Genomic DNA, 61,100 nt, shown 5'->3' on the forward strand with positions numbered 1-61,100 from the left:
AAGTACAGTGCCGCTATTTACCTTCCAATTGAGTAAACCTTGTCGTTATCTCCACTCATACCACATGTCTTGCCTAGTATACGCCAGTCAGACTTAGATGCCCCCCGGCCCCGGCCCCAATCTAGACGTTCCCTCATGCCTCATGATCTGTCGGTCAATCTACTCGTCTCAGTAGAGGCCCACTCCCTGTGGGCCGGTCCCCCTTGCTTTGACTAAACATTTATTTACAGTTGTCGAGCAACAACCTGTGTACGATTTAACCAGAAATTTTTTTTAAAGGAAATTGTCTAAAATTCAGCATGATGAGTTTTTGATCTTTCCCTTAGACTCCCTACAACTTTTTAAAATGTCTAAAACTCATCATCTAAGTTTTCATTTTTCAAAACCCACCTTCTGTTTGTGCACCATTAATGCTTCTTAGCATACGTGTATATGTCAACATAAATAACAATTTTCATAACCAAATTATTCTTAAATGGCGAGTTAGAGGAAAAATGGTCTTATTGGTTTTCAATTTTCTTGTTTTTTTGCATTTTTAGTATTTTTGTTATAATTTCCAATGTTTTTTTATACAGTTTCTATTTTGTACAATTTATAAGTTTTCCCGCATTTTTTGTTATTTATTTGTAATTTCTGTGCTTTTCTAATAATAATTGTTGTTTTTCTACAATTTTTATTTTTTGATTTTGTTATCCAATTTCTATAGTTTCTATAATTTGAAAATAATTTTTTATTTTGTTTGTAATTTCTATAATTTTTTATATTTTTGTAATTTCTATATTTTTATGTATTTTATATTTGAATTTTTTTTTGAACTTTTTCCTTTTTTCTTCATGTCTAAATATTAAAATGGTAATATATTAACACTCGTTAATTTATTTTGTCCATATTTTATATTTTTCTATAAAGGTTAAAATGGTAATATATTAATTAACACCGTTAGTCTGTTTAACATAAAACTAGTGGCATATGGTGAGTTTTAGACATTTTAAAAAGTTGCAGTGAATTTAAAAGAAATGCTGAAATAGACAAAAAAAAGAGGGGGGGGGGGATCGGGTTAAGCTTTTAATTCGTCCAACAACAAATTCAATAAACAGTTATTTGTGGTGGTACGGCCTGTTACAAGAAGGAAAGCGGTAAGACCTGTCTTAGTTTTATACAAATCAAATAAGATGAAGATATAGAGCGTTAGCAATAGCAGCAGCTGTGATGCATCTAAAGTAGCTATGAGAAATTATTTAAAAGGATGCGGAATGGCAACGGTGTCTTCTTGGATGATGCTTCATTAATGTCTCTCATCATCGATGCCTGTAGCGTACTCCTGCCCTCGACCTTTCCCTCCTGCCATCGAATACAAAACTACGTTTGTGAAGAAAATCAAAGGCGGTAGGCCTGCAGCCACTAATCAGGCATGCCAATTAACTAATATTATTGGCCGGGAGATCTCTCGGGGCATGCCAATAAAACATCTTCTCAGTTGGATGTGTCTCTGAAAATCCTTTTGTATGTCCCCCCCCCCCCCCTTCCCATGCATTCTTGTATCAAATTCATCATCTCCTTTTGGCAGTTCATGGTGCATGGGACATGGGTTGTATATTTATATGACCCACCATATATATGCTTCATGCATGGATGAAGAAGACATTCAATTACAAGGTGAGCACACAGAAGTAGAGCTGATGGTTAAGAATACTTACGCTCTGGGTGATCAGGGGAGAGATGACCGCAACACTGGTAACCTTGGGGGTATTCATGGATTTTACGACTTCGATCTGGCTGGAGAAGACAGCACAAACCGGCCTGTGATCCGAGAATCTACTCTCGCTTCGGTGATAACACAGTTGCTTTACGCCTTTACCATACCACAGGATCCTATCGCACCTGCACACATCAACCCTTCTTCATCTATTTGGCTAACCATTTAATTTGCTTCTTTGTTTTTTTTTTTTTTTTTTTAACCAGAAAACATAAGACATTGATTGAATGCCCAACCACAAGAATACCGTTACACTAAAGCCTCTTTCTCATTCATTCCTTTAGAACTTTGCAACTCACCCAGAGGTAATTAAGCGTTTGCTTGGAGCAATGCCAAACTGCAGCTGCAGTTTGTTGCTGGCAGTGACAGAGACATGACATGACACTGTATAATAGGTACTAGTGCGGAAAACGTTCTCTGAAGCTTTGGTATCAATCTGAAAGCATTACTGTTGCTCTTGGATATGTCTTATCTGGTAGTAGCGTTTCTAAACTAAAAAAAGACACCGTTTTCTTAGAAAGGGGTGCTTCCAACCCACACATCAGCAGCACCGTTTTCTGAATTTACCCAGGTGAAAAAACGATAGATGCCAAACATATATTAAATTTACCCAGTGATTCTACCCATAAAAAGTTAATATTATAACTGTCAAAATTATCCTATCATGTTTTGTAAAATCCGCCAGGGAAAGTTATTTATCCACCTGAAAATTGGATAAATTTTATACAGGGAAGTAAAGCCGATTTTAACCAGGGGCCCAATCATAATGCACAAAGAACATGGTAAACTTCAACCCCCCCTCCAGCCTTGTGGACAGCCCAGGCTGTCAAAACTAACAAAAAAAAAAAAAAACAGAAAATCGTTCTTTTGTTTTCAAAACTGAAACAATTAATGGTTTCTTAAATTTTTTGTAATGTTTTAGAAACCGTTTTTTTAATGGTTTCAGAAACGTGGATTAATTGTTTCTTAAAACAAAATCGGCTTGCTCTTTTTCTTCAAAACAAAACATAGTTCAATAACATGTTGTAAAAACACCACTTCAATCTCCACCGGCAAGTTTAGTGCTTCCTTGTATTTAGACCCAAACTAAGGTTTGTTTGGATAAATGTTTGCTTTTGATGAGTTTCAGGAAACAAAATGGAGCAAAGAGAGCATTTGGTAAGAGTTACTTTCGGAAACATTGTTGTAATCCAAAGCCAAGGAACTTTAAGCTCCGAAGCACAAAGCCCAACCTGAAAATGGGATTCATGCTTTTGGGGTTTAAAATGCAGAAATGCAGAAACTTATCCAAACGCAACCTAAATCAAGACATAGAGGGAACACAAACAAGTAAGTAACTACAATACCCCTACCATGCTGGAGTTCTTTGCTTCTCTCCGGCTCTGCTAGGGAGACCACCGGAGTAACGATTACAGTTGGAAGAAGAGTACTTGTAGGTAGGAGCGAACTCTATGCTCGCTTCCCTCCAGCCTTGGAAGACGCCACCATCCTCTTGTTCCTTCCGAAGCTGATCAAACTTTTGCAATGATCTCCAGTCTTGCTTCCTTATCAGTTGCCTTGCCAAACCGTCCTCCAAGCACAATCTGTAATTCAGATCCCCAAGCCAGAATATCCGGCTGTTTCACCACAAACCTTGTTAGAATTCATGCTCAACAGGTTCTGATAATTTAAACGCAATACTCTTATTTACATACAAGCACACACACACTCAACGGTGCGTGCAGAAACTAGAAGATGCACAGCACAATACAACACCACATCACATGCAATGCTGGACTCTACTACAGTATGGGCTTTTCGGTGGGCTCTGGAAGACTATGGGCCGGCCCCTTACATGAAATCAAAGCCGAAAACACAAGTGGGACGGACTGTTCATATCTTTAATTTGCTCAAATTCTAAGGGTTGGGACATACCTTGGTCCCTGCCAATTCCAGTCTTCTTGAAATCCCCAACATAAATATCACCTTGAGGCCTTCGGTAACTTTGGCATGTAGTGGGGTAAAACTCTGTAGGGGGTGTAGATGGGCCATCCCACAAGAAATTAGTTATAGATTCTTTGGGGGAGAAAAGTGGGCCAGATTTTGTATTTAACGTATTGAAAGCTACTGTGCCGGAGTGCAGGCCCTATTAATTGAGGTCCAGCAGTATTTCACCTATCCACACTCGTGCAGATGGGTAACTCCCACACCTCAGTGTGAAGTAATATGTCTAGGTTACTTGTGCAATTCTTATCCATATTAAGATGGGTCCTATGACTTGTAGTACACATTTTCATATACTTATTTTTTTTATGGTTTTCCACATAAACATTATAAATTGTGAGAGTCATTTTATTCCCTGCCTTATTTGCTTGGTTCTTCCCTCCACACACACACACAAAAAAAAAAAAAAAAATCAATGTCTCCTTGTTACAATTATAAAAACCCAAATTTACAACAATAGAGGTGAAGTAATAGCTTTATAAGAAATATAGAGTATCAGTTAATTGTGTTATTTTCAAAAAATTCTTATCCATGGACCCATTAAGGGTTCTTGCTAAAACTTATTATTGCCAAGTACATATAATAAGTGGAAGAGGAAATAGGCCAAAGATCATGAGTGCCTTATAAGTTTTACTTATAAGACTTCTTCTTCTCTGTGAATGCATGCCATATTAATTATTTGATGCACAATGTATTGATTTTGATTTTGAAAACTGATATAAATGGGGGTAATTGATCAGTGGTTCTCAGACCTTGTTCCAATGCCTCATGCTGGGGAGGTGGCCATTCACATTATTATTTAGGGCTACAAATGGAAGCTGTTCACATCTGCTCACCAATTTTTTTGATGACCACCTTATAAAATACCAACATGGTCCCTAGCTGTTTGCTTAAATGCAAAACACCAGGTGATACCCTCCTTGATTGGATTGCTAGTGTGTGTGTCTGTGTTTTATTGCGGACTCCAATTCCAACCCCTGAATCTTACAATGTATATGCATATATCTATATAAAACTAAACACAGTTTGGTATCAAATGTGTTTTGAATATTGTAAGCTCTCTCAAGTCTCAAACTTTAACTTTTAGCTTTATGATATATAATATATACTATCTGAGACAAATAATATATATGAATGGTCAAACTTGAACCCAGGTAAATCCAATTCGAAATTTCGAATCCATTCCGTTTGCAGCCATAAACATTATGAAGGTATTGGTTCAAATGTCTCTCCAAATGTGTCCGAAACCTCTTGGAGGTTTGTCCGGTTCTAAACATAATATAGCTTTGGTTCAGAAGAAAAGAAAATGACGAAAAGAATAGAAACTCAATAATGGATGTGTCGTAAACCTTGATTTGGTGTGTCACATGCACAAGTGAGATGGGAGTGGTCCAGTGTTACTTGAGAAGATTTAGCAAAGGTTTCTGAAATTAACAGAATCCTCAATGAATGAAGGTTCATGTACTTACCTCCTTTATTTCTCTGTTAGAGAGAGAAAGAGAGAGTGAGGGAGGGAGGATGATTACTTACTCATGTCCTAAGATGCTCAGAGGATGTGGGTTATCGTCATCCTGAGGGAGTCGAGGGAATGAAGTTCGTCTGAAGATCTCGGCGACTTGATAATTCCTCCTCATTTCATCGCCTTTCTTCTCACCGGAAGCTAGGTGCGCAGCAATGAAGCAAAAACTGGTTCCTTCGATCGACATGCTAACTGAAACCGATCCCTTGTTTCCCAAATAACCCATAATTCCACAAGCAACTGAGCAGACCTTCACGTTGGAGATGCAATAATTCTTAACCAAATCCCTCTTCATCCAAACGCTAATGAATACGCCGACCATCTTTTTGCTCGCCATCAGCTTGTACTTACTGGACGCACCATCTACTTCCTCCTCTTGCAGCGTCGTCCTCGGCCGGTCTCTCGCAGGGGTCGTGACGTGGCCTGGTGTTTGTCGATTATAGTAATTGTCGCCGGAGACCGGGTGCAACATGGGCGTCAACCAAGGGCACCCAAATTTGTTGTTGAGGGTCTTTCCGATGAGGGAGTTCCATTTTGTTGCCACCGTTGTATCTTCTGCTCCGATCACGTTACGAGCCTTCAAAGGAACAACCTCTTGAAAGCTGCAAGAACGTTAATTTAATCGTTGTCCTTAACCAGGCAGCACAGATACAGACGCCGTAGCTCTTAAATAAGCTTAATTAATTGACTGCATATATACCAGATCAATACATACCCAAGAACATAAATATCAGCTGGGTCCTTGAGGTTCAACCAGTCGTCCAAGTCTACAGCTAAGCTCCCTACAGGAGACCTTCCAGCAACATTCCATGTACCCACGAAGACTCTGCCATTGACAGATAGAAGTGATAACAAAGAAAAAGTGAAACTCAGAACTTATTCTTCCTTGATCTTTTTTAAATGGAAAACTTTGTTGAGATCTAATCAGACAAAAATAAATTTGACACCTGAGCTCATTTGTTAGAATGAAAGATCCCATGTCCAAGGACCTAGCACCTCCGTTCTCCGAGCAATCAATGTCTTCGTCTTCACCGGAATCTACACAAATGTTCCCAGAACACAAAATCAAGCATGGTGCAGATGTGTACAGTAATTGCGTTCGTAAAATAAATTGCACTTAAGAACTTGAAAAGTAAAGAGAAATTCATTTCATTTAACCTGAAACTTCATTGTAATGAAATTGGCGTTCCCCCTTGTTTTTCCACTTAAACCAATTGCGCAACCTTCGCGGCGGAGCATGGTGATCCCGAAAATCCATGAATCTCAGGAGCAGCCCAGTCCATGCCCCGACTACAAGATGAGGAAGGAGAGAGAAGACTCTCACCGCTTGGTCATCGGTACCTATTAGCTAGGATGAAGATTGAAAAAGCATTTTTATTACTCTGTATTTTCTTACTTCTTTTTACAATAACGTTACTGCAGTCATCTTGATTCTAACCTAACGTCCATTGGGTCAATCACCTGCCACAAGCCATGGACGATGTTGTTGAGACGACGGACAGACCGACCCAACCTTAAAATTTAAAACAAGTATAATCCAAGCAAGAATTTCCACAAGCCAATATATATGTATGTTGGGTAAGCAGGTCTGGGCCCCATAAGTTTCCAGGTGTCGAATGTGTCATGTATCGGGGCCCACACTGTATGAGTCCTTGTCACTTTGTGAGGAGATTAACACTGGCAGAGATCGGTTTGCAGAGAAGATGATAAGAGTCAAAGTAATTTCAATGCAATTATTTGGGCGGTGGAAATAAGTTGCTATATATAATATAATGTCCAATGAGATGGTAGTAAATCATTCGAGTCTGCATTGTGTACATATTGGTTGCCCTTAGCTAGTTGGGTCGTCCAGTGAGCTTTCTGCTTTCATCACCTGGTTCAAAAAATAAAGGGTAAATTATAGCTAAGTACACTGTAATTTAATGGTAGTAATACTTAGGTACTTCTAATTTTTGAATGCGAACACTTAGGTACTTCGAACTTTCAAAAATAGTCATTTAGGTCTACTGGTTAGTATTTCGTCAGTGAAATATTTTATAATACCAAAATTACTTTTTTGTGCATTTTTAGATTATTTTGCCCTTTTAACGTATAAACCCCAATTTATAAATAGGGGTGTAAATGAATCGAATTCGAATTGGATCAGTTAATATTCGAATTCAAATTCGATTAAAAAATCCAATATCCGAATTCGATTCGATATCTGACGGATATTGAAAATTAATATTTGACTTTGAATCTAATTAAATATTTGAATATTCGATTCGGTTCGAATTCGATTAATTAATTATTTTAGATAATTAATATATATATATATATATAATAAATATTTTATGATATAAAGTATATAAATTATTTATATAACTTAATTATTATATATAAATTATATAAAATATTTTATATATTATATATAAGAATTAAATAATCGATCGAATTTGGATATTTATTGAATCGAATCAGGTCATATCCGAATTCGAATCCGATTAACTATTCGGTAAGAATAGGATATCCAAATTCAACCAATTAGATATTCGAATTATTCGAATTTGATTCGATTATGCCAAATATTGAATTTGAAATCGGATTTTCGAATACCGTTGACACCCCTATTTATAAACCCTTTCTCTCTTCTAGTGTATTTGTTGGTTGCTCAAGCTACTCTAAAATTCCATTGATATATTCATTTTTTTGGTTCTTTATTCTAACAACTTTTGATTTTTCTTGTAATGGTAAACACAAACCAATGGAAGAACAAACCCAACTAACTTGCAAAGGAAATTAATTAGATTAATGTCTGAGCAAGAAGAGATAGGAAGGAAATTACCTTCTAGCAACACCCGCTTTGTTAAGAATCTTACGACTCCACTCAAATCCTATACTAAATTCAGCCAAATTATATGCCAAATCCAACTTCTCACATAACATTATAATTGTACGTTAGGAACATCTCCCTCCCGTGAATGAAAACATACAAACATGTGAGATGTTCTCAATATATAGCTATAATGAGACATGAGTAAATGTAGATAGAGTTCTTGTAGGTAAGAGATCCGAACTCGGATGTATCGCTGAAATTCAAGGCATTCAGGCAGGAAGAATGTAAATAGAGTGTGGGTAGAGAAAGTGGGCAGAAAATCCGGAGTGATTAACAAGAGGAAAAGAAATCGGACTGGGACTGGCGTTGGGTTGAGTTCTCCGCGTGTCGAGAAGCACAAAACCGGGGAAAAGGTTAAGATGGTTGAATTCAACATTATTCATTTTCCAAAACTAAAAGAACGCAATAGGTAATAGGTTGAAGTTGAACGGCCCGGATCCATACAGGGTGAGAGAGTACCTCCTACATGGAGAACCGACAATTTTATGAAGGACGTACCTAATGTGAGATCAAGTGGGCCAAAAAGAAAGAAACATGACTACAATATCCATAAATGCAAGAATATAACATATATCTTGGAAAACGAAATCTAACCAAAATGAATCGACAGCCTTATTTACTCCCCCAACTCTTTCTGCTCACCATCTTTCAGTGTGGGTACCTCTTAATTTGACTCACCCCATTACCCGATATTCATCAATAGTATCCGGGTTCAATATATTGAATTCAATCGACAAGTTGTTCTCATTCTTTCCCATATATTAATGCTTGTGAAATTCACAATGAAGTATAAGCAATTCTTATCTGTTTTCCTCTACATCTCTAAGTTATCCTTTGGATTTTCTTTTCAATGAAGATCTGGAACCCTTTACAGATAAACCTCTACAAACCTCAGAGAGAGAAGAATTTGGTATTTCTTTTATGAGATAGAGCATCAAGCTCAGGCTCATGCTGCACGTCTATACCTTGTATTGTGATATTGTCATGAATTAATCCCTACAACTTGTATTCTGTTACTAATTCAGTGGTTAACAAGTGACATCTGATGAGGGACCCTATTTACTAAAAACATAAATTTGTAGAGTGGATCATTGAATAGAAACCCTTTCTAGCCTCAACAAAATCATTAAATTCTAAATTCACTTTTGGTTTCAAAATTTGATCATGTCCATCACTTACCAACTATTCTTGATTCTTGTCGATGTTGATTAGGTTGAGAATTGCCTAACTTGTGTGAACCACCTCAGTTCACACGGTTTTTGGTCCACAAAAATAAGGAATTTGTCGGGATTGATCAAGGGCGATTTGGCCCGACCTAGTAACAGGGGGAAACGTGAACACGACCTAACTAGTAAGATGACAGTTCAGCCCAACATGCCAAGTCCTCAACAGATCAAGCTCGAATAATCAAACCACCTCGGGATGATTTTACCTCGGTGTAAGGTCGCATCAAGACCACCTCGGTCCCAAGGCACTTTGGCGTTCGCCCCAGGTCGGATCTAAAGAGCAGTAGCTCGGGTAATATTGACAGACCACTACATGGCAACCCCAAGATCTAGCCATCTGATTCCGAACCTCGTGGGATCACACTGCGTAACGGCTAGCCTTATCTCCCCCGACTGGTTTGGGCGGACTCAATAAACCCTATCAGTTGTCCCCCAATTATCGTGGAAACGAATCTCATCATGACGAGGATCCCGGAACCGCTCCGCGAAACTCGCAAGGACTCCACTATATAAATGCTCCACCCTCCATGGGTGCAAGGTATGCGTGATTTTCCTGCTCTCAAGCTCTCTACTTTCAAAGCAATTTCAGCTCGCTACTAGCCTACTGACTTAAAAATCGAAGCGACCTCGCCGGGTTAGCATCCCCGGGTTCTCTGATATCCTTGCAAGTTTAGTCCGCTGTCCATCTAGAAGACAGATCACCTCCAGTTAGGAGCAGTTAGATCGCACTACATCAATTGGCATCGTCTGTGGGAAACGCTACGAGAAGCTTCTTTCCACCACGAATCACAAACCCAGAATCCATGGCATCCTCCAGCAGCGCCAAACAAAATAACGAGATGAATGTCTCCGAGGGACAACCTCAGATCCCGACCGTATGCATCGGTCAGTTCACCATACCGCTCTCCGCGGGTGGGGTCCCAACACTGATTGTGCCTCAAGTAACTATGCCAGTGAACGCCCCACTTCCTCTTGTAGTGGGTGCAACTTTTGTTGAACCATCTGTGGTTCCCCCTGGAGTCGGACAGCATCAGTTCGACAACTTGGTACACTGCGTGCGGGCTGTTCAAGCCCAAATGCAACAGGTCCAACAATTTCAGTACTACCAGCAACAGGTTTTACACCACATTTACCAGCAGCAGTTCCCACTGCTGCAACAGAATCAACAGTCGGTTCCACCTCGACATCCGACAGCACAGCAGAATAAGTCCCGTCGTCAGAACACTCGCCCTCCTCGCCGGGGAGAGACTTCCCAGATTTAGCATCCCCTTGGGAGCCAGGTCTCGTCCCGCAGCAGGAGGGAAAGGCAAGTTACTCCTCCCGCTTCGCAGAACGTGAACATGTCGGGAGACACTCAGCCCGCCAGAGCTACTTCACCTTGGCCCTCGCAACATGAAGGTTTGCTTGCTGGGAACCGGTTCGAGGTTCTGGCCACGGACTCTAGGCGAGGCCCCTCCGTTCAGAGCAGATAGCGTCAGCAGTTCGAACCACTCCGTGCTAGGACATTACCCAACCACACTGAGGTCAGCAACACCAATGCGGAGCCAGCAAAGAAGCAGCAAAAGTGGCATCCTAAGGCACATCGAACTGTAGTTCCAAGCCAGCTCGCTGGACCTAGTCATCCTGAGTAAAGAGGAGGCGAGCTCAGAAGCCACGAAGACCGCTCCCCTCCTCTCGGGGTCATCTCCTTTGTCCTCCAAGCTCCTGGCGACCCCGATACTTCCAAGCCTACGCTGTCGTTGTCCTCACCAACAAGCCTCTAAGGCAAATCCTACTCAAGCCCGAGGTATCTGGCAAACTGACAAAGTGGGCCATCGAACTCACCAAGAGAAGGACGACCTTGGAATGCAAAGAAAGAGCGAGCTGAAAGACTCCGACGCAACCTCAAGAGAGGTCAATCACATAATTTTTGGCAAAGAAGAGGGGTCCCACGGCCCCCTATTTATATTTCACTGCGAGGCGATTAACGGCTGAGATCTGCTCGATCCAACGGCTCTCATGAAAACCGGTTGCACAACGCCCGAGGACAAAATCGGTTGAGCATGTTTTTGACATCCACGGAGTCCATAAAACAGTGTGACGTCCGCGCATACACCCAATGCGACCTAGGCTACGGCTAGTTAAACCGGAGGTTCGAACAGGTCCGATCGGGGAGTGGGGGGCAATTGATGAAGGGCAATTTGGCCCGACCTAGTAATAGGGGGACACGTGGACTCGACCTTACTAGTAAGATGACAGCTCAGCTCGACATGCCAAGTCCGCAACAAATCGAGCTCGGATAATCAAACCACCTCGGGACGAGTTCACCTCGGTGTAAGGTCGCATCAAGACCACCTCGGTCCCAAGGCACTTCGGCGTTCGCCCCAGGTCGGATCTAAAGAGCAGTAGTTCAGGTAATATTGACAGACCACTACATGGCAACCCTAAAGATCTAGCCATCAAATTCCGAACCTCGCGGGATCACACCGTGTAACGGCTAGCCTTATCTCCCCCGACTAATTCGAACGGACTCAATATACCCTATCGCTTGTCCCCCAATTATCGAGGAAACGAATCTCATCGTGACGAGAATCCCGGAATCGCTCTGCGAAACTCGCGAGGACTCCATTATATAAAGGCTCCACCCTCCAGAGGTGCAAGGTATGCGTGATTTTCCTACTCTCAAGCTCTCTACTTTCAAAGCAATTTCAGCTCGCTACTAGCCTACTGACTTAAGCATCGGAATGACCTCGCTGGGTTAGAATCCCCGAGTTCTCTGATATCCTTGCAGGTTCAGTCCACCGTCCGTCTGGAAGCCAAATCACCTCCAGCTGAGAAGAGCTAAATCGCGTTACATCAGGGATCATGGTTTACGGCCCTATCAGATCTGGTTTATATTTATTTATATTGGACCAAATATGGATCTAAATCTATCCCAATCCGTAAATCTTAAGATTTATGCTTTAATCTTTATAAAATTAATATGCATCTATCATTAAAGTTGGCCTGTTTAATTACTAAAGAATGAGAATACCTTTGAGCCTTATTACCTTATCCGAAAATATCAAGGCAAAACAATCATTTTCTACTAATTTCAGGGGAAACAAACATTTTTTTTCTGAGTTTTTATTAGTCAACTTTCAAGCAGATTTTGGTCCTTAAGGCTGCTTATTTGAAGAGTATAAATAAAAAATTATCGGTATAAATACAAATATGTCTATGCGATATATATATATAGTATATATACACCATTTTTCGAAAAATCAACCATTTCCCTTCACTTTACATGCAACCAAGTGCAGTAAATAAAAGAGGAGAACAATTTTTTTTTTTTTAATTCTTCTTATTATTGTAAAAGTAACTATTTGTAGCTGAAAATTTTTATTTAAAAAATGCTTTTGCTCCATTTCATACGAAAACAAATGGAGCGTCAACATGATCTGAACCATTTCATTGTTGATACTTACGAAAAACATGTGCATGTATATGAAGGATTCTACCGTGGACTATATCATCTATTGCAAAGTTTAAGGGTCTAAAATGGTTAGGCAAGCCGAAAAGGTCATGGATTGAAATGTGAAAAATAATTTGAGAATCCATAATTTAACAATAGATAAGACATTGGGCAAAGGAGATTAGGAGAATGGTGGAAAATGATGTTTGATGAAAACACTGAAAATCTGACACCAATGTTTTTAAAATCGGACTAGATTAGATCGGACGGTTGGACCAGAAAATTCAGGAACTGGTCAACTGACTGGTTCTGTTTTACCCTAGAACCATCTTTTGGCTAAAAACCATTAATTTAGTCAGCTTGCGGTCGAACCATTCGAACAGTACATCAGTTTTTGGCCATTTTCTATTCTTTATTTTTTTGTCAAAACGAATTATCCGTTTGATTCGAACAATCAGACCATTTGACCCCGGAACCGGACCCCTGAACGATTCATTGTCCAATTCGTTTTTAAAAACCTTACTTTCCATTAAAGCTTCTTTTAGTGGCCTCTCCAAAGCAGCTAAATTAAAACTTCAGCCCTCCCAAACAGGCCCGTGGGTTAGTGACATGGTGGATGAGGCCAATTAACACACAGTGTGAAGATCCAGCCTTTTCTTGGTTTGGACCCTTGCCTTCTCAAAGGATTCCCGATGCCATACAACAAGCTGTTTCTTTTGCATTATATTATGTTATCCATGGAACTTTGATCTATTAAATAAATAAAGATAAGTTGTTCTGGTTTATGGAGCTTGCAACTTGAAGCAACAAAGGGATAGTTGAGTGGGACTTCAACTTGTGTTGGGCCCAATGATTTACATTTTAGCAAGGTTATCAAAATATACTAACATTGGACCCTGAGAGAACTCAATCTGGCCCAGAAAAAATAAGAGCCCATTAAGCTGGAAAGTTTAAAAATCGAGCCTTTAGCCCAGGCTCATGTTTGGGGACCAAGGAGACTTTCATGCATGACGTACCATTATATACAAATAAAGCTGAGTGTTTGTATCATATACACAAATGATCCATTACCCCAGCCTTGCATTTTTCTTAATTCTCTCTCTCCCTTCTTTTTCTACCACTCCCATTAAGTCATGTCATCATTTACAACTCAACTACCTAAAAATATTTCTAAAATCTCTCTCCTAAGGTACCTCCTCTAAGCCATTAGGAACGTTACCTCACTCCCCATTCAATTCCTATCCCCCAATCCATATCCACTCAAACAGGATTTCCTACCCACACTCTACTTGTCGTGAATTGCCGCCACACATCACTATTATGAATTGAGAGTGTGTGGCTGCAATTCACAGATGTTACGATGTGGGTAGGAAATCTGGACTCATATCCACACACAAACTCTTTCATTTAAAACACTCATATTAATTAATAAATAGTTAAGTGCGATTAATATTTAATCCAACCAATATTAAATGAGTATTAAATAGTGTTATTACCAAAAGTTAATAAACAACGGTTAGTAAATTATCAAAAAATAAATATTTTTATTAGTACAGTTAATAAATTACCAAAATGGGTAAATTTCTTAAACTACCCTTATAGTTTAGCTAATTGACTAAGTGTACCCTTATTGTTTGAAAATTGACTAACGTTGCCCCTACTGTTTCTAACAATTGACTAGCTCTACTCTTACCATTAGCATCCGTTACGTGTGATATCATGTGACTAATATATTCATCAAAAATCCTGAAAATACCCCTCCCACCTCCATTCCTAAAAAAAAGAAAAGAAAAGAAAAGAAAAAAAAAACCTTTGGACCTCTACAATTGACTAAACAAAAACAGAAAACATTTTGATTGGTAAAGCCATTGATCAAGTTCTCCCAACCAGAGATTTTAATGGTAAGAGTGACAATAAGGGTAGATCAACAAGAAAGGGGAACATATTGTCAATCTGAATAAATCCCACTACAGCCAAAATCAACAGTCTCAACTCGATCGAGCTTAGAAGAAAATTAGAGACACATAAGAAAGAGACGGGAGAGAGAATATGATGATACTTTGGTAATTCTTCAGGATCCCACTTGTAGGCGTCGATTTCTACAATTACATTGAGCTGGATTTGGCATCAACACATTTTCCTTTTTAGATAATAGGGGATCAATTCCTCATTGGTGGGGTGGAATCGGAACCCAGGAGGCCAAGCCTTTGCATCTCCAAAGTCATTAGAAGATAGATGTGTAGTCTTCAATGTTTTCAAAAGAATATTTTGCTCTATTGCCGATAAAAGAATGAATCAAGCAAAAAAATCAGAACAGACCACCCAAAAAATTAAGTCAAAAGTGTAAGAAAGCCCTCTTTCTATTCTACTTCTCTCCTATCCAGGATTAAAATCAAAACTTGAAGAGTCTTAGGATCTCTTCTTTGTGATCAAAATCGAGACTCTCCAGCGAAAAAACTCTAGTTGCCTAACTAATCCAATCCAACGGAAGTGATAGTAGAGAGACATAAATAAACGCAGCTTCCTCCAACCAAAATCCGTTGCCTGATGCGGAACTCGTAGGATGGGTGTGCTTTAGAAGAAGCGCCTAAAGGGGTCTCTGATTGAGGAGATGACTGAACGGGATGTGGTGTCGGCAGAACACACTGATGGAGATGGTGTCGACGAAGGTGATGATGATACCGAAGAGCTAGTCCATACACTCCTAGAACCTTTCTCCAAAGATCAACTCATCAATCTCCTCTGAGAAGTTGCTGGTAAGCATTCTGCGCATTCACAAGGTCTATGACGTGGACCAATGTAATGGGATTCAGGAGAAGAGCGACGGAGAAAAAAAGGGGATGTCTCGTCGGCACCATGGTGATGATCTAAGTGTGATACCTTGTGAAGAAAAGGGGAGTGGCGATTCTTGAGAAGAGCGCCAGAGAAGAGCGGTGGTTGTAGCGGTTCTGAAGAGAACGAGGGGGATGCCGACCTCTCTAGTTTCGGAGAAGAGTGACGGTTCTAAGAGATGTACAGTTCTGGCCGTAACTGGAGGAGTCTTACTGTTGTCTGATCTACGCTTCCAGCAGTTCCAGCAGTTCTGACGAAGAGAATGAGAGGGAGAGGGAGATATTCGAGTAATCTACAGTGGAGGGAGCATTAGTCAATTTTCAAACAATAAGGATACACTTAGTCAATTAGTTAAACCATAAGGGTAGTTTAAGAAATTTCTCTCCCCAATTCATATCCACTCACTTTTCCTACCACACTCTACCTATAGTGAATTGCAGCCACATATCACCATTATGAATTGAGAGTGTGTGGCTGCAATTCACGACTGTTATAGTGTGGGTAGAAAATCTAGACTCATATCCACTCTCTCTCTCTCTCTCATTTAAAACATTCATATTAATTAATAAATAGTTAAATGCAGTTAATATTTAATCCAACCAATGTTCAATGAGTATTAGATAGTGTTATTACCAAAAGTTAATAAATACAGTTAGTAAATTATCAAAAAATAATTATTCTTATTAGTACGGTTAGTAAATTACCAAAAATTAATAAATATTGTTATTAATTAACTCGTCATGACTTTTTAAAATATTTTGGGTAAATACTATCATATTCATGTTAATTAACAACATTTTATAAAAACTGAAAACTCACTAACTAATTTCTATGAAATTGAGAATTATATTTAACAATTATCAAAAAGTATAAAATTTTAGTTATTGCTATTATTATAGTTAATAACCGAATGCAAATGGGGGAATAAAATATTAAAATGTTGGAAATGAAATTATTAATTAATTTATATTGGAAAAATAAAAGATAAATTAGTGTAATTATTTTACTAAACTACCTAATAAAATAAATATTTAATAACAATTTCAAATTATTTCAATAAATCTCTATTACACAAATGTAATATTTTTTTTTCAAAAAAAATCATAAAACTACATTTTCGTAAAATCACATTTTGGAAATTAAAAGATATAAAATTTTTGAAATTTATTTAAAATGTATTAAATAATTATTGAAAATTATTGGAATATTTTGGAATTTTTAGAAAAATTATTAAATTTGATAGATTTTGAAAAACTATTAAAAATTTATGTAATTTTCATTGTAAATTATTGAAATTATTAAAGATAAATGAGTATGGGAAAGGGAAAACTATAATTTGAACAAATGAGTACTCAAAATATTAAGATAGATTTATATAATATTGGAAAAAGGAAATTATCAATTAATTTGTATTAAAAAATATAAGATAAGTTAGTGTGATTTGTAGGTAAACCATTTAAAAATAAATAAATTATTTAATAACAATTTAAAAATAAAATTGAATAAATTTTCAAAATTACACAAATGTAATAAATTTTCCAGAATTTTCATAAAATTACATTTTTGAAAATTAAAGACAATTTAGTGTACTTTTAGAAATTTACCATGTGGTTGATACCTAATATATGCTTTTGACCATTGTTGTCATCAAATTGAATATTGGGTGGGTGTCTTGCCTTGAACCTGCCAGGCATTGGGGACAGAGCGGTGATGGGGTAGAGTATCTTGACTACAGGGCAGGGACAAGAATGGGGTGCCTCACCTCGAACCCGCCTTGTTGTCATTCCTATATAATTGTTAATTATTAGTGAAATTAATAAAAATGTTAGCTTTTGTAATTATTTTTATTTATTTAAAGTCAATCAAATTTTCATTTAAAAATAATGAAAATAATAACAATTATTAAAATTACTACAAATGATTAATAAACTTAAATTTATTTAAAAAAAATGTTCAGTTTAAATTAACAATAATTATTTTCTATAAATCAACATTAAATAAAAATACAATAACTTTGAATACTTTTAGTTAATTAATAACAAGTTTTGATTATTAATTTATCAATGAATTAACAATAAATAAAATTATTTAATCTTTCAGATTTTTCCATACGTCACATGGGTCCCCACTAGTATATATACTGTTACATAATCTTTAGCCATGATATTGGAAATTAAAGTCAAGTTGCTGTCGTTCAATCAACTAAAACAAATGATAGGTGCATATTATTATTACATAATCGACCTATGATGTTTGGGCCACACAGTACCTGGCCGGCTGGCCCAACCCAAGTTAGGTGAGGTCCCTTGGCTAAAATTAGGCCTAGGCCCAGCCTGACATCCACAATCCATCATATTATAACTGAGTTGAGTTTGGACAGTCCTAGTTTCTACCCAAACCAGTACAACATGCATCTGTATATATGAAAAAGAAGTTATTTTTGGTGGGTGGTTGGGGGGGCGAAAGACATGTATCATCTATGCGTCCTAGTATTAATCCAAGATAACCATTATATTGGTTCAATTTATAATTACAAAGCAGAAATTCAAACTTCTGCTGGATGGGGGGTGATTTTTGCAATTCATAGTTACAGGTTTCACGGTAGATCCTGGAATCGGCCAGGAACCATTAAGGTCAGAATCAATCTTCATAGTAGGGTCAATTTCAGTTTCAAAAACTTGTAACAGATCTCTGATAAGTTTTAGGTTTTGCCATAGAACTAAATCGAACCGAATCGATTCATGCTCATCCCTAATATGAACTGCCCACAAACTATATATAGGAACAAGTTAAAAGGTTGGAATAGCATGGGAAGCTTCTTCCCAAAGTCTGTTTCTGTAATGTCTCAATGGACATAAAATGTTGATGAAAACGCGACTAACGTCAGGGTGTGGCGCTTTCTCCTGCAAATCGGTGGAAGGGATGTTTGGGGCCTGATCATTCAGGCCAACAGTTCCTATTTGTCATGTGTAGCTGCCCCACCTTATCCCCATAGGATCCCGGGTGACTCATCCACGGATCGGTTGTTGCTCTCTTTAAGTAATGTGTTCTCCCCAAACCTTAATCAAGGACCTGTTTGGGAGGGGCAACATTGGTTCAGCTGCTTTGAAGAAGCTATTTGTACAGTACAGAGAACCATCTAAAGGGATGTACGAGTAGGATGGCCAAATTTGTAAGTTTTTCAGGTGAGCCACAGCCCCAAGGCCCCCATCTTATAAAATGAAAGCTACTACAAGGTAAAACACTAAAACCGTAAAAGCCCTCCTAAACAGGCATTAATAATTAATCCAGCAATAACTTAAACAACACATCTGAAAGCCAACCCATCTGTGGGTGGATCGTATTATGGTGAGATACCCTATGATAGAGAACATTTTAGCTTACAAGCAAGAGGAATTCCATGGCAGGTGCTCCTTGATGAAACATCAATTCCAGAACCTGATGGTCGTGGTGTCCGTGGTCCAACTCTGGTAGAGGTAGTCGGGTAGATAGAGGACTCTTTGTTTGAACGTTGCTTGATAGAGGCAAAACTCTGGAATGATGAATAGGAGAGAGAGAGAGAGAGAGAGAGAAAGAGAAGTTGAAAAAAAAAATAATTAGTAGGTGGCAGTGAAGGTGAAAAAGATATATAAATGTAAAATATTTAGATGATTGTGTAGATGAAACCAAGGCAAGTTTTGACGAGTTCAAATCTGTCCCCTACAACTTCCCACAGCACATCCCCATTGTGTATTGTGAACATCTCTCCATGATGATATCATCATTAGGAGATGTTCCCAATACATGACTTGAATGTAATGTGGGACATGGTGGGGGGCTGATTTACCCTCAGTTTTGACATTATACCATGATAAAAATTATTAAATTCAAGCCAATGCTGAAGGAAGCGAGCACTAATCAACACAAAAAGGGCAAGGCCCACCACCCCATAATCAGAGTATTTGCACAAATACCCGTTTACATTGTTTCCTCTTCTGTTTGAAGCCCCTTCATGGCTCTCAACCTTCCAAGTTTTCTATCTTTTAATTTAAAATTTAGGTGCTGATGTTTTATTTTTCGGTAATAAGGTGCTTATTTGAGTAATAATTAGGAGTGTTCCTCTTTTATCAAAAATTGAGTTTGCCCAAATCACTCTCCTTAAAACTAACTAGCCCATAAAAGCTTGGATTTAAGAATTATAACGCAAGGAGAAGGGACCTGTCATTTTTTTAGAAGCCCAAAGGCTAAGATTCATTTAATCATCAATAGAAAGCTACAAGTTCACCCCACTTGGTTCACAATGAAATTTGGGGGAAAGGACCAAGAAACTAGTCGAATACAACAAGTGGCATAACTGGCTATCTTATGAACCACTGTATTACAATTCCTAGGCTTGTAACTAATCACACAGTTAATTGTGGATGCTTATAAGTCTTCTGCAGTTTGCAATTAGAGATGTTCAGAATTAGCCACCAACAGAAGCTCAACAATAGCTTTTGCATCAGTATCAACTATATATAATGTGTGAAATCTGAAGCTCATGGGCCATCTTAAGGCCCTCAAGAAATGCATGGGCTTCTGCCATTTCTGGAGACTTGGAGAGCAAGAAGCCAAAGGAATAGCTCTCGCAAAGACAAAATGTCTTCTATCATATCTAAAAATCACTCCAGAGCTCCAGCTTTCCGTGGAGAACATTGCCCCATCCACGTTCACTTGCACGAAACCCCTCCAGTGGGCGTTGCCAGCTAAGAACTTCGAATAGACCTGTCATTGGACGTGTCATGGGTCTCTGGGTGAAATAGAAGAGGACACAATGTAGGAGGAGGATTATTGGGTTGTTCAGATATTTCATTGAAGAGCCCGGATCTGTTTCTTATGGTGCGCACCTCACATCGATCTTACAGTATGTTCTGATCGCACATCGGGAACATCTTCCATTTTCGAATTTATCATTGAACTACCCAGCATTTTTTTGTCCCTTTGAAGTTTTTAACTTTTTATACTACATTAAATACTATTTTATTTATTAACGTATTAATTTATTCTCCTCAAAAATCATAAATCTGTATCGGAATTTTTAGAATTCTTCTTTTAAATAGATGCAATCCTTGTAACATTTTGAACTCACTCTAAGTATGATATCCACAACCTTGTTGTATATTTCGCTAAATTCTCACTACTGAAAAAAAGCACCCAAACTATAGAATTTGGAGACTAACAGAATTTATAAACCCAATTTTTTCCTCAAGGCTTAGTTTGAAAAGAATATAAATATGTACTGTGCAAATACAAAGTTTTGCACTCTACACATTTATATTTATACTCCTTCCAAACTGAGGCCAGATGCCAAATTCACCCTAATAACTAGGTAAGTAATCCCCTCTTATTGTAAAGTAGTAATTAAGGTGGATGCAAATCAGAAAGCCTCAAAACTCAATGAGCTTGACATTTGCACCTTTATAACTTTGTTTCTAATTCATAAGATTATCCGTTTGTCAAGCTCAACGCGATGAAACCCCTTCTTCTTCTTCTTTGCTCCATGGGGCTGCACAATGAGGATAGTTTATCCCTCAACCCTAGTTGAAGCAGGATTCAATTCCAATCTCTCCTACAATTAATCACAAACCTTACCAATCAGCCAGTTGAAACTCAAGGTATTCTTCACCAGCTGATTTGAAGTTTATGCTACATTTGGCATTCCTTATTTTAAATACTTTTTATTGTTAAAATGCTCACTGAGTTTTTCATGGTTTTCAAAACTGGACCAAACTGGATGGTTGGACCGAAAAAATCAGGTAACCAGTTTCGGTTCTCCCCAAAACCAGAAATTTGCCCAAAACCGTTGATTTTGGTCAGTAAATCACTGACTCAGACGGAATGGTTTTGACCATTTTTTATTTTTTTAAATCTTTTTTTTTTTTTGTTAGAATAGACCGACCATTCAATTCGAACGATCAAACCATTTGACCTAGTAACCGGACCCCTGACTAATTCTATCCGAATCAATGCCAAAATGCAGCCTTAATCCATTCCGGTGCTTACAAGGGGAATGCCCATGGACAAGGAAGCATGATCCCAGTTCTGAAACTGTGACTGTTAAGTCTGGAAATCAAAAGCCATTGGCTTTGCATTTGAGTGGGACCAAACACTCACATGTCTTGTTTTCTTAATGTGTTGGGTAAATAAAGCCAAATTTGGTGGGAAGCAAATGCAAATGCAAATACCCCAAAATAATAAACAAGTGGAGGAGGCAGAATCCCCAGCCAATGACATGAGAGACACCGGATAATTTCCCATCTAGCCCAGAAAATGCAGGCCCACTTTTGTCATGACAAACCCAAGACATAAGCCTACCCCAGCTACTGTATTATTTTATTTTATGCTATAGATTGTAATTTTTCTGAATATTTTATATGTTTTAATTTAAGTAAAGGCAAGTTGTAGCTAAAGGTCTTGCTTCATATTATATTTATTAGTATTAAATAATATTCATTTTAAGGGAAAGGGAAACACGACAATGCCCGATGGATGCATGTCTGCTCCCTCCATTTTTCTGACCCTTCCAAAGTCCAAAGCCATTATTTTATCAATACACCGCGGATGGATGCATCTGGCAAATAAATCAGACTCAGATCATTGGCAATGGCAATGGCAAGAGTCAGAGATCGGCTTCCATTTGGACAAATTTGTGATTGTGCCCACACCGTTCTAACGGCCTTAAGCCAAACTACAAGAGTCAGATCCCGTCCCGCACAGCCTTTATAATCTTGCAAAAAGAAATTACGAAAGGCGATTGGAACGGTGTGGGTCCAGCATCTCGATCCCGTCATAAGTTTCCAAGCTAATGAGTTATGAGACCTCTACGCTTTTCAAAGTCCAAAGTTCACCCTGAAGCAGGATGTACTTGTACCAATTCATCCTTGTTTTTTATGCTGTTTATTTATATTTGGTCATTTTGATTCCTGTCAACCCAATGAATGAGCAGTGTGATTTCATAAACAATATGGCAAAATTAAAGAAAAAAAATATTTTTATGAATCAATATTTTAGTCCATGGGTTTCGCCTTCATCTCGTATTGCTTGCCAATTACCATGTTACCACTTAATTACCAGTGTCACAAGTAATTACGCCCTACCCTTGTTGGGACCAGATCCCAACTCTAATAGTAAACGAAGAAACAAACAGCCTTCACACGATTAATTACAGCTGAAGTATGAAGTATTATATTATATTAAGCATCCCCACCCCTACTAGTAGTTAATAAATGGAAGCATTAAGACCCTCACTAGATGGGGACTCACCGACTTTGTAGATGAATATCAACTACATAACGCCGTCCACTATTGGCCAAGATTTCAGTTTAAAAATGTGTTTGATTGACCTATAAATGATTGGACATTTAATGTGTCCATTTTTATTTAAGCAATATTAACACTGTTCTGTTTTTATCAATTCTTAATGCATCACATGATTCACATCAAACGGTGATATAAAAATCCTCCTCCTTCTGCATTAAATGTGATCCATCTCAGAATTGAGATCCATTTCTATCAGCGCAAACCTGTGTTACAATAAAGGCTACTTTAATAGGTTTTGTCCTGACGGAAAGATTCCAAATTCGTGTGAGGACGGTGTTTATAGGGGATTGGCATAAATATATTTAAGAAACCAATAAAACAATTCCAATGTGGACTGAATTCTAAAGAAGCCATTTTCATATAGGTATTGGAGGTATTCCTGAGGTGAGACTGAAATATATTGTGAAGTAGGTACAAAGAAAATTTGAGAGTAGAAAATCCGAATTCATATTTTTGATATTATATAGTCGAACCCGAAAAAATACTGACGTGGCAAGTTGGTACAAGTGAAACAGGTACCATGGCTATATTTTTAAATGAGCCCATGACCATTATTGCGTTGCCTAAACCAATCAACTTTTTGATAAAATGCCCCTTCTGCTTTGCTTTGCTCCTTGCTCTGCTGTTTTTTTTTATTATTATTATTTAAAAAAAAAAAGTGAGAATTAAAATCCCTTTCTAGGTTGTCACGTATGAAAGTTTCTAATAACAACAACGAAACACTTTAAATGCAACATGGGCGTTGTCTCTACAAACTTTAAATGCGATGGACATGAAACATATATAGTTATGCCAAAAACCCCACTTAAAATCTTAAATATTTAAGTAGAACTCATCCATCTGGTTCTGAATTCTGATGATAGATTGAAACCCTGAAAACATGAGACAGGTGGCTAGAGTTATGCGGGTCTAAAATCCCCAGTTAAACTAGTAATGTTTCAGAACCAAACTGGACTTCCGCGTTGGATGGGTGGGGCATGGACAGGACACAGCCTTTGGGTTTGGGACTGTACTTGTGTGAATATTATAGAGTATTAGATTGTACCTTGCAGGTTTATATATAAAAAATATTAGTCACGGTTAAAGCCCTAGGGATGAACAAAGGATCTACCCATTTATTCCAAACTCCGATTTCATCGTTGGTTAAACCACGGTAGCATTTTTCATGTTTTTGGGCCAAATATGAAAATATTCAGGCAAAATCATACCGGTGCATTTTTATGGAAATAACCGCAATATAAATCAACAGTGTATTTAACGCTTTCAAGTTTTTAATGGGTAGGTTAAGTAGACTTTAAAATGTAAAAGTAAACCATGCATGTGTAGTGTTAAAAGATAAAATAGACACCATGTGATGTGATGTGATTGATTCAAATATTTATCATCATGCCAAAATGTTTGTGATTTTCTTTTAAACCCTGTATGCTTACACGTGCCTTGTAAGATGGCATCAGGTAACAAAAATAGTTCATATGTATTGTTTCATTTCTTCATTAATTTTTTTCATAATCTCATTGTTGCCCTCCTCTTCTTCTTCTTAATATATCAATTTTAATTAACTTTTACAAAAGACATACCTAAGAAACTAGATAATGGGAAAACAGGGCAAATGAAGAGTGCTTCAATCAAGTGGCCCTTAATTTTAACTGTTAGACTTAAATTTTGAAACGTCAACAAAATATATACATGTGAAACTGCAAGAATTAACAGCTACCTTAGGTTGGATTGCATGGATAAAACGTTTTTTAAGGTAAAATACTCTACCCCTATACTTTAAAAAATGGACTGAATTTTATCTTACTGTTTGAAAAAATCACTAAACTACCTCCATTGATCAAAGGTTTTATTAATTGATTTTTCAAATAATAGAATAAGTTTTAGCTTTTAATCCATTTTTAGTTTAAATATTTTACCTTTTTTTACAACTATTTAAAGTTAAAGTTGCTTATTTATTTATTTATTTATTTATTTATTTATTTTATTGTAGAATTTTCACTAGCCACGTGTCAAAAAGTTCACGGGGAACACGTAATAATTTTTTGATTTCTTTATATGTCACGCTTTGTTTTCAATTCCTCCTTTATAGCTTTCTTTTAACGATTAAGTTATTAACTAGACAAAAAAGAAGACGCACTCACGCACCCACCAAAAAAAAAAAGGAGGTTCCCCGTTCCCGTATTGGCCTCGCTTCCGTGTGCGAGCGCGTGGTAAGAGAAATTACAGCCAGTTGTAGCCATCCAGCTAAGCGTGGACTCGCCCAGCAAAAGCCACTGATTCCTTTCTTTTATCTCTCTTCCGGTTTTCCCCCTTTCTCGCTTTCTCTTCCGCAGTTAAGCCTCCTCCTCGGACCACCATGCCTATGCCCTCTCTCAAGAAGCCTCCATCTCCTCTGCTTTGGTTGCCACACAAACTATGACATTACACCTCAGATCTACTACACACATCCACAACAAGCATCAGATCTGGAGTCCCACTGCTCGCCACGATGGACTCCGAGCAGCGCCGGAAGCGAAAGCGCCTCCCCATCAGACCCTCCTCCCCTTACTGCTCTCTATGGCCCCTTGTTTTGTGTTTTTGTTGCTTTGTCTTCTTCGTTTTCGACGGCTTCTCCATTCGCTCCGCTGCTTTCCGGCCTGTTCTCATACCTTCCCCTCTATCTTTTCTCTCTTTGTCTCCGACCAATTCACTTCAAGATTCTACCCCTCGATTCCGTCAATTCAAAATAGAGGATCGAGTCGTATTCCCAGACCATGTTTTGCTGCTTGTCTCCAGGATTGGTACTAGTACTAGTAGTAGTCATACTCATAGAAGAAGCAGTAGTAGCACTAGTAGTGTTAGGAGAAGCTCCTCTCTGCTGCGTCTGCATCAGGACGGAGGATTGCATTGTGTCTACCATCATATCTTGAATTATTCGGATAACGTCGGCGGGAAGAGAAGCCAAATCTCTGTTCCTGTGTTGTCGGTGGACAACTATGATGACTCACGATCAATTGTTCGGTGTCCAACTCCTCCGGCAAATTATTCAACTGCTGTCAATTTGAAGAAGAAGGTGCAAGACAGAAATGATGACGATAGCTACTTTTCACAGACGGATCGGTCAGTTCACTCGTGGGAGACGCTGGTGTACGCTGCAGCTTTGGATAGAAACTCAGCTGTTGTGTTTGTCAAAGGCTTGAATCTTCGACCCGACAGGGCGTCGGATCCAACGCAATTCAGTTGCCACTTCGGTTTGGGGGATTTGGATAAAGGAAGCAGGTTGTTTGCTTTTACCAGTAGGGCGGTTACCGCGGCTCAGGAAGTAATTCGGTGCTCTCTCCCTCTTACCATTCGAAAGAATCCCGACAAAGCTCGGGGAATTCGAGTCACCATAGGTGTTGCCTCCCATTCCAACGTCCATGGCAACCACCGGGCCGCATTGGGAGATGGAGATGGAAGCAAAGCTGCTACTCCTCTCGCTCCTTTGCCTTCGGTCGCTAAGATTTTTGACTTTAACGACTCACATGGCAAGAAGAAGAGAAGGGTGAATAAGAATAATAATAATAATAATAGAAAGAAGAAACATGAGCTCTGCGTGTGTACCATGGTCTGGAACCAAGCCTCAACACTTAGGGAGTGGATTGTCTATCACGCCTGGCTTGGGGTCGAGCGCTGGTTCATCTATGATAACAACAGTGACGACAATATCAAGGAAGTGATAGACGAACTCAAAAAAGGAAATTATAATGTCAGCAGACACGCATGGCCATGGATCAAGACCCAGGAGGCTGGATTCTCCCACTGCGTTCTTAAGGCCAGGGAGGCATGCGAGTGGATTGGATTCATGGACGTTGATGAATTCTTCTACTTCCCCTTCCCCGCTCCTCACCACCGCTCCATGGGATACCCAGGTCAGCACTCACTCCGATCACTGGTTCATCGTTTCTCTTCTTCCAAGGTCATTGGTGAGATCAGGACAGCCTGCCACAGCTTTGGGCCATCAGGATTGAGCACACCCCCTTCCCAAGGAGTGACAGTGGGTTATACCTGTCGGCTCCAAAGCCCCGAGAGGCACAAATCCATTATCCGTCCAAATGCTCTAGATGAGACCCTACTCAATGTGGTGCACCATTTCCGGTTAAGAGCTGGGTACAGATACCTAAACCTACCCCAAAGCACTGCTGTGATAAACCACTATAAGTATCAGGTTTGGGAAGCCTTCAGAACCAAGTTCTTTCGAAGAGTTGCCACCTATGTTGCAGACTGGCAAGAAAACCAGAATGAGGGATCCAAGGATAGGGTACCTGGACTGGGCACCGAGGCCATTGAACCACCCAATTGGCCGCTCCAGTTTTGCGAGGTCTGGGACACAGGTCTCAGGGACTTTGTCATGACTAACTTGGCTGATCCTATTTCTGGATTGCTGCCATGGGAGAGTTCTCTTGTGTAACAAAAAATTCGTCGTCATGCAGCTTCTCTGCCTTTGTAACATATAATCACCAACCATTCTTTTCTTTTCATTCTTTCACCTTTTGTCACTTTTTTTTTTTTTTCATTTGCCTGACGAAATCAGAAGTCACAAACAGAGAGAGAGGTTTTACATTATTGCAATTCTGCAAGGATACATAATTTATCCTTCTTGTACTCCTAGAATGATTTTATTTATTGATTCATTTTCAATTTCTATTCTTCCTGTGGCACATGATCAAATGGAATTCATTATTTGGTCAGATTCCACGGCCCAGAAGCTCAGCTACCATTCAATAGATTTCATCTTCCTAACTATTTTAAGCCTCCGCCATTAAAACGGTAATCAAATTGTGAAATCGCATCTTTTAGCACAGAAATGTTTTTTTTTTTTTTCTTTTGGGTAGGCAGCGCAGAAATAATGTACAAACAAACTACTAATACGGCAGGAAAATAGCATAATAATTCTCAACATAACATGTATGTTTGTCAGAAGATGAAGCCATATGGGTATCAAAATCCCATTTGCAATGAAATGAGAACGGGATATTATGCTTGGCCTCAAAAATGAAAATGCCCCGTTAAATCAAGCATAGTTCACGTTCTTTCACTTGACTGCAATAAAACAGTCCAATTTCTTAATGGTTCTGCAAAAACTGATCCATTAATGTGAAAACTTCTTATAAGCTACAGAAAACACAGGTACAGAGAATAGTTGCATGGCATCCAAAAGAATCTAAAAAAGGCTGCTTCCTGAACAAAAAGAAACTAATAACCAAAACCATACATTAGCAGCGTTTTATCAGGGTTCCATAAAATTGTAAATGGTATCAACTAAAGTTACTATACCAGACGTATCACATCTGGGTTCATGCATAAACCATTGGAGGGTTAAAAAATCAATATGAGAGAGAAAATAAAAGGTTACATTGTAATATTTAAGAGAAACAAAGTTGAAAATGTTTGGCCACAAAGGGAACTACCCTCACTGGTTTTGCTCTTGAGATTCCTCCTTGTCAATTTTCTGCGGAACATAAAGAAAGCAACAAGCTGAGTTAAAGGAATTCCTACTAATAGTAAGCAATCATACTAGGAAGGTTGCCAAAATAACATCAATGTGGTAAATATGGCTGGGATCTACTAAGAGATTATAAAAAAGAAAATCTTTAGTTCAACACAAAGTCTGATATCAGAGGAACCAAATAACAGAAATCGAGTGAATGAATAAAAATAACCACCAAATAGAGCCTGGATCCCACCAGCAATACATATAAAAGCTCACAACCACAATATGAATAAAAATGACTGTTATTAAAAAATGATACTGGGGTAAACAAGTATTACCAGATAGCCACAAACAAGTTGCTGACTTCAAAAATGGCAACAGAGCAATGCAGTTTTTATTAAATATACAGAAGAGGATAGAGGTAAGAACCTCCCCCCCCCCCCCCATCACAGCCCCTATTCTAAGTTCTTTTTTATGCTTTTTTTAAGTCCCCAAGTAAGGCATGCAACTTTGACAGAATTACAAATTCAGTTTACTACCAAACAGTTAGGATACCAAATCAAAGTCAAACTTAATCCTACATCATGCCCATGCAACGAACAGTACTAAGAGACGGGATTGGTGGTTATATCTGGAACAAAATTGTTGGGAAAAGAACAACTTGGATGAAGTTAATAATATATAACAAATTCACGCATGTATATACCCCAATCTTAAAGTCAAAGTTAGACGGGGATAATACACGTAAACTTAATAAAGACAAAGATGAAAAGCCAAGTCTAGATGGAAAGCTAGGCAAGATATTAGGAACTTAGAATCTTCCATAGACAGATTAACTTCGTTGCATTTTCAGGAGTTCAAATCCTCTATTACTATGAAAATGGGAAAGTCCCTGTTCTAGGAGCGATATCACAAGACATTAATAAGCTGATATTTATCCATGCCTCTTACAATCCGTCATTGTTAGGAATTGCATTTGACCGTCCATTTTTGTATTCCTGTTACTGTTGTCATGTAAGGTTCAGAATCCAACTTCAGCCACTTTAGTAGATCAACCAACTAGCCAAGATTAAATATTGTTCCATTTCTTGATACAAATGCATAGAGGAAAAACAGGACTATTTTTTATCAGTAACACATTAAAATTTTGTTAGTATCTGTATAAAAGAATGGTTTAAAACTACTGCACCAAGCACCCCCAAATGGGTAGCTAGCCTTGGCTAGGCACCATTTTTATTTTATTTTTACAAATTCACCCTGGGGGAATTAAAACCAGTACATCTGATTTCTGTTTACCCACCCAGTCCCCAGATAGCTGGAACCTTCTTCTTTTTTTTTTTTTTTGATATCTTTTGAAGCGCTACACAACAGGGGGTAGCCCATCCCCCAACCCATAACCCCCCAAATGCAGGTGCAGGTGGAATTCGATCCCAAGTCTCCGCTACAACTAGCCGGAGACCTTAGCAACCAGCTGGTTGGCACCTTGCCAGATAGCTGGAACCAATATTGAGTAATGGCTGGCCCTGTCTATGTTGTTGGCTGATCATGATGTCTACTTGTATCTTATTCTAAACTCCAAAGCTAGCTTTTTTATCTACCTAAAAGCATGTCTCTGTTCCCATGGACCAACGTAATCGCATCTCAAACAACCTATGATCACACATGAATCCCCTTCCATCTTGGTATCTCTGTAGTTTAGAGATTTTGCTATCCTTAAGCCATGTAGAACTACTCAGAATTCCATGTTTGCTATTCTTCCCAAACAGGTCTGTGTTATGTTTTGCTGAAGAGGAGAATGTAATGCACTTGATGGTCCAATGCATCTTTGTGAAAAGGATCTGGTCCTTCTTCAAGCTCTTTAAGGTGACTGGATGGGCACCAGTGGACTCTGCTGGAATCTTTGGTGAATGGCCGAGAGTTGTGGGAAGTACTAAAGCAAAAATATTCTGGAGCTGTCCATTTGCTGTCTGCTGGGAGATTTGGAGGGAGAGAAACAAGAGGATTTTGAAGGGAGAATGAAAAGCTTAGAAGAAGTTGGGGCGGCAATGTTAGGAACCTGCCTAACTCAGGGCTCTTCGAGGGGCCAACCTCCTGAATTCTTGGAAGGAGAAAGAGAGAGAGAGAGAGAGAGAGAGAGAGAGAGAGAGAGAGAGTTTAATGCTGAAAGAATCATTCCCTTATTCCTTTTCTGCTCTACTACTTATAGTTTTACAATCTTGATTGTTACAGTTCTTACAAGTTGATGGCAGTTGTTGTTACAAGTGGATGGCAGTTGTTACAAGTGGATGGTTAGTTGTGCTGATGTGGCCTCCTCTTGTAAAACTGATTATCTGCCTTCTGTTCCTCTTGTAAAACTGATTAACTGCCTTTTGTTGGTCTGTTCCAGCGGTCTTGACAATCCCCCCTTCCTTTAGAGCGACCTTGCCCTCAAGGTCTAATGTAGGAAAATTTGATTGCAGATCTAAGTAGGAAAATTTGAGTCCATGTGCATGAATATGGGCTGATCTGGATCTCCTCTTTGCTTTGTTAGTGTTGCAAGACTGATGGGCCTTGGGCCCTTGCATGTTTGCCCTTGTAGATGGACTGTAGAGTTTCCTGATGTGAAGTCCATGGTGAGACGGGCCCAGTCACAGACCACGGGTCCTAGCTGTCTTAACCATTGAATGCCTAGCACCACGTCTGCTCCACTGAGATGGAGAGGATATAGGTCCACCGCAAACTAATGACCCCGAATCTTTAGTGGTAGGCCCATGCAAATGCTATTGCAAGATAGGTTGTTACCGTTGGCCACATGAACCGTAAAGGCCGTTGTTGGTTGAACCGTAAGTCCCATTTTATCCACCAAGACTTGAGTTATGAAGTTAAGGGAGCTACCACTGTCTATGAGGATTGACACTTGGTGTCCTAGAATCAGTCCTGCAACTCTCATTGTTTGAGGGGGCGCAAGTCCCGTAAGGGCTTGTAAGGATATTTCAAGCGTGCCATTGGATTGTATTTCCCACCCTAGGTTAGATTCTCCACAACCAGTGATGTCGTCTTCCTCTTCGGCATCTGTTTGGAGGAGAAACAGTTTCCTGCAGCGATGGCCCGGCTCAAATTTCTCTTCGCAGTTGTAATAGAGACCTTTGTCTCTGCGGGCTTGCATCTCTGCCCAGGTCAGCCGTTTGAAATGAACCAGTGGGCCTGGGCCCAGTACTCCTTCCTCCTTGTCTGGTGTTGTCGTCCTTTCGTGCTCCCTTCTTGCTTCTGGACCCCATGGTCGCTGCACCTTTCTTGCTCGACTGAACTTGTCCTCATACAATCTTGCTAGTTCTGCCGCATTGATGACCAAAGTGGGCTACATTGCTTTCACTTCCAGTCGCAGTTCTTCTTTTAGGCCGCCGACGAAGCTTTCCACCAATGCCTTCTCCATCCACCCATGGACTCTCACGGCTAGCCTTTCAAACTCCATCTGGTATTCTTTTACTGATCCCACCTGCCGCAGCTTTGCCAAATTTTCATCAAGATCTTCGAACCCAGATGATCCAAAACGGACAGTCATGGCATCCGTGAAATCTGCCCAAGTTTGACAAGGGTGCCCCCTTCTGTACCATTGAAACCAAAGGATAGCTTCTCCTTCAAGATGCGCAGAAGCCAGAGCTACCCTATCTTGCCCCGGTGTTTCATGGTAATCGAAATACCTTTCGGCTCTGAGAATCCAGGGAGTTGGATCGCCGCCTGAGAAGATGGGGAAGTCGATTTTGGCTATTCTTGTTGTCGCCCCTGTTCTGCGGCTGTTTTCATTGTTGCGCTCTTCTTGGCTTCCTCTATCAGTATTCGTTGCCCCCTGCTCCAGTCGAAGGAGGAGAGCAGTGAAGCCTTCCTTCATTTCTTTGAGATCTGAAGACATTCGATGGATCTCTACCTCCATCTGATCCATTCGGGTGTCTACTAACGTGTTTCTTGTGGTGGTCATGCTGGCTCTGATACCAAATTGTTATGAACCTGCCTAACTCAGGGCTCTTCGAGGGGCCAACCTCCTGAATTCTTGGAAGGAGAGAGAGAGAGAGAGAGATAGAGTTTAATGCTGAAAGAGTCATTCCCTTATTCCTTTTCTGCTCTACTACTTATAGTTTTACAATCTTGATTGTTACAGTTCTTACAAGTGGATGGCAGTTGTTACAAGTGGATGGTTAGTTGTGCTGATGTGGCCTCCTCTTGTAAAACCGATTATCTGCCTTCTGTTCCTCTTTTAAAACTGATTAACTGCCTTCTGTTGGTCTGTTCCAGCAGTCTTGACAGGCAATCTCTTCATTATCTGTTGTCTGGATATCGGTACTTCCAGAATTTGAAGGACTAAAGAAAGAATGATTTCGGTTCTGACTTTTGGCATACATTGAATGTTTAAGATTGTCGGTTTGGTTTATGTACTTTGTTTTTTGTTGTTGTTTTATTGGAGTGACTCCTGGCCACCTGTGTTAGTGTGTTAGATGTATCTTTTATTTTCAGTAATAAAATTTTCTTTTTTATTTATATTCAAAAAAAAACATTCTTCCAATTCCTTATGATGTCATCAACAATGAAAGAAACTAAAACATCCATAGTTTTCACCCAATCTACCACTGTAACTGTAATGTCCTCTAAATGGCATCCCTTCTCTTGGATCCGTCCTTGAAAATTCTCACATTTCTCTCTTCATAAATGCACCAGAACATTGTTACCCACATACATCTCCATATGACTTGCATCCAAATAAGGAAAAGAAAAAACTCCCAAATTCTGGATACAAATTGATAGAAGATTAACACATGAAGAAAATGCTTTTAGCATTTACCCTACAAGAAAGGCAGATGACGTGACAGAGACCAATAGGGCCTAGAGTCTTACAAATTTTATGTTAGCAGGGTAAGCTTCCAAATAGAAAGCTCTAACTTAGGGAGTACTAGTCCTCAGCAAGTAACACTAACAAGACAAAACAACTAAATTAAAGGATCCCAAGACAGTACTTCAAAGAAAGAATCACAAGAGAAAAAAGCCAAGGAGTTAAGAATTTAAATCCTACAATCTGAATTGGAAGAAATGACGGAAACATCTTCCAAAAGATAAAAAAGAGTGAGAGAAAAGGAAGCTTTACAGTCTCTCAATCCTCTCCTTAAGCCGAAGTCCTAGACTAGTCTGTTTTTATAGAAAGATACATGAGAGGAGACGGGTTTTTCTTTGTACAAAGAGGTGGAATGAATAGAAGGGAACTTATCCTTCAAAGGCATTCCACCACCACAGATCTTCCTAAAATTTTGCTTTTTGACCTGATAAGACATCATACCTTATGTATTGTAAAAAAAAAAAGTGGGGAGCAAGGAATGGATAACTTTCCAAAGGGAAAAATAGGACCATTTTCTACATGAAAATCTTAACTTTCTCCACTGTGAAAAATAGGACCAGTATTACAAGAATTCTCCTAAATGCACAAAGTATCTGTATCATACACTCCATGAAAGCTTCATGGGACACTTCTGCATATGGTTTTCCTTTTTTAACCTTGCTTTATACAACATAAACATCTAATAAACATTAAACACAATGAAATCCATCATTTCTTATAGAATGTTCCTAGATTAGGAAGATAAATTTCTAGATATACTCAGGTAGTCTTCTATAGGAATATGATGATAGAACTCACAATATAGAAATTCTTTAGAAGTGAATTGATTTTGAATGCGTTTCTGAGTAGATGTTTTTCGTCTTTCTGAGTCAGACTACTGATGACCATCAGATTCTGATTCCTCTGTCCATATCATGCAATACTGCTACAGGATAGGGTTTGTATTTATCAATAAGAAGCTTAGTGCATAGGTTTATGGTTCCATTGAGGCAGTATTTGATTTTGAGACATGGGTTTAACAGTTCCAAACATATTGTGTTACAGCTCCACTAGAAGTAAGTTGTAATGGACCATTTGTAGTAGAGATGGGGTCTTTTCAGTCCCTACATGATTCAATTCCCGGTAACTGAACATGGGCAAATATTTGAAATTTGACAATCAGTAGCAATTTCCATCTGATTAACTCCATTTACGAATTTGGATATTAGAGTTATAACATCGTTTAGAGGAAGCAAGAACCAAGAATATTTGGCAGCTCCATAAACTGGTAGCTCCTTAGAGTGTGTGAAAAGATAATTTATGGATCGATGTACGTAACATGACGTTCAGAATTAACAAGAATTTGATGACCCAAACAGATGCAAAAAAAAAAAAAAAAATCCATTGAGTCATTCTATTTCGGAATATCTGCCAAGTGGGGATGGAGCCATATACTATGATCCTTTTTATACTAACAACACCCTTGGAACTGATAAGTTCAGTCCACATAAGCAGGAAAGAAGAGAGAACGAAGGTACTCCCCTCCAATTGCCAATTGCTTGTTTTATTCGAATAAAGGAAAGCTCAAAATGCCAGGTCCAATAATCTCCAACACAGCAATTGAAAGCAAAAAGGTGACATAGGAGATATTAGGTATCATATCAATAGTTCTTCAATATCAAAAGGCTCAGTGTTGAAGTTTTCTTTTTTTTTTTTTTTTCTTTTCTAAGGAAGCTAAGATTTAACTCCGCATAAAGAAGAATGACCATAATTATTATAATAATTCTAAGCATCAACAGCAAAGAACATGAAAGGGTAACAAAAGAAAAGAATGAAGGGGGAAAGAGGAGGAATCAGAGGATAAGGGGAGGTTGGTACTGATTGGGCGTTGTGCCAGGCAAGTCCTCTGTACACGTTAACGGAGAAAGTGGCGGTGAGATATATAGTGGCGACGCCCAGCCCCGCCGTGAACGCTTTGAACGCCCAGTCTCCTACTTTACCCGCAATCGCCATTCTCTCTCAATGCTATGATGGATGATGCATGCAAGCGACTGTACACAAAAACCTGCATCTATTCCAGTTTGAAGGGTAAAGTAGGTATAGTTCCCGGTTGCAAGTTGCAACTAAGCTGGGATCCGATTCCCGACCTTACCGGCTTACGGCTTACCCTCCCCACCCCACGTGACGTCCACGTCCCCACCCATACGGCATACGTCATACGCGCTGCAACTTGGATATGGGCTAGGCCGGGCTTAGGTCAACACGGGCCTAATCCTGGATGTGAAAGCTAAAGCCTGGGCTTGGATATGGCCTGAGGTCAAGTCCAACTCCTACATAAGAATACTTTCCGGGCCTGGGTTTGAGCGGGTCTGTTGATCTTCATTTATATTTTCTTTATCGAATAAATTGCTGAAACCTCCATGCAATTATTGTAATTGTTTCTCTTAAACTTTTTGATATAGTTGCAATAGATTCAGGCATGAAAATGTCCATGACACCCATGTAATTATTAATGAGGCTGGTTTGTACAAAAAAACAATACAAACTTTATAAATAACAAAAACAAAAGAGAATCCAAAGTTGCAGCTTTGCCTTGGAGTGATTGGTGTGAAGGACAATTTTGAAAAAAAAAATCAATTTTAGAAAAGAGATAAGAAGGGTCAAGGTTCAAAATATTGATACATCGGTAGTGATCTATTGGACAGCATTGGTAGTTTTTTTTTTTAATTTTATTTCGAATCTGGTTCAGAAGGGCCGATTTAAGGTCCGTCCATCCTCTGAATCGGTCGGGACCCTGAAAAACACCCTTGTAGGGGCGTATCGAGAAGCCCCTAATATGATACATATCAATTGATACAACCCGATTTGCATCAATACTTTGAACCTTGGGAAGGGTTTGGGGTAGTGATTCATATGAAGAGAAATTTTAAGAAAATAAGCATTTTTGTTAAACTGCATGGATATTTTAGACATTTTCATGTGATTGAACACCCAACTTTATATTATACTTTTGACAAAATTTAAGGTCAACTATCTATGAAGTCAACCATCTGAATCAAGTGGTGGTTAAGAAATCCAACCATTTGAATCAAATTGATCAACCTATGAAGTCATAGTTAGGTAATAAAAGTTTTTAAATAGAAATAAATAAAGAAATTTACAAATAAAAAGTGTAAAAAAATTTGTCACATTTATGATATTTTGATTAATTAAATTAAAAAATAAGTGTGATAAACAAGAATTATTTTTATTGATAATAAAAATGAAATGCATAATTTAGAACTAACCAAAAATTAAATATAAAAATTAATAATAAATAGTTCAACTTTTGGGTTAAATGTGTTAATATTTAATGTTATAAATAAATAATAAATTTAATAAAATATAAAAATAAAAAAACAAAAACACATAATTTTGCAAAAAATAAAACATTCAGGCACATGTATAATATCATGTATTTATCATATTAAACAAAAAGTAAGTGTGATATATCAAAATTATTTTTACACACAAAAATAAAAAAAAATTATAGAAAAAATTGAACACATCTATAATCTTATATTTACACTACTATTAAAAATATGAATAATATTTTGAAACTTTTTTTGACTAAAATCAAGGTTTTAACAACCGATCTAGAAATGAAACCGCTTTAATTTCCAGCTTTCGAGTCAACAATTCAATTGTCTAGTTTGAGCAAGTCAAACTGATAAGATGTAGAATATAATGCAAGTTTTTATTTTGACCGTTAGATTAGGATTATGTTAAAAGTCCACCGTATATATACATTATTATAAGAAGGGAGTGTGAGAGTTTGAGAAAGAGGCGATTGGTTAAAGCTAAAAAGTGAGAAAGAAGAACAAGAAAAGAGAGTGTCGCCAAATGTGGTTGTCACCATGTTCACCAATCATTGCTACAAAACTATTTTGCCCTAAGAAGAAGAAAGAACTATCACCGGTGGCTATCTCTATGTTCATCATCACCACTGTTACAATACCATTTGCCCTTTTCTTACATATCTCTCAAATCCCAAAACGTTTGCTTCATTGGTGTATCTTAGAATTTAATATAAGATCAATGTTTAATCTCTTATCTCTTGCATTGATTTTTTGATTTTTTATTAAAGTTGCATTTTTTTCTGTTACAACTTAAAAAGAATCACAGAAATGAGAAAACTCAAAATCAAAATGGAAAAACTTAAAAACCTAACTAATTTTAGCCATCGGGAATAACCAAATAAGTTTATGAGATATGAAAGTTTCATTTTTTCAATTTTTTATTTTCTTTTTTTATTTTAAAATAAATAAAAATTTTGGAAATTAGTTGGAAAGCAACTCAAGAACCTTAATCGGGTTGAACATTTTAACAGTTAAACCGTTCGGGTCAACAGTTCTTTGATCATTTCAGCTTTTTTTTTTTTAAAGATAGCGGTTTAGGGCCAAAATGGAATTGGTGACTTGACCTGTTCCTAGTCCAAACGGTTTGATCGTCTGGTCTGCTCCAGTTTTTTAAAAAGTGTCTAAAATACTCATTTTTTTAATTTAGTCCCTATTTAATTGTAAAAGAAGAGTTTAGCCAAATAGGTAGACCTATCAATGATACTTAAAACTTCACAATTTGGTCCAATTATCACATATTTGGGTGAAGTGTTTTTTGTAATCTGCATCTGATTAATAATTAAAAATAAAAAAAAATAACAACAAAAAATAAAAATACATAAAGTTTATAGAAAAGTTTGTATATATTATTACTATAATTATCATCATCTAGAATTGCCACGTGCAAACCCTTTACTTCTTTGTTTGAAAAAGGGTATAAAAGTCATTTTATTATAGCTTTAATGCCAAATTTAATGTCTACTAAAATGCTTATACTTTTGTATTTAATACATGTCTAATTGTAAAGGTTGAAAATGCAACTTCAATTATTACTTAAGGTATTAAATCTCATTTTCTCTTATTAAATCCTATATTTTTAAGTTATTTTTCACTAATAAATGTTATTAATTAGATCAATGTCAATATTTTTAACAATATAGACCCATATATTTTAAAATTGACTCAAAAACAAAACCATTTTTTATCCAAATGGTGGCTAAGCAATTCAATAATCTGAATCAAATTGATAAACTTACGAAGTCATAGTTAGGTAATAATTTTTTTAAACATAAATAAATATAGAAAATTACAAAAAATTAGACACATTTATGATATTTGTATTAATTAAATTAAAAAATAAGTATAATAAACAAGAATTATTTTTATTGATAATGAAAATGAAATACATAATTTAGAACTAACCAAAAAAGAAATATAAAAATTAATAATAAATAGTTCAACTTTTGGATTAAATGTGTTAACATTTAATGTCATAAATAAATGATAAAAATTAATAAAATGTAAAAATATAAAAATGCATAAATTTTGAAAAAAAAAAACATTCAAGCACATGTATAATATCATATTTTTATCATATTAAATAGAAGTAAGTTTGATATATTAGAATTATTTTTACACAGAAAAAACAAAGTATATAAAAATATTGAATACACCTATGATTCTATATTTACACTACTATTAAAAATATGAATAAAATTGTGAAGCTTTCTTTCAACTAAAATACTCATTTTTTAATTTAGTTCCTATCTAATTGTAAAGTTTAAATTGTAAATTGAATTACTACTTTTCACCTCATTTAATTTCCTCTATTTAAATCTTACAATATTTTGATAAATGAACAAAAGAAAAAAGATACACCAAAAAGAAAACACTACAAAAAGAAAAGTCAGGCAAAGTAGGTAGGCTTATCTATGATATTTGAAACTTTACAACTCGATCCGATTATCACATATTTGGATGAGGTGTTTGTATAATTAGATTTGGATTTTGCAATTTGCAATTGATTAATAATAAATATAAAAATAAAAAATACGTAAAATTTATAGAAAATTTTGAATATATTATTACTATCATTATCATCATTTAAAATTGCCACGTGCAAAGTACGTATATACTTACTAGTATAGAAAAAGACATTGATTGAACCCAACCGAAGATTTTTCATGACATTGTGAACGTTTTCAAACTCAGGCCCTAGAAGTGCTTGATGGGTTGGGTCGACCCAAGCTCAGTAGGGAATTTGGGTAGTTAGGTGCGTGCTAGCAATAGCCATTTAATTTAGGATGGACTAGGATTGGCCAGGTCAGACATGTCCTCAGGTCCAGTCCGGTCTCAACGCTTTAGGACTCGAGATTTTCTGTCCAACGTAAAAAATCTGGTTAGTTTATTTTTTCATATGTAGCCCTGTATCTGCTTCTCACACCACTATATATATATTTCATCCCTATTAAAATTTGTTTTGATGTAAATGACAAGGAAAGTAGGCTTTATAAATGGCAAAAAAAAAACCCAGAAAAATACAAAAGAGGAGGTTGCTTAATAATGGCTTCTTGGTGGAGCATTTTTCTGCTCAAACACATCCTCATTGGTGTCGCCAAATAGGTACCGTACATGATCACTTTGCCTTGGTCAAAACTCAAAAGGCTCAAAACCTCAAGTGGGCTGGTTGAAGATTAATGGGGCAGTTGGAGTTGATAAAGGAAAGGTGGTGCAGGTATTGTTATAAGGGACCACAACCACAATGGAGGTCATGTCCCTTCCTGTGCCATTCACCTTCCTTGTATATTCAACTAGTAGAACCGTAGGCCTTTTTGCATGCATGGTATCAATTAAGTTTGCACTTTATCTCATTTGGCTTTCGAGGCAATGCCAAACTGATTCTTGAGCTGTTGTTGGTTGTTGGTGGATTCTCGATCTTACTCCGCCGTGGTGTATTAACACCCTCCCTGATTACACAGAACCCTTCTTTCTCACCTCACCTTTCTTTCATTTTCAGTTTTTCATGTTAACCTTCAAGCAAATATGACTGTCCATAATGTTGCTAGGACAGCCCCTTGATTTACCTTTATAGTGTGACCCATCTGTCCAGATTTTTTTGATATTTTTTAAGGCAAAAATCATATTTCATTAAATCTAAGAAACTTATATGAATACAGAGAAGTAAAAACAGTACAAAGGAAGAAACTGCAAATACAATTGCTTACAGAGAATGAAATAGATACAGTGGACAAAGGAGAAAAAAAAAACTTCTGTAACTAACATAAGGTGAGGCAGAATCACCAACAGAAGAAACAATTGAGCTTATAGAAGTAAAAAAACTAAATAGAAACAGAGGCTATTAACGGATCAGGCTATTATTCTTCTCACCCATGTCTTTGACAAGGAGGAAAGTAGATATCTATCTATATATATATAGATAGATAGATAGATAGATATACAAGAAGAGTTCAAATACAATTATGATTCACAAGATAAGTCATTAGTTATCCAGAGTGTGATAGACTCCTACTTAGATTCAGACTCCTTGATCGGCTCAATGTGGTTACATGGGAACTATCACTTACAGAGCGCATCTCCAACCATTTAAAGTGAGGGATAAAGACACTAGCCCCTCACAAAGGTAAAGATAGAGAGTCCAAAAAGACATGAGAGGTGAAAAGCAACGGCCACCAAGGAATTACCACTGGTGCTAAGAAATTGAAACCACCCGGAATTATAACCGTTTGAACTGTAACCACCCGATGAAAAACTGAAATGAATGAAATTAAGCCCCTATTTGTTACTCAAAAAATAAATACATGGGCAAAAAATATTTTAAGCTAAAATTTTGTGTTTCAGCCATCTTACATCTAAAGCTGCATATATGACTTTGTCCATGAAAAAGTGGAGTGGGTAAAAATTTTGCATCTGATTCACTTTTCTCTTGTTTGTCTTGCAAACATCGGGATTCCTAAAATTTAGGAAGGGACCACCTCATCTTTTTCATCTTTTTTGGTAGAAAAGAACTTTTCATTAAAGCAACAAGCTACAAAACAATTAACTCCCCTCAGCTCCAAGCTCACACAACTAAGAGCTGCTTGAAGCCAAGAAGGGAAGTCTTTTGAATAATTCATAGCTAGCTACAATCCCATTCTTTGCATGATCTACTATCACCAGAAATAACAGAGCAGAGTTAACCCCTCCCTACTTAATCGCCTTGATAACCATCTTTTTCATCTTAATGGATGTAAATTGTATAGCACTCCAAAAACTGATGCAAATTTTTACATTTTTGCTCATCCCCTTCCTCCCCAATTTCTTCTCTCTACCCTATAATGTTACTTCCCTCCAAACAAACAAGACAAATTAAATAGAATTTGAACCAACTATGTACTGAGTCTAGAACATGCACAGTTGCACTCACACTCACTTCCATTCCGTCTGTGACAGGTGTCCCATTACCTATGTGCAAATACCCAGGTAATGGAACACTTGTTACAGAATGAAGAATCCACGACAACTGTAGCAGACCAACAATTCGCTTTTACTCATCTTCATTTTGATTCATAGACATTTTACCTGTACAAATGAAATCTACGCTCAAACAAGTAAGGGTGTCAATGGACCGGTTTTGGATTGGATCCCGTTTAATCCAAAATAAATTTGAAGATATTGGATTGGACTAATTCAGTCCAAAATATTTATTAGATTGGATTGGACCTGGTCTTCTGTAATAAATTTATGTTGAATTCAATTTGATTAAGCCAATATGTGGTATATTAATATAAGATAAGAATATAGATATCAATGAACCAAGTTAGGGTTGAAATCAATCTAAATTAAAATGAATTTGAACAAACTGAACGATCTAGACACTGAAATGGAATGGTCCAAAATATTCATGAGATTGGATGGGACCTGATCCAGATGAGGCAAAACTTTACGTTAATGTGTGAGACTGTGTCTGTGTGTGTGAGAGAGAGACAAGAAGAGTCTAAAAGAATATTCAACTCAATAATTGCTTTTTACACGATTAAGTTACAAAACCAAGCACCAAAAGGTCCAAAATGACGAATTGCATGCTGACATCAAATACATCCAACACAAATAAGCAAATATAACTACTAAGAACATCTCGGAGCGATCGGCAGTCGACAGATATGCTGTGTTCAGTCGGCCCCGGCGTTCATGGTATGCCCGGCCGTTCACCATTGCATCTGAACAACTCCTTCTGAACCTCAGGCTAGCTTTCTCTAATCTGGGATCCAATGGTGAACGACCGGTGAGATATATCATAAACCACGGCATAGAATCACCGGGGAGCGATTGTACGTGCTTCCTTCTACGAGACTACGCCAAGTGAAGGAGTTGAATCAACTCTGGATGCAAAGCAGAAGCCTCCCCTCTTGGCGTCCAACGCCAGCTGCTGCCTAAACATCAGAATGAAAGCTTCCACCCGTGCATTAAGCTCCTCTTTTGTTTGCCGAGGGTTGCCTTCTCCGTCGTCGTCATCATCGACAGGCTCTGTGAGCATGACGTCTTCAGCATCATCTATGTTGTTATGGAGGTCCTCCTCCGCTGGCGCCGGCTGATCAGTGCATTGTTCCTTGCTCTTGCCATTGTTGGTGATGATCTGGGACTGGGTATCATTGCCGTCTGGGGTAGTGCTTTTTTCTGCACTGTAGTCCTTGTGGTTAAATGACGCAGAAGAGGAGGGAATGGACATGAAGAGGATGGATAGGAGGACGAGGTTGAGTAAGAGGAAGACCAGCGCGCGCCATTGCTCAAGCAGGGAAGTCATGGCGTGCTTCAGACCTGCAACTAGCAGAACCGTGCCCAGCGTCACCAAGACAATCTCTAACTCTAATTCTAACCTATTATCTTCTTTCTTTTTCTTCTCTCCTTCCATTTCCCTTCTGTTGTTTACTGCAATTCCTTCCATTTCCATCTCTTTCTCGACTTCAGCCTGTTTGTGCTTTACAAGTTTAAAGAAGTATATTTATCATACGAGGAATAGGAAAGAATCCATAATATTTACATTAATTACGAGAATACCACTTAGGCTTGTTGTTCCCCGCTAAAGGGATGATCATGGCCCAGTGAAGACTGAAGAATGCATGCGTGGAGGCAACTAGACATTACTAGCTAAGCTAATTGAGGTAAGACGTAACATGAGGCATTCTGTTACTGAATAAATCATTATGCTGTGAACTCCTGTTGTTGTTCACAGACAATATGGGCTTAAAACAGAAACATGTAGAGGTGGTTTCGCCGTTTCGGTTGTTCATTCTGATTCATGATTCATGAACAACCATCATGGAATCAGCATTCTAGCTAGCAAAATAGAGCTAGCCTTTTCAACCAGTTTTTACATAGTTTGCTGATGTATGCATGACATGCTAAGTTATCTATATGATATTGTCTCTTCTCAATAATGACTGTACAATTAAAAGTGTATAGTGAAAGTATATAAATGAATCACAAAATTATTACGGTTCTAAAAATAAACCATAAATAAAACAACTTCTTTTGCATTCAAAAAAACAATTGATCAATAAACTGTAATCACAAACTTAATAGTGAATCAGGTGTTATTTATCAAAATTCATGGATGGATGGATTTTGATTGATCAAAACGCTTTCCATGGCAAATCATTTGAGCATTGTGAAATGTGTTTTGGTTTTGGAAGTATTTTGGTGTTGGTTTAAATAACAAGATTGTTTTATGATTTTAATCAAACGAATTATTTTTATTCTATTTTGAGAAAAATAAGTGCTTAAAAACTTTTTTTTCCTTTTCTTGATTTGGATTTTTCTAAAAACAAGAAAAATAAAAACAGTTTTTATTGAATAACACGGAAGACCCCCTTAATGGCTGAAGCCTGAATGGTATATCGGATTGATCATTATCGATGACAATGACTTCAGCCGTTGGCAAATCCTGATGCCTGAAGCAGCAAACAAAGGGGTAAGTGGGTGTGGGGTAGTTTGGTAACTGCAATAAGAAACCATGGTTCACGGATGCCGAAAGCCCGACAGCCTTTCTTGGATGATTGACAGAGCGTTTGAAGTAAAGAGAGAGAGAGTTTGTGTGTGTCTGCAAGCGTCCGGTCGGGTCTGCACGCGTCGGAAAAAAAGCAGACCATCGCATTCATCTGAGACAATACGCACAATATGTCTATGATGTTAACAGCATCATCATCGGCACCCTCTTTTACCTTTCTTTCTCTGACTTGGCACATCATCAACAGTCTCACTCTTCCTTCACGTCCCTTTTTCCTTCATCATCAAATCATTTACGTCTCTCTATACTTCTACTTTTTAAGTTTTTTTTGACACTATCATTCCGCTTTTGCAGACAAACTTATAGCGTCTTCTGTTAATTTAACACTTGAATGATTCTCACCTGTGAGGCTCCGAGAGAGGAGAGAGAGAGAGAGAGAGACGTGACATCAGCTTGAAGTTTATCTAATCTAATTTAAAATCTTATTCTAATTTCTAAAGTAAACTTACTTTTGTTTCGAAACTGTAGGTCGGCACATACTGGGATCCACCGTGCACGGTGGATGCTGAGGCAACGGCAACAGAATGTCACTCAAATTTCAGATGTATTTGTCGGCTCTATCTTTTCAGTTTTATTGGCATCAGGAGTCACGTAGTTGCAAGTCATGATGCCACGATGCGAGCTCACATGACTCAATCCTTTTTTAAATGAAACCATTGCCCATTGGCTTGGGATCTCTAATGGACCCGCGACCGCCGGCCCATGCTTATTACCAATTCATCACGTCGTCACACATGGTATCTTGAAATAGTTGAATGATACATGGACATCACCTAATGAATGATTTGGAGTTCTAGGGCTGACCTGTAGCACCTCGTCACTGGCCGATGTGACTTTGATGGAAAGAGCAACCTCTCTCGAGGGCTTGCCAACCTAATTGAGGTCCAATAGGTGACCTAAGAGTTGTGTTCGCCGACAAATTCAATATGCATATCCCGACACTGCCAAGTTTCTTGGAAGTTGACCCACATACCGAGTGTTCCGGATGGTCAACATGCACGGCGGTTACCTCCAGAGATCTCGGACCGGTTAGGCGACCTCCCGGAAAACTCAGATGCAATGCATGAAACTCACGCCAAATAAAGGCTATATAAAGGCACCAACCCCAATGACACAGAGAGTTACATGCGATTACTTGCATTCAAGCTCTCTAGCACTTGAACTTTATCTCGCAACCATAACAAGAATACTGACTTAAGCATCGAAGCGACCTCACCGGGTCACCCACCCCGGTCTCTCTGATCCCTGTTTTTGCAGTTTCATCCAGCTCGCCACGTGAGCACGTCAAGCAACCTTCTAGCTAAGAGCTTCCAGATTGCACATCATCAATTAGTGTCGTCAGTGGGAAACGCTACAAGAAGCTAAGTTCTCACTTTCTAAAAGGATAAGTCCTCATCTTCTAAAAAGTTAAAGACCTCACCTGTTAAAAAATTAAGTTCTCACTCTCTAATTTCCATTTTTTATGAATTCAAAGGCATTTTTGAGCAATAGCAACATCCAGAACGAATATCAATTACTGGGGGGGGCAAAGACATCCGTGATGAACCTTGAGGACTCCCCTATGACAATCAGACAAGTTCAGGTCGAACTCAACATTCCTAGTGCCTCAGATAGATACCTAGGTACCACATGTGAGCGGCCCTCTCCCGCGGTAGAGCCATCAGCGGTTCCCACCGGGATTGAAACGCGATGTAGACAGCAACAGAACGATATCAACTCATCCTCAACAACAGTTAGCCAAGGCGAGGCCTCACCAGCCCCATGTAGGGAGGTCGCCTCTATAAGTTGAACCCTTCATAGCTCCCGCAATAGTCAACGGCTAGCAAACTACATGGACGCCCTTGCAGGTCGAGCCCTCCAAGGCTCCCACGTGAGATGGTGACCTAGAGTCAATAGTGCTGCCCCCGCAGGTCGAGTTCCCAGTGGCCTCTCTTGTAGGAATGGATGACTGGCGTCACAACGAGGCTGATGTAGTACGGTCGTGGCCCCGAACTACCAACTCACACCGACAATAATATTTTGTATCAACAGCCCTCACAATGTGTGTGTGTGTGTCGGGGGGGGTCTGTACATAGCAGTCTTGCAAGCACTCGCCCAAAAAGATAATCCCATGAGATGACGTAGAAGCAGCCATATGAGAAATTGCTATAGAATGACCACCCGCTTAGGCGGAAAGGTTAAGCCGCACGTCGGCTAAATAATGTTAAGGAGAGTGGACCTCGAGTCATTTCCAGAGCCTAAGGGCTAAGGTGTCGAGCTGATAAAAGATCTCGGCACCACATGAGACACAGTCGCCTCTTCGGCATGGGCAAGATCAAGGATAAGGAGAGTGGACCGCAAGTCGCTCCTAGAGCCTAAGGGCTAAGGTGCCGAGTTGATAAAGATCTTGGAACCACATGAGACCCAATCGCCTCTTCGGCATGGGAAATATCAAGGATAAGGAGAGCGGACCGCAAGTCGCTCCCAGAGCCTAAGGGCTAAGGTGCTGAGCTAATAAAAGACCTCGGCACCACATGAGACCCAGTCGCCTCTTCGGCATGGGCAACATCAAAGATAAGGAGAGTGGACCAAGAGTCGCTCCCAAAGCTTAAGGGCTAAGGTGTTGAGCTGGTAAAAGACCTCAGCACCACATGAGACCCCAGTCGCCTCTTCAGTATGGGCAAGGATAATGAGAATGGACATCGAGTCGCTCCTAGAGCCTAAGGGCTAAGGTGCCGAGCTGATAAAAGACACTAGCACCACATAAGACCCAATCGCCTCTTTTGCATGGGCGAAATAAAAAAATAGTCTGCATTCAGCACGAGAAAGAAAACAAGGGAAAGACTAGTTCGCTCTCAGCACCATGACGAATGCAAACTTGGTCGATCTCTTCACTTCGATTTCAGGCTCCACATCGAACTCACTAGCTACTCTTTTGAGAACCAATTCAAGTGACACCGTGTCGAAGTCTACCTAGGTGGAGCAACCTAATAAATCAATCACGCAATTAGAACCCCTTCTTTAAAACGACATGAGGAGCTCCGCTCTTGAGGTAATAGGTCGGATTGCAGAACCCCTTGATGGTTGCATCCCTAATAAGGTATATGTCCTCGGGATACTTGCTTCACCTCTCCTCGAGCTGATGAGTCTGTTCTCGTGCCCCCAAAATCAAGACGACGAGGTCCTACGTAAGGCTGCAAACACTTGAATTCTTCCGACATGATAAACAAATTGGACCGACACATATGACTACGAGCTCATCAAGCAATCATTCTAGGCCAAAATGAACAATCTACTCCTTTTTCTGAGCTACCCACAACTCGGGATTGAGGGCAATTGATGAAGACGGATTTGGCCCTCCAGTCACATCGTGACACATGGCATCTTGGAACAATTGGATGACACATGGGCACCACCTAAGCAATGATTTGGAGTCCCAAATCGTGGTTCGTCTTCACTCTGACCTAGCAACTTCGACCACAACTTAGGTCGACTAAGAGCACCTCGTCTAGGGCTAACCTATAACACCTCGTCACTAGCCGATGTGACCTCGACGCAATGAGCAACTTCTCTCGAGGGCTTGCCAACCTGACTGAGGTCCAATAGATAATCTACGAGTTATGCTCGCCGACAAATTTGGTATGCATATCCCGACACTCCCAAGTTTCTCGAAAGTTTACCCATGTACCAAATGTTCCGGAGGATGGTCAACGTGCATAGCAGTTACCTCTGGGGATCTCGGACTGGTTAGGTGACCTCCCAAAAATCTCGGATGCAGTGCGTGAAGCCCACGCCAAACAAAACCTATATAAAGGCACCAACCCCAATGACATAGAGAGGTATGCGCGGTTATTTACATTAAGCTCTCTTAACACTCAAATTTTAGCTCACAACTACAACAAGAATACTGACTTAGGCATCGGAGCGACCTCACTGGGTCACCCACCCCGATCTCTCTGATCCCTGTTTTTGCAGTTTCATCCAACTCGCCACATGAGCACGTCAAGCAACCTTCTAGCTAGGAGCTTCCAAATCGTGCATCGATCACATCCAATGGTTCCAAGTGAGCTAGTTGGTCTCACAATATAACTCGCATTTGTATTCCTCCACCTCCACTTCCAGGCAGTTATAGACGACAACCCGACCATCCATTTATGTGGCTGTTGATGTTAGTGTTGCATCAATGTGCTACATTACAATCCCATAAATACTAGAATTGAGGCTATAAAACTATCAACACCAAGGGTCCGGGCTGGGATGGTGATGGCGTCCTGTTTGATTTTGAATTTGATGGAGTTAAATCGAACCAGTCCGAAGGTTGAGGTTGGATCGGGCCTCAGCCCTCAAGGCAAGTGTCTCGTATCGAATTCCATTTCCGTCCCCCATCTGACAATTTTACTCTCCTGAAAAATGGATTACTTGTCCACGTAAAGAAGCAGCCATCACAACTCAACCACCAATTGGGTTCATTTATCATTGCAGTTTAGACGTGTTTTCAACCCTTCGTGCTACCACTTAGAAATCAGAAGCGAACGCTGAACCCCAAATCCATGGCACTGAACCACCACCACCTTAAAACGATAGGTTGCTAGAATTGCTGTTGTGGTTAGAAGAAAAGGCATTCAGAAGAGCTGAACCAGACCAAAACAGTCTTCTAGTTACCTCTTCTTCCCCTGATTCTTCTTCATCACCTTCCAAGTTTCAAGTCCCGTTCTCAACAAGCTGCCAATGAATGGCAGATTTATAAACGTACCTTCCACTGAAAAAAGTACAGCTACATAACATGATTTGAGAACTTGAAACCTTTACCATGCATTACCTACACTTGAATGAAAGAGCCGGATGGCCACCCTGAAAACCTATAGATGAATAACATTTGGCAAACAAAAGATGCCACTGAAATATCAGAAATAACACTGTTGTATAATAACAGAGTACTATGGGAAAAGGGAATTAGGGAGAAAAGAAGGAGAAAATAGAAAAAGAATGCTGTAATGATCATAATTTATTAGATATAACGCCCACAAACTAGTATCAAGGAATTCAAACTCCCTTTTCATAATTGGAAGTCATTCAGCGTTCTCTGGAGATGAAGATTGTTGAGACCTCCACCAGTTAGGGAACCCGTTTTCAGTTCCCCCAAAGCTCAATCTCCTTAACGTAGGATCATTGGATGTAAGATACAGCCAACTCTAACTACCACCACCGTTTCTCAGACAAAGAAATGAGCTGCACAAAGAAAACATAGAAGGATTATTTTCGTGTAGCCTGTCTAATCATGAATATCAAGTCTACAAATGAAACATTAAGCACCACACCAGTGACACCACATGGATGTAGAAAAATGGAAATTAATCAGATTGAATGCATGATTATATAAACATTTACTCTATAGATAACACAGATGAACATGTCATCCTCATGCAAAGAACAGGAACAACCTTTTGCTACAACCAACCTAGATGATCTACTCCACAAACAGTCAGCCAACCTAAAGGACTGCCATATAGTTCTGTCCATTAAAAAAAAAAAAACGGATATATTGGAAGATATCCGATGTCCATCATCCTCCACTGTTCAAGAGCTCCGGATTAAGAGTGCTACAACTTTTTTAGGCTCTTCAACATAATTTTTTCCATTTTTTCCAGATGACCTAGAAGAATGTATAATCTGATGGGACTTGGAATACACAATTATAATCATCAAACCAAGCCAAGTCTTAGCATAGACTTCAACCCACAGTTACTGGGTTCTATTTAGCACAACTTTTATCCATTGAATTAATAAAAAAAACTGAGAAAATCCAATTTCAAACACACATCAAGAAAAATCTGTAATAGAGGATAGAAAGCATACACCAACCTGTCGAGCAACTTGTACCAGTCGCCTACTATCTCGAGATGATTCTATTATCAAGCTTGACTTTTGTGGCTCTTGAGCACTGCTTTGGTTATCTCTTGTTCTCCTATTTGGCATGCTTTTCTTTTCAAGAGAGGCATTCTCATCAGGGCTGCTCAAGGATTCCTTTTTCCGCTTTCTCCGGAATGTGTACTTAAGAAGCCTATCATTCACAGCTTGAGTAGGAACCCCACCTGTGGTTTCAAATGTTTTTCCATCTTTGGGATCAGAATTCATTAACTGTACACCAGCTGTCTCAAGGTTTGTGTTGCACTCTGTGTCTCCTGAAGCAACTGCCGCCTTGCTATCCTGGCTTGTTAATGCTGACTCATCTATCAATGCTGAATCCTTGCTTGTAGCATTCTGACAATTTCCTGCTTCACTAAGTGTAGGCTCACTTCCAACGCCATCAACACATCCCAATTGAGTATCCATGCCAGTTGCATTAGACTGTGACAGGGAAGCCAAATGGGAATCAGAACAGTTCTGGTTCTCACCTTCAATTGCTTTTGATGGATCTTCACCAGATTCAACATCACCATTGACCAAATAGGCAGAGGGTTTAGAACGAGAAAGGAAAGATGGTTCATGAGGTTTCATGGCCTGATCAGGAATAAACCTGCATGAGGTAGCCTTTCTGCATCTAGCTTTTCTTCTTCGCTTAAATCTGTGAAAGAACTTCACATCACCTTTGTTGCAATTGCTATCATGCTGCATTAATCCTAACTCAGTTTGGTTTCTCTCCATGATGTTTTCATCCTTGGGAGAAGCTACAGTCGAGGTCTCTTCAACTTTTTTGCCTTCTCTGACAATCAAATCATTCTTTAAGCTCAAACACTGATCATCTCTTTGTCCAGGAAGAGGCAGTTCACCATCTAGCGCATTCCTTTCAAATGCACGAATTCTCTGAGTACATCTATTTCTGTAAAGTTCAGGTTCTCTACCAGAATAATATTTCTCCACAGAAGAATCAATCAATGGTTCAATCTGTGTCGTTGCATTCTCCAATGCAGGACAGCACTTTTCACCTGCATTTCTCTGATCCACAGGCATATTCTTCATGTCATTAGTTGATGTAGGTCTGGGACCTGAGACAAGAGGAGGCCATATAATGGATTCTGAAGCATCTGGTTTCTTGTCCTTTGATGAATCATCATAAGAAACAGCATTCCCTTCAACTTCACTTAGTGGCTGCAGAGGGCTGTTTTTCAGCTTCTGAAATTCATCTTGCACTATCTTCAACTCAGACCTAAGGTGTCGTATTGTATCATCTGCTTGGCAGAGCTGCAACTCAAACTCTTCAATCCTTCTTCGTTGACTCAAAGATGTTGTTTCTGCTTCAGCAATCTGTAATGAATATACAACATTTGCAGACACTACTTAGATTCCTTACAACTTCTGTATCAAAAGCAGCAGATCATGTCAGTAAGAGAGTTGGAAAAAGCTAAATTTTGGAAGACCAATGCTATGCAGGTTGGTTAAATCCATCCTTGAATATGGTACGTTGAACACCATGGATCTGTTACATCATGCAGGTTCGAATGAATGTAATGTTCAATAGACTTGACCTTGCACAACGGACCAGATAACAGTGTTCAAGCACCTGTATTCTTTCATCAGTGACAATTTAAACTTTATTTATTATACATGGACAGAATGATGTTCAAGCACCTCTATTCAAAGATGGGTTTGACTAATCCCTATAGCTAGCATTCCTTATGTTGGAATCAAGCTCTTCCATTCCTTTTCTTTTATTTGTCTTTCTTTCTTTTCCTCTTTTTTTTATTAGTAATGAGATTATCTTATTTAAATACAACAAACTGAATACAGGAAAGTTTACTTTGATAAGGTTTCCTTAAATCTGGTGGATCAGAAAGTGATGAATTTTATACAAGGTAATGTTGGCCTTCAAGTAAGACAGTTATATGCACGTGTTCAAGATGATATAAGACTACCCTATTGTACAATTAAAAGTTGAACAAGAAAACTGGATAGGTATCACTTCCCAGTTGGTGGTGGTGGGAGACGGGCTTCCAATTCAATCTGTGGTATGGTTTCTAAAACAATAGCCCAAGTCTATTTAGTCTTACCATGTGACAAATTAATGGAAAAATTTTTAATAGAAACAAATTTTACCATCATCTATCACCACCCAAGTTCCATGAAATCTGCTTTTGTAATCAAGGGTTGTGATTGAAAATAAATCTATGATAATGATGTCTCACTTCATACTAGAACAACACACCAGACTATATGGTAGTATAGTGAATAACCTTACTGATATATACCATCTGTCCTAACTTCTAAGCATGACCCTGAACAAATTTTTAATAGAAACCACTTCTACCATCATCTATTACTGCCCAAGTACCATGAAAGCTGCTTTTGTAATCAAGGGTTGTGATTGAAAATAAATATCTATGATAATGATGTATCACTTTACACTAGAAAAACACACCAGACTATATAGTAGTATAGTGAATAACCTTACTGATATGTACCATCTGTCCTAATTTCTAAGCATGACCATGGACCATGATGGGGGCACCATCGCATTTTGTACAAATTCATGCATACACATGCATCTAGCTACAGCTATGCGATAATAAAGGGCATAGATATACCTGGATTATATACTTGATGTCTTGATCCAGGAACATGACCTGGTCAGAAAATCTCATGACTATCCTTCTAAAGAGTTATATGTCTGTTTTCTAAATGATGAAATACAAAGGTGAGTTGAAGCACAACCAATTTGGGCTCTGCAAATTTCTTCCAATGCTTTAAAACGTGGAGGCATGATGTGAGGTGTTCCACTGCCTAGAGGCGTTAGGCATAGTTCAGAACATAAGAGGCGTAAGCCTCCTTAAGAGGAGGGGGATGAGAATCAAGAAGAGGAAGGAGGATATCATTTTTCTTTATTTTTATTAAAAATCTTTTATATTAAGAAGAACGAAGAATGCATAGAACTAGTTGAAATTGGCTGCATTTGCCCCCCAGCTAAGGGGGTCTGGGGGCTTCACCCCCAGCCCACTTTCTTACCCTTTATCTTTCCTTCCCTTTCCTTTTCTTTTCTTTCTTTTCCCTTTTTTCTTCTCTTTCTTTCTTTTTCTTTCCCTTCCCTTTCTTTTCCTTTCCTTTTTTTTTCTTTTTCTTCTGAGGCATACGCCTCAAGGTGTTTTGGGGGCGCCTCACCTGGAGGCACACCTCCAGGCGTACACCTCCCACCCCTTTTAAAACACTGATTTCTTCTTCCCTCGACTACCAAATTATGCATCACTAGATACAGTTAAAGCCCATTGAACAAAGACCTCCTTAATCCTCCCTCTCAGACGACCATTATCAGGTGACATGTATCTTCATCCCATACTTCCAAGAACATACTAAAAGTTACTCCTTTTTTTTATCATCTTTGACAAGATTTCCTTGAATCTACTTTTCAGTAATGGATTAATGTGACAGAAAAGCATAATATAAAATGTTTCCTGATGAAAAATATTAATGGATGAAACCAAGACAAATTAAGATAAACATGTGTGCAGTTTACATTGTAATCTGTTTATTCAGAACATTGTCAACCATCAAAAGTTCTACAGTATGTAGATATGCATGATACAATTATGGCAATTACTGCATCAACCTGAATCACATTTCAAAAGACAATGCCTGTTCACCAACCATTTCTTTTCCTTTATCATTTTTTCCAGGGGTTGGAGAGGGGGTGTATGATGTATTTGATATCGGATGTAAAGATTAGATCAGGTAAAAGATGGATTCATGCTCAAGAGAAATAAATAAGTTTAAAAGTTGAATACCAGCCCTATATATATGGAATACCTTTCTAGAAACTTCTTAACACACTTCACTTGCATGTGTTTACAGTTTAAAAACAAAGATATAAGAAAGGCCAGAAATATAGCTACACTGGACCAAGAAGATTAAACTCGGAACCAACAGCAATGCTTCATGGACATATAGGCATATCATACGAGAAACATTACAGCTGGGCAGGGAATTGCAGACAGCATTCATATCTACCCAGAGATCAGACAATACGTGCAATATATGTAGAACTATGGAACATGTAAATTTATACTGCTGCTGTAGGTGACACTATCTTGTTTCTGTCCATTTATCCATCTCAATCAAGCAACCAACTGAAATGTTTCCATGAGTGAAAACATCAGCACGTACTAATCCCATATCTTAAAATTTTAGGCACTACACCAACATCATGACTGCCAAGCCAGCAATTGTCCAATGCCTCATTGATGCTATTTTAATGCAAGACACCAAACCACACATAGCACATTGCTTATTATCTGAAAGGACCTAAAGAGCAAAAACCAATGTAGTCCCCTCTAACCTACATAAGAACAAGGTTTTTTGCTGCATTTAGAAGACACCCATCTTCTTGCGTTATCTCTCTGTCTTCAAAAACAGTAACAGAGAGGCTATGCAGCAGCAGCAGCAGCACCGAAAATGAAGTTAATTTGCATCATTATCCAACTCTCTACTTCACTGCCATCTAAGTAAGAATACACACACACACACACACACACTAGTAATAAGATCCTTACTGCCCTTTTTTTCTTCCACCTGGTTCACCACCTACTGAAATAAAATTGGTAAAAAACTATTTTCGTTGGGATTCACAGTCTATTCATCCAAAACCGATGCCAGAAATGGCATAAGAAGTAGATGAAGAAAACATCTATTTTAGACTAAACTAATTCTAGAAACAATCTAATGAGAATTACCATGGTGCAAGAAACAAACATGTGATAAAGGAACCAAGGATTACTCCATTCTACCACATTCTTTACACAGTAAAAGGGGAAAAATAACCAGCATAAGAAATGAGAAGCAAGAAACCTGAGTACTTTCCCAAGGAGACACAGTTTCCTAGCAAATATTGATGCAATTGATTATTCAGAGCAAGAGAAGAACAATATTCAGCAAATAATGGCTCTCCATGGATGTAAACTAACTAATATAGATCAATTATCTTTTTTATCAATAACCAGAAGATTTCATTAATTAATGAAAAAGATACAGGTGAGCATTTCGAAGAGAGATAAAGAAACAAAGACTTTGGCCCTGTTCTTTTAGGTGTGGCTAGGCTTTCAAAAACTTTAAAGCCTAAGATAGATCTTTTATGGTTTAGTAAGATTTTTTTGGGATCAATAACCATGAATTTTATTAATATAGAACATGCAAATATTGCATACAAGGTTATAATGCAGTCAATGAGAGATAAACTCTCTTATCTCTCGCTAACTGAACCCAAAAAATTTGATCTCTCCCCACCCCTATCTGCTAATGTATCACCTCTTTCGACCCGTTGTAACCTCACTTCCATATCTTTTTCTAGCCATCTAAATTTCTTTCTCTCTTTCTGTAACTCCACATATTTGCCTTCTCATTTTGTAACCAGCCCACTACCAATTTAGAGTCTCCTTTGATGACTGTCTTTCTGATATTCAAATTCCTTGCCCTTCGTATACTCCCTCTAGCACAGCCATAACTTCAGCCCTTAGAGAATCACCCACTCCAATCGGGATTGAGTACAAAGCAATTCTTTGTCCCTCACCATCCCTAAGCACCCCTCCTATTCCAGACATTCACAGATCCCAAAACTGCTTTGATCAATATTGAGTTTATTGAATCCTCCCTCCAGTGGTAAGATGTTCTTTGAAAGCTATAGCTAAGTAGAAGCTGAAAGCCTGAAACTGAAAAAAACAAAAGAAAAAACAAAAAAATAAACCAAAAACAAGAAGCTTCAATTGAAGCTTTTTTCTGATTTCTTGTTTTGAGCTTCCATTATAAAACCTGGAAGTCTTTCTAATTCACGGACTACTATTTTCAAGGCAATGAAGACATCATTTGATCATTTTAAGCCCAACCAAATGTCATATAAGTCTTTAGATGCAGCTCCTATGTCAAGTGGGCAAAAATTAAGAAAACATATTTCCCAAGGCAGATCAAATCTCAGTCTAATTTGAAAGAGTTTACTCTGATAAATTCCAAATGACTCAATCAGAATCTCTATGACAAGCAACCTCCATTATGCCAAACATATTCCCAGCAACCCACGTTTTTTGATGAATAGCAACCCACATTCTAGATGTACAAGTATGCATCATTTAGACGTGTTCCAACCTTTGAGAAAAGGGCTCCAAACACACTATGAAATTTGTATATTTAATGAATCATTTTCTTATCAAGTAAACTTCCTTTTATCAAATAACTAACAGGGAACTCTGCCAGAGCTTCAGTAGCATATTCGTTCTTTTTAAGAAAAGAAGTCCTACTCTAACTTCCAACTTCAAGGAGAGAAGATAAGGATCCAAATGCACTCCATTTTCACTTATGCCCCTTTCCAAAAAGTCATAGAGTAACAATTGAACCTTCTAAAGAGTTCCTATAAAATGAACAATTACAATATAGGAAAATCTAGTAATGATTAGTGTTTTTTTCTTGAGTTACAGTCTACTTGTAACCTTACAATCACTAGTATGTTCTCAAATTTTATACCAAATTCTTACAAAATGAGAGAAACATGGACACAAATTAATGGAATTTCAAACTACCTTAGAAAATCTAGGGCCATCCAGGGTTGGAGGAGCTTTTAGGAATTGGAAGGACATATTCAGGCAATCTATTCAGGAGCAACAGGGAGTGGAGACTCAATTAGAGCATAATTATTGGCAGTGTCACATGGTCTTAGGTTGGCAGAGTCACTTGGACACAAAGGAATGCAAATTGAAGGAAACTCTAATGTTGTAATTGCTTGGGTAAAGAGCATGGAAGCGGGATCTTGGAAGTACAGGAACATAGTGAGGATACTAAAATTATGTACAGAAGCTGAAGCTCAGCTCAAAGGAGGTCCAAGATCAGTTAATCACCTAGTCAACATACTAGCAAAAGTTGGGGTTTTTAGAAGTAATACGTATTGAGGCACAATTCCAAACTGAGGAAATGTAAAGGGGATTAGCTGAGGCTAACATTTGTAATGGGGTTCAAAGGCACAAAATCCGTAACGTAATTTTTTTCATCATGTAATAAATTTTATTGTTACTGATCAAAAAGAAAAAAAAAAGAACTCTAATACAAAGAACAAGGTTTTATATTCTTTCATTTTTAGAATCAAATACATTGTAACATCACCAAAAATGCCATTGATGCAGGATGGATGTAAATCATAAAAAACAATGACCAGGTTAGCTTTCCAAACTTTAGTTTCTGATCAATCAACAATTACAAGCTTCCAGAATAATAGGCAATAATAAGAGGGGCAAAGGGTATTTATTAATGTCTAACAGGTATAATGCAAGAAATACATACAAGAAAGAAAGGAACAGACAAACAACATCCCTCTGCAATGTGAGCATTAATTGGATATGTCCATTAAATACTGTGTCATAAATCATAATAGCATATTAAGATACACATTACCTAACCATAATATGAGATTGCGAAAATTAGTAGTACATATTATGGTTTAAAAGGTAAAACAATTTCGAAACTCATAAAATATCCCTAACATCAAAATACCAAGTCCTGATTTCAAGTTCAGTAGCTAGGTCTAGAAGACCTCTAGCTTGATCCAAGTCATTGAACTCTTCTATCACAATTGCATCAATAAACCAATCAACTATTTGTTAAGACAACAAAGTAATTAGATATCATAACACTTATTTCTCCCATAAAAAAGTTAATGGGAAGGTTTACATTTGGATTAATTTGGTGCAAGCCCAAAATGTAAAGGAGAACCACCTGTCATCCATGTCATTGGTAATTGCCAAAACTTGGCACTGTAGATTTGTTGAAATTGGGATGAATTCCAAAGATTTTCATAATAAATTTAAGCTATAAATGTAATAAAAAACATGTCAGCAACATAACCAAGGGATGTTAATCATCAGATTCAAGTCACTAGTAAATAAAGAGAAAGGATAAAGCATGGAATCTCAAATACATAGGAACATATCCATTTCCATATGTATGAATAATCTAGCTGTGTCATTTGAACTAGCATATTATGAATTGCCCTGGAGTTCAAATTAAACACGCTGTGCCAGGTTCAGCATCTTATCACAGGACCTAAGTTGTATATAGAAAAACCTAATTTAAACAATGAACAAACAAAGTTATATAAAAAGAAAAGAGACAAGATACAAATCTTGTATGCAGCTTTGCTTCCAGCAATATTGATGATACCTTCCAGCAATATTGATGATACCCATGAGACAAGAAAACCTTCAGCATGGCATTATTCTATTCCTATATATGAACCCAATTCCAAGAGTTGGTCTACCTTTGAAAAGTAGGTGATATTAAATTTCCCAAAATAATTACTACACTGAATAATACCGATTCGCTTCTGGAGTGAATAATCAATAACCTATAACTGATCTAGATAACAGACTTTAGTAGAAATAGTCCAACCTATCAACCGTAAAACAAAAATTTCATCACTGAACAGCATTTCACTCCAATCCCATTCATCAAACTAAATAAAGAAGCAAGAGAAATTAACACCGCATAATACATCCATACAGCCACAAACGGAAGACTGAGAACCGCAATCACAATCAAGGAGCGAATAAAAAACATAACTTTTTACTCATCCATACGCAGAGAAACAAATTACCTTAGAATCCATGAGTTGTTTAAGTCGAAGTAGCATATTAAGCGCCTCTTCCTTAGCGGCAAAAAGGTCCTGCTGGAATTGAAGGGCCTTGCGCTCCGATACCATAATCCTGGCGGCCGCCTCTTTAGCTGTATTGAGGATTATATCAGCATAAGCCCTCTTCAAGGCCACCATTTTCTGCAACCAAATACCGAATAGAGAATAACAACCAGAGGACAAATGTCTAGAACAAACCATTTGTAATGGAATCCCCCCCCCCAAACCACAATTTACTGAAACTAAGAACAGTCACGAAACAGTTGAAGAAACTCAAAAGAGAAACAAATTTTTCTAATACAAACAGATGACAGTTGTGGTAGTGCTGGTGGTGGAAGCGCCGGCGATGGTAGTGGTGGTGGTTGAGATAGATGTTTGGCGGTTAGGTTTTTTACCTCGGCTTCCTCCATGGGCGTTTTCGGTTTAGACCAGGCCGAAGAAAGGGAGGTTGTTTTCCCCTTCCTTGCAGCTGTCTGTTATGAACTGAAATTTCTTCTGTAATTACCCAATTAACCATTGTAGTCACTGAAATTACGGCGTTGCCACACCAAATGACAAATTTAAATTGCAGTGTGACAGTGAGTTAGGTCTTTTTTTATTAGTTTCGTTTTGTGGGAGCGCGCCATGAAAACAATAATAAACAGTCAATGGAGCGAACCCAACCGGATCCGTTAATAAACGGGTTTAGAGGGTCCGACTCGAACCCACACTAGTTACTGAGCGCAATTGTTGAATTTTTGAGATATGGCCCACCCTATCAACTGATCATAACCGTTCAATATACCTATCGAGACCCACCGGACTGTGCCACGTGTACTGAAATGAAATGAAACTTAAAAATTCGTTATATTCGTTTACCGGTTGTGGATTTCATTTTCAATGTTCAAACTCTCCTACTCGTAGACGTCAACGTGAAAAATAAAGTGGTGGCTGTGGTGCAGGTGTAACAAACAGCGGAGGGTGTTTTCGACATTTCAATTCTTAGAAGAAAGAGGAAAAATAACGGAAGGGTCTTGATCTCTTGGACTCATCACTCTCCCCTGGCCTCTTAAGGCTCTTACGTTCGCTCTCGCTTCGACGCTTCGCTTGGTCGGTTGGTTCTCGAGCGATTCCCGGGCTTCCCAGCGCCCCGCTCGCACCCAACTCCTGAGACCGCTCGCACCCAACTCCTGAGACACATCGCCCTTGAAGCTTAGGGCCTATTCTAGTAATTTCACCGTCAAATAACATTCGTTCCTACGCGGTTCTTTTCATATCATATCATAACCCAGAAAAAAGGCCGACTTTACCAACCCCGCATGACTTAACATTTTATTCTTCAATCACTGAGCGGTACTGTCCACGCAAATGGATACGGCATCAATTCTTCAAACAATCTTTTATAAAACGATCCGGAACCGGAATCGTTCAGTTTTTCGGTTAATAATTACTCCCTTTGGTTTGAATGGACGGCATGTTCTAATAAAAGAATCAAAAAATTAAAATAAAAAAATGATTAAATTTGTCAAATGAATCATTGGATCATTAACTGATTCAATGATTTTTGGCCAATGATTGGATTTGGGGTAAAATAGAACTGATTGCCTCAATAATTCTCAAGTCGATGGTAATTTTAGACCAATAAGTCTCTATTTGGGGTAAAATAGAACTGAATAATTTTAGACCAATAAGTCTCTACAATGTTATTTACAAGGTCATTGCTAAAATTATGGTCAATAGATTAAAGCCAATCCTTGAGTCAATTATCTCCCCTTTTCATAGTGTTTTTGTTACAAAAAGGCAAATTAATGATAACATCATTACCGCCCATGAACTATTTCACACTATGAAAAAGAAAAAGGGTAATTCGGGTGTTGTGGCTTGCAAAGTGGACATGGAAAAGGCTTATGATAAGTTAGAAATGGCGTTCATTGGACAATGACATGTATTAGAATTGGCGTTCATTGGACAATGACATGTATTAAATCGGTCTCTTATAAAATTCTAATTAAATCGGGTGGCCCAACGAGCCAGACCGGCCCGGCCCGACCCCCGGACGGGCTTGAACATGCTTATAGGCCCGCGGGCTTAAATTCGGGGCAAAAAGCCCGGCCCCCAATAAATTCAAGCCGGGCTTGGGTTTTGTTAAAATAGCCCGGCCCGACCCGACCTAATATTAAACTTAAAAGTAGTTATGTGATTATGTCCATTTGAATAAATTTTTTGATTTAAGAATGTAAATTTGTGTTTTAAAATATAAAAGAAAGGGAAAAATACCATCTTGTAGGCCCATTGTTCATTTAAATAGAAAAAAAATACTACTTGAATTTTTAATTCTAATTTGAATAGGGAAATTTGTT

The 61,100-nt window shown here is 38.4% G+C and overlaps 3 protein-coding genes, 1 long non-coding RNA gene and 1 pseudogene across 7 annotated transcripts; 1 reads left to right on the forward strand and 4 right to left on the reverse strand.

The window, feature by feature from the left end:
• Nucleotides 1-1,069: 1,069 nt before the first annotated feature.
• LOC148862983 (type I inositol polyphosphate 5-phosphatase 4-like) lies at nt 1,070-6,803 on the reverse strand. Of its 2 annotated transcripts, XM_088977284.1 has the most exons (8): nt 6,417-6,803; nt 6,206-6,296; nt 5,974-6,084; nt 5,270-5,860; nt 3,109-3,372; nt 2,926-2,988; nt 1,698-1,881; nt 1,070-1,341 (listed from the first exon to the last, which is right to left on the reverse strand). In XM_088977284.1, the coding sequence occupies exons 1-8, from the start codon at nt 6,514-6,516 to the stop codon at nt 1,225-1,227; spliced, it is 1,521 nt and encodes a 506-aa protein (XP_088833410.1). In that variant the 5' UTR covers nt 6,517-6,803; the 3' UTR covers nt 1,070-1,224. The 2 variants fall into 2 exon arrangements, with proteins under 2 accessions (XP_088833410.1, XP_088833411.1); XM_088977285.1 differs by lacking the exon at nt 2,926-2,988.
• An 18,226-nt stretch (nt 6,804-25,029) lies between these two features.
• On the forward strand, nt 25,030-27,624 carry LOC148862984 (glycosyltransferase family 92 protein RCOM_0530710 pseudogene; annotated as a pseudogene). The gene has a single exon (XR_016109895.1). The product of XR_016109895.1 is annotated as a glycosyltransferase family 92 protein RCOM_0530710 pseudogene (transcript).
• Nucleotides 27,625-28,159: 535 nt separating this feature from the next.
• On the reverse strand, nt 28,160-35,425 carry LOC148862985 (uncharacterized). The gene is made up of 2 exons (XR_016109896.1): nt 35,130-35,425; nt 28,160-28,429 (listed from the first exon to the last, which is right to left on the reverse strand). It is a non-coding gene; the product is annotated as an uncharacterized LOC148862985 (long non-coding RNA).
• Nucleotides 35,426-42,121: 6,696 nt separating this feature from the next.
• Nucleotides 42,122-43,115, reverse strand: LOC148862986 (uncharacterized). The gene has a single exon (XM_088980448.1). It carries the CDS (start codon nt 43,074-43,076, stop codon nt 42,471-42,473), a length of 606 nt encoding a protein of 201 aa, XP_088836574.1. The 5' UTR covers nt 43,077-43,115; the 3' UTR covers nt 42,122-42,470.
• Nucleotides 43,116-49,046: 5,931 nt separating this feature from the next.
• LOC148862987 (uncharacterized) lies at nt 49,047-59,220 on the reverse strand. 2 transcript variants are annotated; one of them, XM_088974596.1, is made up of 4 exons: nt 59,157-59,220; nt 58,726-58,902; nt 50,034-51,416; nt 49,047-49,400 (listed from the first exon to the last, which is right to left on the reverse strand). In XM_088974596.1, exons 1-4 carry the CDS (start codon nt 59,169-59,171, stop codon nt 49,368-49,370), a joined length of 1,608 nt encoding a protein of 535 aa, XP_088830722.1. In that variant the 5' UTR covers nt 59,172-59,220; the 3' UTR covers nt 49,047-49,367. The 2 variants fall into 2 exon arrangements, with proteins under 2 accessions (XP_088830722.1, XP_088830721.1); XM_088974595.1 differs by having other exon boundaries at nt 59,067-59,198.
• Nucleotides 59,221-61,100: the final 1,880 nt, after the last annotated feature.

The sequence above is a fragment of the Nelumbo lutea genome, chromosome 3 (genome assembly GCF_056320005.1).
Source record: "Nelumbo lutea isolate HS-2025 chromosome 3, American lotus-T2T, whole genome shotgun sequence".
Classification (NCBI taxonomy): domain Eukaryota; kingdom Viridiplantae; phylum Streptophyta; class Magnoliopsida; order Proteales; family Nelumbonaceae; genus Nelumbo; species Nelumbo lutea.

Excerpts from the sequence above, each read along its gene's own strand:
- LOC148862983 (XM_088977284.1), bottom strand. The coding sequence starts at position 6,516 with ATGGATTTTCGGGATCACCATGCTCCGCCGCGAAGGTTGCGCAATTGG. Across the intron at positions 3,373-5,269 it reads CTGAGCATCTTAGGACATGA|CCGGATATTCTGGCTTGGGG; the intron begins GTAAGTAATCAT and ends GTGGTGAAACAG. Across the intron at positions 1,882-2,925 it reads TTACAACAATGTTTCCGAAA|GTGCGATAGGATCCTGTGGT; the intron begins GTAACTCTTACC and ends TGATGTGTGCAG.
- LOC148862987 (XM_088974595.1), bottom strand. The coding sequence starts at position 59,171 with ATGGAGGAAGCCGAGGTAAAAAACCTAACCGCCAAACATCTATCTCAA. Across the intron at positions 58,903-59,066 it reads CACTACCACAACTGTCATCT|AAAATGGTGGCCTTGAAGAG; the intron begins GTTTGTATTAGA and ends ATTTGGTTGCAG. Across the intron at positions 49,401-50,033 it reads TGGTACAAGTTGCTCGACAG|CTCATTTCTTTGTCTGAGAA; the intron begins GTTGGTGTATGC and ends TTCTTTGTGCAG.
- LOC148862986 (XM_088980448.1), bottom strand. The coding sequence starts at position 43,076 with ATGGAAATGGAAGGAATTGCAGTAAACAACAGAAGGGAAATGGAAGGA.